This window comes from Lycium barbarum, chromosome 5 (genome assembly GCF_019175385.1).
Source record: "Lycium barbarum isolate Lr01 chromosome 5, ASM1917538v2, whole genome shotgun sequence".
NCBI lineage: Eukaryota > Viridiplantae > Streptophyta > Magnoliopsida > Solanales > Solanaceae > Lycium > Lycium barbarum.
The window spans coordinates 28,148,801-28,220,889 of record NC_083341.1 but is presented as its reverse complement, the minus strand read 5'-3'; the positions used below and the strand labels follow the sequence as shown (position 1 = coordinate 28,220,889).

The 72,089-nt window shown below is 39.9% G+C and overlaps 1 protein-coding gene across 1 annotated transcript; it reads left to right on the top strand.

The window, feature by feature from the left end:
• The first annotated feature begins 19,102 nt into the window (after positions 1-19,102).
• LOC132639363 (uncharacterized) lies at positions 19,103-58,130 on the top strand. Its single transcript, XM_060355815.1, has 3 exons — positions 19,103-19,357; positions 57,361-57,645; positions 57,696-58,130. The coding sequence occupies exons 1-3, from the start codon at positions 19,103-19,105 to the stop codon at positions 58,128-58,130; spliced, it is 975 nt and encodes a 324-aa protein (XP_060211798.1).
• Positions 58,131-72,089: the final 13,959 nt, after the last annotated feature.

Here is a 72,089-nt window from a genome sequence, read left to right as displayed (position 1 = left end):
AAATAACAAGAACTCAAGGCTTTAAACCTTGTTTAATAAATTCACTTAGGAATAAGAGGGATTTACTTGGCATAATTGATGGTTCTTCATGCATACTTTCTTATCTTTGGGAAAAACATAGAAAGAAATAATCTTTTCTTATTAGGAAATAATCTAGATTCATATAGAGGTTAAGTCCATTCATAAAATGATCCATTAGAAGTATATCAAGATCAAGACTCATGATCATACGCTTTATCTTAAGGGGACAAAACCTTGGTTCTTTTTACCCATATATTTACTACTTTAAATTACTAGTCACTTTAAATTAGTCCACAAACCAAAACTCTTATAAAACCCTTTTCCTAGAATACGCTAGGATCGTAAGATTAGTATAATACTTGTTTAGTAAACTTTTCACACCTTATTCTCAGTAGGATTTGACCCGAACTTTGTTGGGTTACTATATTGACATCATCCACTTTATTCTATTAAAAGTTGTAATTTGAGTGTATCAAATTTTGCCACCGTTGCCGAGGAATTTGATACCTTGTAAACTAGGTGACCATGACAGATGCCAGACTTCCAGTCGAGAACGTGTTTGGTGATGAGTCAGATATAGAGGAAGACTTTGCATCTGCAATAATTCATCCTAGGGTGACTGCTGCTACAATTAAGTTTGACTAGTCCCTTTATCATATGCTCAAACAAGAGGGATACTTTCGGAATGCAGTCGATGATGATCCTCACTAGCATATAACAAACTTTCTAGAGGTATGCTCTCATCATATCCAAAGGGGTGTGTCTCAAGAAGCGGTTCGGTTGAAACTCTTCATATATTCATTAGTCGGAAATGCGAGAAAATGGTTCACAAAGCTGCCCCAAAATTCTATTGGTACATGGGAAGAGATGGTTAAAATATTTCTCAGGAAGTGGTATCCTCCGAGTAAAAGAGCTGAGATTCGTGATCAAATTTACGAGTTCAAACAACGTCATGGGGAGAAACTTTTTGAGGCTTGGGAGAGGTACAAAGAATATTTGGATAGGAGTCTGAACCATGGTTTCCCATATCATATTCTGATAGAGATGCAGCAGACATTGGCACAACTGGCCACGAATATCTCTTTACTGATGAAGAGGCTTGATCAGAGGAAGTCGAAGAAGGTAAACGTTTGTAAAGATATCTCAGACATACTGCTTGGAATGTACCAAGTGCAATGTCACGACCCAACCAGAGTGCCGCGACGGGCACCCAGTGCTAGCCCACCCGGGCACCTCTAAACATACCTTTACATTCACATCTAGGTGAGCCACATATTCAATCATACATTTCTATTCATCAATCATACGAATCCCATTCGGCAACAATACCTTTATATCAACATTAGGAACTAAGCCCATATCAATGTACATAAGCCGATGAGGTTAACAAAATGATATCCAAAATATAAGCCGACAAGGCCAAACACATCTAACTGATAATCTTCGCTGGTTGAAGTTAAGACGACGAATGGATTTGGGGAGAGGAATGTGTCAGCAGCGGGAGTCTTTGGTAAATAAGGATTACAGTTAGGTTATACAATCTTTAATTTTTTTTTTTTGAAAGATAATTTACATATTCAGAAATTACATAAAAGTACGATAAGTCACACTAATTTTTTAAACAAGTTAACAATAAAATTTAATAAAAAAATGGGGCCCCAAAAATTTGGGAGCCTAAAGTCATTGCTTTAGTGGCTTTGGCCTTGAGTCGGTCCTGAGTGCTAGAAAGAGACCAAACTATGACCCTAGAATCAAGGATCTCCTATTTCCCTAAACTGCTGTATTTTGAAAAGTATTGTTATGTTTGATAATTTTAAAACTGGTAATTAAGGCTTCTTTTTTGTCATATAGCGTCGAATTCTCTAAAACTTAATTATCAATGTGGAATACCGTGAATTTAATATATTAAAATTTAAAACTTTTAGAAAAGTAAACAAGTTACAATAGGTAGAAATGATGTTCATGTAAAAAAGAGGAAGGATTTTAAAAATGACAAAACTAAATGCACACAAAACATGACAAAACAAATTCCATTTATCATATACCGGAAGAAGAAACACATTTCTCAAAAGAGGTCAAGCACAAAAATTATTTTTTCAAAGTACTTCTCTGAAAAGGTATTACTATAATAGTCTTTTTCAAAATAAACAGTTTTTGCTGAAAGAATGTAGCAACCCGTTAGGTCTTTTTTTTTTTTAATTCCCGTTGACCCTTCCCTAGCTTCAATAGAGTACATTTGACTTGAAGGGATGGGTGGCGTGATTCCTAAGGCATTCAGATGTGATTTGAGTGAAAAAATGGAGTGGAAATTTGTAAGTGTTGGTTAACCAAAGTCAACATCGGGAGTAAATGAGTATTTTTGGAAGTTTCACTGATTCCATTAGGTTTGAAATGCCGATTATGATTTGGTAGGGCAGTCGGTTCGGTTCCCAAGGGAATCTAGGTTATTTTGGTCATTTGATTGGAATTCTAGTTTTAAGGCATTTGGGGTTGATCGGGTAGAGAGGACCTCTTTTAGAAACTCTGAGTGTGTGAGTGAGTTCGTAACGTGTTACATAGCTAAAATACATACTTGGTTTGTATCCGGGAGGTCCGAAATGAGTCTTGGGTTTTTGGAGTGAAATTGTAAAAACTAGATTTTTCTTGTTCAATACTTTCTGGTTTCATTCCTCGTGCTCGTGAAGAAGGTCTCGTGTTCGTGAAAAGCGGGGACCTAAGGGGTCGCAGTTGACTGGTCGCGTTCCCGTAGCTTTGGGCCCGGTCAGCTCTCGGAATCGCAGTGCTTTATCGCGTTCGTGATGATTAAATTTCACCTAGACAAAATTAAAGATCCCATTTCTAGTTTAAACCCCCATTCATATATTTTTGAACTCTAGACCTTGGATTAACGAGATTCCTAAGGGGATTTGCAAGGTTCATCAAGTGGGTAACTTTCTAACCTCCTTTTTACATTTATATCATTAATTAGTAGAGATTTCCATGGTAGAAATCAAGAATTAAGGAGGGGATTTGGGAGAATATGAACCCTAAATTAGAAATTGTGAATTCTTGTTTTGAGCATTAAATTGATGTAGGATTTGATTCATTCTTGGGGAAAAGACTCCATAGATGTTGGGTAAACTTATTTAAGGTCGAATTTCCTATTTTGCCCTTTGTGGCTCAGAATCCTATTTTGGGTGACTTTTGGGTTCGGATTTTAAGTATATTAATATGGGTATCATTGGATTCATATGACTTCATAGAATAATAATTTGACCCTATTGAACCCAATGTTCCTACGAAAATAGGATTTTGACCTTCGGGTTTAGAACGGGTTTTGGGATGACTTCTAGGCCCAAATCTTTTATGGGTTGATATGGGTATCGATTGACTCGTATGATTACATATAATTTGTGCTTGAATAGATCGGGATCGTTTGGAGGCTCTACGAAAGGCAAGGCCTCGTTGTGATTTTCAGACTCCTATTCCAGGTATGTTGAGACTGTGAACCTTAACTTAAGTGTCATGGTTGGTTAAATTGGACTAATAAGAGGGAAATGGGTAACTAAAGTGGGTCTCCATATTTGTGTGTTTACGAGCACTTGTATCGAGTACCGGTGTCATGATAACAGTATTTGTGTAATTTCAATTGTATAGTCCGTTCTTAATGCCACGCTTTGGGCATTAGCTTATAGTATAGATTGATTTCTTGTTATTGTGCATGCCTTATTCATGTTGTTTATTGTATCTCACGAGCATTTGAGGATACGCGTGTAAAGTCCCAGGGTGAATGGTTCCGGACGGAGTGATGACAGTGATATGAGCCAGATTGGCCAACTGACATTTATTGTAAGCCTATGGGCTATGTTTGATGATTGAAAGCCTAAGGGCTAGGAAACCCGAAGGAAAATGGTCATGGGCTTGTATATGGACCTCGCGAGTCCCGAATGGGTCATAATTCGTTAATGTTCGAATGTGTGTGTACCAGGAGATGGAAAAAGGCCTTGCATTGCATAGAATATCATATCATTTCATATCATACTACCTCTTTGATTACTTGATTGTGATTTGTGTTGAGTTGATTACCTGATTTGTCTTAATTGTTTACTTGGAAACTTGACAGACTTATGTATTAGTAGCTTTTACCTAGGCTTATAACTTGAAGTTGTTGGAATTATTATGAATATTGCTTTGTAGACTAATCGCGGTTAAGTGTGGAAGTAGTAATTTGTATGCCAACCCTCGTCTCCTTTTTCGTTAGGGTTGGTCGATGATGCTCTGTGTACACATTCTTTTCCTGTACTCATTTACTGCACCTTTTGTGTGCATATTCTATTCCTAGTATGAGTGGATCTCGGGATGTTTCTGGCCGTTGAGGAGACTATCTAGAAAATTACAGGGTGAGGCATCAGTTGATCCATGGGACCGGATCTTCTTTTGTTATCTTTACGTTATATCTTTTGTTTCGGAACACTTATGTATTTTCGGGATGTATTCCCAAGCTTGTACTCTATTTAGTTTGCTCTTGTAGTAGTGAAATTAGATTCGGTGATGGTTGTACTTTTATTTCCACATTTTATGACTATAAGGTGTTTTAAAGACTTAAAAGTCGACTTGTATGTTTATTCCATTTTATTTCTTACTTAAACTACTTAATCAGTGGGTTGTGGATTACTTACTGACTCGGGGGAGTTAGTGCCTCGTGACTTATGAAATTGGGCCGTGACAAATTGATATCAGAGCCTTAGGTTAATTGGTCTCACAAGTACAAGAACAATGTCTAATAGAGTCTTGAGGATCGGTACAATGAGCTCCGTATTTATCTTTGAGAGGCTATAGGACATCTAGGAAAACTCTAATTTCTCATTCCTTATCGTGTGTACATGATTCTTATGAGTTTCTTTGTTTCACTCTCTCACAGATGGTGACGGCACGATCACCCGCAGATGGAGACCAGGATCCCACACCTGCACCTACTACCCTAGTTGCTTGTGGGAGAGGTAGGAGACATGGTAGAGAGAGAGGAAGAGTAAGAGTCCACATTTCTACACCATTCCAAGGATGAACATCAGTTGTTGCTCGAGCGCATGCTAGAGATATGACTTCGGACCCAGAGGTGATTTTGGAGGAGGAACAGGTTGATGTATCGCGAAATTTTGACACATTTAATGCTTTTTGACGGCGAGTTTTACTTGTTTTTCAAGCAAGTTTGGGTCTTTTGATGTGTTTGTGTTATGTTACAGGTATTTATCGTGTTTGTGGCGAAAGTCATGAAAATGGCTTAAAAAGATGTTCAAGAAAGAGAAGTAACTGAAGTTGGGATTTTTACGGAGCAAAACGATAGAGAAGTCGCACCTGAAGAGGAAATTCACGGCAGAAAGTACGGACTGTATATTATTTACGGTCCATAAATCCCACTGTAGATCATTTATAGGAAGTCTCAACTGAAGGAAGAATCTACGGACCATAAAATATTTACGGTCCGTCAAAAGGGAGCGTAGATCTAGGCAGTAGAAGGAGATTTTACAAATAGAAGTAGCAGATTTTACGGACCGTATAATATTTACGGTCCGTATGTTGATCTGAAGAGGGCAATTTTGTCAACTTATTTTTTTACGACTTAGACCATTATAAATACGTGATGTAGGTTTCTTATATGCTACAATTCACCAGATTTCAGTTTTAATTCCTTAGCATTGAATACTCATAGTTTTTGAATTCTTTTGGGGATTACAAACAATTGCAATTATTTTCTCTTCAATTCAAATAAATCATTCGTAAGCATTATGAATCTCAATTATTTATTATTGTTCTTCTTCTTTTATGAGTAGCTAAATTTCTTTACTAAGGTCGTGAACCCAAGGATGAGTGTTTTGTGATTGGGGATTGTGGTTGATATACGCATAATGGATTGTTAGGGTTTATTTGTTCTTCGTTTTAATCATATAGTTAGTGGTTGCAAACATTAGCTAACGCCATAAACTTTGGTTTATTTGAAAAAATAACTAGGGTTTGGCAAGAACAAATAACAAGAACTCAAGGCTTTAAACCTTGTTTAATAAATTCACTTAGGAATAAGAGGGATTTACTTGGCATAATTGATGGTTCTTCATGCATACTTTCTTATCTTTGGGAAAAACATAGAAAGAAATAATCTTTTCTTATTAGGAAATAATCTAGATTCATATAGAGGTTAAGTCCATTCATAAAATGATCCATTAGAAGTATATCAAGATCAAGACTCATGATCATACGCTTTATCTTAAGGGGACAAAACCTTGGTTCTTTTTACCCATATATTTACTACTTTAAATTACTAGTCACTTTAAATTAGTCCACAAACCAAAACTCTTATAAAACCCTTTTCCTAGAATACGCTAGGATCGTAAGATTAGTATAATACTTGTTTAGTAAACTTTTCACACCTTATTCTCAGTAGGATTTGACCCGAACTTTGTTGGGTTACTATATTGACATCATCCACTTTATTCTATTAAAAGTTGTAATTTGAGTGTATCAAATTTTGCCACCGTTGCCGAGGAATTTGATACCTTGTAAACTAGGTGACCATGACAGATGCCAGACTTCCAGTCGAGAACGTGTTTGGTGATGAGTCAGATATAGAGGAAGACTTTGCATCTGCAATAATTCATCCTAGGGTGACTGCTGCTACAATTAAGTTTGACTAGTCCCTTTATCATATGCTCAAACAAGAGGGATACTTTCGGAATGCAGTCGATGATGATCCTCACTAGCATATAACAAACTTTCTAGAGGTATGCTCTCATCATATCCAAAGGGGTGTGTCTCAAGAAGCGGTTCGGTTGAAACTCTTCATATATTCATTAGTCGGAAATGCGAGAAAATGGTTCACAAAGCTGCCCCAAAATTCTATTGGTACATGGGAAGAGATGGTTAAAATATTTCTCAGGAAGTGGTATCCTCCGAGTAAAAGAGCTGAGATTCGTGATCAAATTTACGAGTTCAAACAACGTCATGGGGAGAAACTTTTTGAGGCTTGGGAGAGGTACAAAGAATATTTGGATAGGAGTCTGAACCATGGTTTCCCATATCATATTCTGATAGAGATGCAGCAGACATTGGCACAACTGGCCACGAATATCTCTTTACTGATGAAGAGGCTTGATCAGAGGAAGTCGAAGAAGGTAAACGTTTGTAAAGATATCACAGGCATACTGCTTGGAATGTACCAAGTGCAATGTCACGACCCAACCAGAGTGCCGCGACGGGCACCCAGTGCTAGCCCACCCGGGCACCTCTAAACATACCTTTACATTCACATCTAGGTGAGCCACATATTCAATCATACATTTCTATTCATCAATCATACGAATCCCATTCGGCAACAATACCTTTATATCAACATTAGGAACTAAGCCCATATCAATGTACATAAGCCGATGAGGTTAACAAAATGATATCCAAAATATAAGCCGACAAGGCCAAACACATCTAACTGATAATCTTCGCTGGTTGAAGTTAAGACGACGAATGGATTTGGGGAGAGGAATGTGTCAGCAGCGGGAGTCTTTGGTAAATAAGGATTACAGTTAGGTTATACAATCTTTAATTTTTTTTTTTTGAAAGATAATTTACATATTCAGAAATTACATAAAAGTACGATAAGTCACACTAATTTTTTAAACAAGTTAACAATAAAATTTAATAAAAAAATGGGGCCCCAAAAATTTGGGAGCCTAAAGTCATTGCTTTAGTGGCTTTGGCCTTGAGTCGGTCCTGAGTGCTAGAAAGAGACCAAACTATGACCCTAGAATCAAGGATCTCCTATTTCCCTAAACTGCTGTATTTTGAAAAGTATTGTTATGTTTGATAATTTTAAAACTGGTAATTAAGGCTTCTTTTTTGTCATATAGCGTCGAATTCTCTAAAACTTAATTATCAATGTGGAATACCGTGAATTTAATATATTAAAATTTAAAACTTTTAGAAAAGTAAACAAGTTACAATAGGTAGAAATGATGTTCATGTAAAAAAGAGGAAGGATTTTAAAAATGACAAAACTAAATGCACACAAAACATGACAAAACAAATTCCATTTATCATATACCGGAAGAAGAAACACATTTCTCAAAAGAGGTCAAGCACAAAAATTATTTTTTCAAAGTACTTCTCTGAAAAGGTATTACTATAATAGTCTTTTTCAAAATAAACAGTTTTTGCTGAAAGAATGTAGCAACCCGTTAGGTCTTTTTTTTTTTTAATTCCCGTTGACCCTTCCCTAGCTTCAATAGAGTACATTTGACTTGAAGGGATGGGTGGCGTGATTCCTAAGGCATTCAGATGTGATTTGAGTGAAAAAATGGAGTGGAAATTTGTAAGTGTTGGTTAACCAAAGTCAACATCGGGAGTAAATGAGTATTTTTGGAAGTTTCACTGATTCCATTAGGTTTGAAATGCCGATTATGATTTGGTAGGGCAGTCGGTTCGGTTCCCAAGGGAATCTAGGTTATTTTGGTCATTTGATTGGAATTCTAGTTTTAAGGCATTTGGGGTTGATCGGGTAGAGAGGACCTCTTTTAGAAACTCTGAGTGTGTGAGTGAGTTCGTAACGTGTTACATAGCTAAAATACATACTTGGTTTGTATCCGGGAGGTCCGAAATGAGTCTTGGGTTTTTGGAGTGAAATTGTAAAAACTAGATTTTTCTTGTTCAATACTTTCTGGTTTCATTCCTCGTGCTCGTGAAGAAGGTCTCGTGTTCGTGAAAAGCGGGGACCTAAGGGGTCGCAGTTGACTGGTCGCGTTCCCGTAGCTTTGGGCCCGGTCAGCTCTCGGAATCGCAGTGCTTTATCGCGTTCGTGATGATTAAATTTCACCTAGACAAAATTAAAGATCCCATTTCTAGTTTAAACCCCCATTCATATATTTTTGAACTCTAGACCTTGGATTAACGAGATTCCTAAGGGGATTTGCAAGGTTCATCAAGTGGGTAACTTTCTAACCTCCTTTTTACATTTATATCATTAATTAGTAGAGATTTCCATGGTAGAAATCAAGAATTAAGGAGGGGATTTGGGAGAATATGAACCCTAAATTAGAAATTGTGAATTCTTGTTTTGAGCATTAAATTGATGTAGGATTTGATTCATTCTTGGGGAAAAGACTCCATAGATGTTGGGTAAACTTATTTAAGGTCGAATTTCCTATTTTGCCCTTTGTGGCTCAGAATCCTATTTTGGGTGACTTTTGGGTTCGGATTTTAAGTATATTAATATGGGTATCATTGGATTCATATGACTTCATAGAATAATAATTTGACCCTATTGAACCCAATGTTCCTACGAAAATAGGATTTTGACCTTCGGGTTTAGAACGGGTTTTGGGATGACTTCTAGGCCCAAATCTTTTATGGGTTGATATGGGTATCGATTGACTCGTATGATTACATATAATTTGTGCTTGAATAGATCGGGATCGTTTGGAGGCTCTACGAAAGGCAAGGCCTCGTTGTGATTTTCAGACTCCTATTCCAGGTATGTTGAGACTGTGAACCTTAACTTAAGTGTCATGGTTGGTTAAATTGGACTAATAAGAGGGAAATGGGTAACTAAAGTGGGTCTCCATATTTGTGTGTTTACGAGCACTTGTATCGAGTACCGGTGTCATGATAACAGTATTTGTGTAATTTCAATTGTATAGTCCGTTCTTAATGCCACGCTTTGGGCATTAGCTTATAGTATAGATTGATTTCTTGTTATTGTGCATGCCTTATTCATGTTGTTTATTGTATCTCACGAGCATTTGAGGATACGCGTGTAAAGTCCCAGGGTGAATGGTTCCGGACGGAGTGATGACAGTGATATGAGCCAGATTGGCCAACTGACATTTATTGTAAGCCTATGGGCTATGTTTGATGATTGAAAGCCTAAGGGCTAGGAAACCCGAAGGAAAATGGTCATGGGCTTGTATATGGACCTCGCGAGTCCCGAATGGGTCATAATTCGTTAATGTTCGAATGTGTGTGTACCAGGAGATGGAAAAAGGCCTTGCATTGCATAGAATATCATATCATTTCATATCATACTACCTCTTTGATTACTTGATTGTGATTTGTGTTGAGTTGATTACCTGATTTGTCTTAATTGTTTACTTGGAAACTTGACAGACTTATGTATTAGTAGCTTTTACCTAGGCTTATAACTTGAAGTTGTTGGAATTATTATGAATATTGCTTTGTAGACTAATCGCGGTTAAGTGTGGAAGTAGTAATTTGTATGCCAACCCTCGTCTCCTTTTTCGTTAGGGTTGGTCGATGATGCTCTGTGTACACATTCTTTTCCTGTACTCATTTACTGCACCTTTTGTGTGCATATTCTATTCCTAGTATGAGTGGATCTCGGGATGTTTCTGGCCGTTGAGGAGACTATCTAGACGATACAGGGTGAGGCATCAGTTGATCCATGGGACCGGATCTTCTTTTGTTATCTTTACGTTATATCTTTTGTTTCGGAACACTTATGTATTTTCGGGATGTATTCCCAAGCTTGTACTCTATTTAGTTTGCTCTTGTAGTAGTGAAATTAGATTCGGTGATGGTTGTACTTTTATTTCCACATTTTATGACTATAAGGTGTTTTAAAGACTTAAAAGTCGACTTGTATGTTTATTCCATTTTATTTCTTACTTAAACTACTTAATCAGTGGGTTGTGGATTACTTACTGACTCGGGGGAGTTAGTGCCTCGTGACTTATGAAATTGGGCCGTGACAAATTGATATCAGAGCCTTAGGTTAATTGGTCTCACAAGTACAAGAACAATGTCTAATAGAGTCTTGAGGATCGGTACAATGAGCTCCGTATTTATCTTTGAGAGGCTATAGGACATCTAGGAAAACTCTAATTTCTCATTCCTTATCGTGTGTACATGATTCTTATGAGTTTCTTTGTTTCACTCTCTCACAGATGGTGACGGCACGATCACCCGCAGATGGAGACCAGGATCCCACACCTGCACCTACTACCCTAGTTGCTTGTGGGAGAGGTAGGAGACATGGTAGAGAGAGAGGAAGAGTAAGAGTCCACATTTCTACACCATTCCAAGGATGAACATCAGTTGTTGCTCGAGCGCATGCTAGAGATATGACTTCGGACCCAGAGGTGATTTTGGAGGAGGAACAGGTTGATGTATCGCGAAATTTTGACACATTTAATGCTTTTTGACGGCGAGTTTTACTTGTTTTTCAAGCAAGTTTGGGTCTTTTGATGTGTTTGTGTTATGTTACAGGTATTTATCGTGTTTGTGGCGAAAGTCATGAAAATGGCTTAAAAAGATGTTCAAGAAAGAGAAGTAACTGAAGTTGGGATTTTTACGGAGCAAAACGATAGAGAAGTCGCACCTGAAGAGGAAATTCACGGCAGAAAGTACGGACTGTATATTATTTACGGTCCATAAATCCCACTGTAGATCATTTATAGGAAGTCTCAACTGAAGGAAGAATCTACGGACCATAAAATATTTACGGTCCGTCAAAAGGGAGCGTAGATCTAGGCAGTAGAAGGAGATTTTACAAATAGAAGTAGCAGATTTTACGGACCGTATAATATTTACGGTCCGTATGTTGATCTGAAGAGGGCAATTTTGTCAACTTATTTTTTTACGACTTAGACCATTATAAATACGTGATGTAGGTTTCTTATATGCTACAATTCACCAGATTTCAGTTTTAATTCCTTAGCATTGAATACTCATAGTTTTTGAATTCTTTTGGGGATTACAAACAATTGCAATTATTTTCTCTTCAATTCAAATAAATCATTCGTAAGCATTATGAATCTCAATTATTTATTATTGTTCTTCTTCTTTTATGAGTAGCTAAATTTCTTTACTAAGGTCGTGAACCCAAGGATGAGTGTTTTGTGATTGGGGATTGTGGTTGATATACGCATAATGGATTGTTAGGGTTTATTTGTTCTTCGTTTTAATCATATAGTTAGTGGTTGCAAACATTAGCTAACGCCATAAACTTTGGTTTATTTGAAAAAATAACTAGGGTTTGGTAAGAACAAATAACAAGAACTCAAGGCTTTAAACCTTGTTTAATAAATTCACTTAGGAATAAGAGGGATTTACTTGGCATAATTGATGGTTCTTCATGCATACTTTCTTATCTTTGGGAAAAACATAGAAAGAAATAATCTTTTCTTATTAGGAAATAATCTAGATTCATATAGAGGTTAAGTCCATTCATAAAATGATCCATTAGAAGTATATCAAGATCAAGACTCATGATCATACGCTTTATCTTAAGGGGACAAAACCTTGGTTCTTTTTACCCATATATTTACTACTTTAAATTACTAGTCACTTTAAATTAGTCCACAAACCAAAACTCTTATAAAACCCTTTTCCTAGAATACGCTAGGATCGTAAGATTAGTATAATACTTGTTTAGTAAACTTTTCACACCTTATTCTCAGTAGGATTTGACCCAAACTTTGTTGGGTTACTATATTGACATCATCCACTTTATTCTATTAAAAGTTGTAATTTGAGTGTATCAAATTTTGCCACCGTTGCCGAGGAATTTGATACCTTGTAAACTAGGTGACCATGACAGATGCCAGACTTCCAGTCGAGAACGTGTTTGGTGATGAGTCAGATATAGAGGAAGACTTTGCATCTGCAATAATTCATCCTAGGGTGACTGCTGCTACAATTAAGTTTGACTAGTCCCTTTATCATATGCTCAAACAAGAGGGATACTTTCGGAATGCAGTCGATGATGATCCTCACTAGCATATAACAAACTTTCTAGAGGTATGCTCTCATCATATCCAAAGGGGTGTGTCTCAAGAAGCGGTTCGGTTGAAACTCTTCATATATTCATTAGTCGGAAATGCGAGAAAATGGTTCACAAAGCTGCCCAAAATTCTATTGGTACATGGGAAGAGATGGTTAAAATATTTCTCAGGAAGTGGTATCCTCCGAGTAAAAGAGCTGAGATTCGTGATCAAATTTACGAGTTCAAACAACGTCATGGGGAGAAACTTTTTGAGGCTTGGGAGAGGTACAAAGAATATTTGGATAGGAGTCTGAACCATGGTTTCCCATATCATATTCTGATAGAGATGCAGCAGACATTGGCACAATTGGCCACGAATATCTCTTTACTGATGAAGAGGCTTGATCAGAGGAAGTCGAAGAAGGTAAACGTTTGTAAAGATATCTCAGACATACTGCTTGGAATGTACCAAGTGCAATGTCACGACCCAACCAGAGTGCCGCGACGGGCACCCAGTGCTAGCCCACCCGGGCACCTCTAAACATACCTTTACATTCACATCTAGGTGAGCCACATATTCAATCATACATTTCTATTCATCAATCATACGAATCCCATTCGGCAACAATACCTTTATATCAACATTAGGAACTAAGCCCATATCAATGTACATAAGCCGATGAGGTTAACAAAATGATATCCAAAATATAAGCCGACAAGGCCAAACACATCTAACTGATAATCTTCGCTGGTTGAAGTTAAGACGACGAATGGATTTGGGGAGAGGAATGTGTCAGCAGCGGGAGTCTTTGGTAAATAAGGATTACAGTTAGGTTATACAATCTTTAATTTTTTTTTTTTTGAAAGATAATTTACATATTCAGAAATTACATAAAAGTACGATAAGTCACACTAATTTTTTAAACAAGTTAACAATAAAATTTAATAAAAAAATGGGGCCCCAAAAATTTGGGAGCCTAAAGTCATTGCTTTAGTGGCTTTGGCCTTGAGTCGGTCCTGAGTGCTAGAAAGAGACCAAACTATGACCCTAGAATCAAGGATCTCCTATTTCCCTAAACTGCTGTATTTTGAAAAGTATTGTTATGTTTGATAATTTTAAAACTGGTAATTAAGGCTTCTTTTTTGTCATATAGCGTCGAATTCTCTAAAACTTAATTATCAATGTGGAATACCGTGAATTTAATATATTAAAATTTAAAACTTTTAGAAAAGTAAACAAGTTACAATAGGTAGAAATGATGTTCATGTAAAAAAGAGGAAGGATTTTAAAAATGACAAAACTAAATGCACACAAAACATGACAAAACAAATTCCATTTATCATATACCGGAAGAAGAAACACATTTCTCAAAAGAGGTCAAGCACAAAAATTATTTTTTCAAAGTACTTCTCTGAAAAGGTATTACTATAATAGTCTTTTTCAAAATAAACAGTTTTTGCTGAAAGAATGTAGCAACCCGTTAGGTCTTTTTTTTTTTTTAATTCCCGTTGACCCTTCCCTAGCTTCAATAGAGTACATTTGACTTGAAGGGATGGGTGGCGTGATTCCTAAGGCATTCAGATGTGATTTGAGTGAAAAAATGGAGTGGAAATTTGTAAGTGTTGGTTAACCAAAGTCAACATCGGGAGTAAATGAGTATTTTTGGAAGTTTCACTGATTCCATTAGGTTTGAAATGCCGATTATGATTTGGTAGGGCAGTCGGTTCGGTTCCCAAGGGAATCTAGGTTATTTTGGTCATTTGATTGGAATTCTAGTTTTAAGGCATTTGGGGTTGATCGGGTAGAGAGGACCTCTTTTAGAAACTCTGAGTGTGTGAGTGAGTTCGTAACGTGTTACATAGCTAAAATACATACTTGGTTTGTATCCGGGAGGTACGAAATGAGTCTTGGGTTTTTGGAGTGAAATTGTAAAAACTAGATTTTTCTTGTTCAATACTTTCTGGTTTCATTCCTCGTGCTCGTGAAGAAGGTCTCGTGTTCGTGAAAAGCGGGGACCTAAGGGGTCGCAGTTGACTGGTCGCGTTCCCGTAGCTTTGGGCCCGGTCAGCTCTCGGAATCGCAGTGCTTTATCGCGTTCGTGATGATTAAATTTCACCTAGACAAAATTAAAGATCCCATTTCTAGTTTAAACCCCCATTCATATATTTTTGAACTCTAGACCTTGGATTAACGAGATTCCTAAGGGGATTTGCAAGGTTCATCAAGTGGGTAACTTTCTAACCTCCTTTTTACATTTATATCATTAATTAGTAGAGATTTCCATGGTAGAAATCAAGAATTAAGAAGGGGATTTGGGAGAATATGAACCCTAAATTAGAAATTGTGAATTCTTGTTTTGAGCATTAAATTGATGTAGGATTTGATTCATTCTTGGGGAAAAGACTCCATAGATGTTGGGTAAACTTATTTAAGGTCGAATTTCCTATTTTGCCCTTTGTGGCTCAGAATCCTATTTTGGGTGACTTTTGGGTTCGGATTTTAAGTATATTAATATGGGTATCATTGGATTCATATGACTTCATAGAATAATAATTTGACCCTATTGAACCCAATGTTCCTACGAAAATAGGATTTTGACCTTCGGGTTTAGAACGGGTTTTGGGATGACTTCTAGGCCCAAATCTTTTATGGGTTGATATGGGTATCGATTGACTCGTATGATTACATATAATTTGTGCTTGAATAGATCGGGATCGTTTGGTGGCTCTACGAAAGGCAAGGCCTCGTTGTGATTTTCAGACTCCTGTTCCAGGTATGTTGAGACTGTGAACCTTAACTTAAGTGTCATGGTTGGTTAAATTGGACTAATAAGAGGGAAATGGGTAACTAAAGTGGGTCTCCATATTTGTGTGTTTACGAGCACTTGTATCGAGTACCGGTGTCATGATAACAGTATTTGTGTAATTTCAATTGTATAGTCCGTTCTTAATGCCACGCTTTGGGCATTAGCTTATAGTATAGATTGATATGTGTCTGTGATTGGGATATGAGGTCCTTATTTACTGATTCTATGCTTATTACCTCTCTCATTGTGATTATGTGTTTTATCACTCTTAAATACTCGTTTAAAATTGGAAAGAGCTAAAGGTTGAGTCTTTGCGACATAGATTGATTTCTTATTATTGTGCATGCCTTATTCATGTTGTTTATTGTATCTCACGAGCATTTGAGGATACGCGTGTAAAGTCCCAGGGTGAATGGTTCCGGACGGAGTGATGACAGTGATATGAGCCAGATTGGCCAACTGACATTTGTTGTAAGCCTATGGGCTATGTTTGATAATTGAAAGCCTAAGGGCTAGGAAACCCGAAGGAAAATGGTCATGGGCTTGTATATGGACCTCGCGAGCCCCCAATGGGTCATAATTCGTTAATGTTCGAATGTGTGTGTACCAGGAGATGGAAAAAGGCCTTGCATTGCATAGAATATCATATCATTGCATATCATACTACCTCTTTGATTACTTGATTGTGATTTGTGTTGAGTTGATTACCTGATTTGCCTTAATTGTTTACTTGGAAACTTGACAGACTTATGTATTAGTAGCTTTTACCTAGGCTTATAACTTGAAGTTGTTGGAATTATTATGAATATTGCTTTGTGGACTAATCGCGGTTAAGTGTGGAAGTAGTAATTTGTATGCCAACCCTCGTCTCCTTTTTCGTTAGGGTTGGTCGATGATGCTCTGTGTACACATTCTTTTCCCGTAATCATTTGCTGCACCTTTTGTGTGCATGTTCTATTCCTAATATGAGTGGATCTTGGGATGTTGCTGGCCGTTGAGGAGACTATCTAGACGATACAAGGTGAGGCATCAGTTGATCCATGGGACCGGATCTTCTTTTGTTATCTTTACGTTATATCTTTTGTTTCGGAACACTTATGTATTTTCGGGATGTATTCCCAAGCTTGTACTCTATTTAGTTTGCTCTTGTAGTAGTGAAATTAGATTCGGTGATGGTTGTACTTTTATTTCCACATTTTATGACTATAAGGTGTTTTAAAGACTTAAAAGTCGACTTGTATGTTTATTCCATTTTATTTCTTACTTAAACTGCTTAATCAGTGGGTTGTGGATTACTTACTGACTCGGGGGAGTTAGTGCCTCATGACTTATGAAATTGGGTCGTGACAAATTGATATCAGAGCCTTAGGTTAATTGGTCTCACAAGTACAAGAACAATGTCTAATAGAGTCTTGAGGATCGGTACAATGAGCTCCGTATTTATCTTTGAGAGACTATAGGACATCTACGAAAACTCTAATTTCTCATTCCTTATCGTGTGTACATGATTCTTATGAGTTTCTTTGTTTCACTCTCTCACAGATGGTGACGGGACGATCACCCGCAGATGGAGACCAGGATCCCACACCTGCACCTACTACCCTAGTTGCTTGTGGGAGAGGTAGGAGACATGGTAGAGAGAGAGGAAGAGTAAGAGTCCACATTTCTACACCAATCCAAGGATGAACATCAGCTGTTGCTCGAGCGCATGCTAGAGATATGACTTCGGACCCAGAGGTGATTTTGGAGGAGGAACAAGTTGATGTGTCGCGAAATTTTGACACATTTAATTCTTTTTTACGGCGAGTTTTACTTGTTTTTCAAGCAAGTTTGGGTCTTTTGATGTGTTTGTGTTATGTTACAGGTATTTATCGTGTTTGTGGCGAAAGTCATGAAAATGGCTTAAAAAGATGTTCAAGAAAGAGAAGTAACTGAAGTTGGGATTTTTACGGAGCAAAACGATAGAGAAGTCGCACCTGAAGATGAAATTCACGGCAGAAAGTACGGACTGTATATTATTTACGGTCCGTAAATCCCACTGTAGATCATTTATAGGAAGTCTCAATTGAAGGAAGAATCTACGGACCATAAAATATTTACGGTCCGTCAAAAGGGAGCGTAGATCTAGGCAGTAGAAGGAGATTTTACAAATAGAAGTAGCAGATTTTACGGACCGTATAATATTTACGGTCCGTATGTTGATCTGACGAGGGCAATTTTGTCAACTTATTTTTTTACGACTTAGACCATTATAAATACGTGATGTAGGTTTCTTATATGCTACAATTCACCAGATTTCAGTTTTAATTCCTTAGCATTGAATACTCATAGTTTTTGAATTCTTTTGGGGATTACAAACAATTGCAATTATTTTCTCTTCAATTCAAATAAATCATTCGTAAGCATTATGAATCTCAATTATTTATTATTGTTCTTCTTCTTTTATGAGTAGCTAAATTTCTTTACTAAGGTCGTGAACCCAAGGATGAGTGTTTTGTGATTGGGAATTGTGGTTGATATACGCATAATGGATTGTTAGGGTTTATTTGTTCTTCGTTTTAATCATATAGTTAGTGGTTGCAAACATTAGCTAACGCCATAAACTTTGGTTTATTTGAAAAAATAACTAGGGTTTGGTAAAAACAAATAACAAGAACTCAAGGCTTTAAACCTTGTTTAATAAATTCACTTAGGAATAAGAGGGATTTACTTGGCATAATTGACGGTTCTTCATGCATACTTTCTTATCTTTGGGAAAAGCATAGAAAGAAATAATCTTTTCTTATTAGGAAATAGTGTAGATTCATATAGAGGTTAAGTCCATTCATACAATGATCCATTAGAAGTATATCAAGATCAAGACTCATGATCATACGCTTTATCTTAAGGGGACAAAACCTTGGTTCTTTTTACCCATATATTTACTACTTTAAATTACTAGTCACTTTAAATTAGTTCACAAACCAAAACTCTTATAAAACCCTTTTCCTAGAATACGCTAGGATCGTAAGATTAGTATAATACTTGTTTAGTAAACTTTTCACCCCTTATTCTCAGTAGGATTTGACCCGAACTTTGTTGGGTTACTATATTGACATCATCCACTTTATTCTATTAAAAGTTGTAATTTGAGTGTATCAAATTTTGGCACTGTTGCCGAGGAATTGGATACCTTGTAAACTAGGTGACCATGACAGATGACAGACTTCCAGTCGAGAACGTATTTGGTGATGAGTCAGATATAGAGGAAGACTTTGCATCTGCAATAATTCATCCTAGGGTGACTGCTGCTACAATTAAGTTTGACTAGTCCCTTTATCATATGCTCAAACAAGAGGGATACTTTCGGAATGCAGTCGATGATGATCCTCACTAGCATATAACAAACTTTCTAGAGGTATGCTCTCATCATATCCAAAGGGGTGTGTCTCAAGAAGCGGTTCGGTTGAAACTCTTCATATATTCATTAGTCGGAAATGCGAGAAAATGGTTCACAAAGCTGCCCCGAAATTCTGTTGGTACATGGGAAGAGATGGTTAAAATATTTCTCAGGAAGTGGTATCCTCCGAGTAAAAGAGCTGAGATTCGTGATCAAATTTACGAGTTCAAACAACGTCATGGGGAGAAACGTTTTGAGGCTTGGGAGAGGTACAAAGAATATTTGGATAGGAGTCTGAACCATGGTTTCCCATATCATATTCTGATAGAGATGCAGCAGACATTGGCACAATTGGCCACGAATATCTCTTTACTGATGAAGAGGCTTGATCAGAGGAAGTCGAAGAAGGTAAACGTTTGTAAAGATATCACAGGCATACTGCTTGGAATGTACCAAGTGCAATGTCACGACCCAACCAGAGGGCCGCGACGGGCACCCAGTGCTAGCCCACCCGGGCACCTCTAAACATACCTTGACATTCACATCTAGGTGAGCCACATATTCAATCATACATTTCTATTCATCAATCATACGAATCCCATTCGGCAACAATACCTTTATATCAACATTAGGAACTAAGCCCATATCAATGTACATAAGCCGATGAGGCTAACAAAATGATATCCAAAATATAAGCCGACAAGGCCAAACACATCTAACTATATACACATGTCTACGAGCCTCTAATGAGAGTATGTCATATCATATAGGCGGGACAAGACCCCGCTATGCCCATAAATATGTACACAAAAGAATAAGTACCAAAAGCTATAGCTCCGAATAAGATGAAGCTCCGCTATGTAGTCCCTGAGAAATATAGCTATGGATCAAGCCGGTCTCCCTGGTCACCTGCGGGCGTGACGCAGCGTCCACAAACAAAAGGACGTCAGTACGTAGAATGTACTGAATATGTAAATCGTGATCAATATCAATATAGAAGCATAATAAGCAACATAAGAAGTAGCATAAGATGGGAGACAGTAGTATCAACGTCATAAGCACTTACTTACCTTTCATATGGACTTTCCATTTCTAGTGCGTGATTGTGTACATACATCCGTACTCATTTACATTCATATCGATTTACATTCATATCCATAATCGTATTCTTATACACATTCTTAATCGTATTTGTATCATGTCCGTATTCCTACTCATGTCTATATCATATACATATCCATATCATATACATATCATTTACATAGCATACCCGACCACGGAGGTTCGGTGTCTCACGTACCCGACCATGGTTAGGCTCGATGATCATACATACCTGGCCAACCAAGGCTCAGTGTTAAACATACTCGGCCCTACCAAGGCTCAGTGTTATCCGTATCCAACTGTAGTGGTGCGCATGCATCGTCATATACGTATATATATATATATATATATATATATATATATATATATATATATATATATATATATATTCTACATCTATATATTCTACCCGGCCATATAAGTTCGGGGTTTCATAATAGCCATACATAGGCACACATACATATAAGCTCATAGGCATCTTTAGCATTATCACTACTATCATCGTCATCATTATCGCTATCGCTATTATCGTCATCATCATTATCATCAGTACCATTATCGTTATTCATTACGTCTATCCTTATAGGATTATTCGTCATATGAGGATTTTAGTACAATCGTAATATATATCATGGATTATAAGCTTTGGATCACATCATAGGCTCATAGAAGAATAGATATTTGGCCAAAGAACCATGCCTTATGAAAGTAGGGTTAGCCTTACATACCTTTCCGTTCAACTATTTTACCAGTTGCACGTTCTCCTTCAACGCTCACGTTTCTACTTTCATTAAAGTTATACTATCATTAGAAATCGATAGCTAGCATACACGACTAAAACTAGAGTAAATCGGACAGCATCTCCTTTATTTGTACGACATTCCTCCATATCGTAAATCAACTCCCAAACGTCAATAATACATTCACAATATCATAGCAATAGTCTTTATTCATCCACATTACCTATATTTCTCAATTCGCTTCCAATCACCCATATCCATGGTCATAACACACGACTACGTTCATTCATATACATTGCCTATCCCATGTTATTAACATTACTTATAACGTATCCATATCACAACACATCAAAAAGCATGACTCAATTCAAGCTATTACTCAAAATGACACTATTTTCACATTCATGACCCATTTTTCTATATCCTTCTACAATCCAAGTGTTTCAACTTTCAAATACCTTAAAAAACATGGAAATACCATAAATCTTACCTTAGATGTTGTAGGAACAAGCTTTGGGTGGAAATATGTTACACCTTGGAAAAATTCCCCGTATATGTACAGTGAACAGGCTAGTAGAGGACATAGCATATGCAATGTTTTGACGATTAAGAAAGAGTATTAGATGACCCTCAATGAGATTTTAAAGGCATACAATGCAAGGAGTGAAAGTTGTTAGGGAAAACGAATCATACGTTGTGTATCGGATAAGAATTTTGAGCAACAAGTCCATGATGGCATAATGATGTCTTAGAGAAGTGTAATAATGTCCCTAAGGTTGATGTTGAGATGTTAAACAAGTGCCGAGAAGGTTCGATAAGGATCGGAGATCAAACGAGACAACGAGAACGAAAACGGAATCACTGGGCATTATACGCACCCAACCTACGGACCGTATAAATTGTACCAGCTGTATGTTGGACCGTATAATTGGCCAAGGAGGCCACCAGCCACTGGACCAAATGTACGGCCATACATACGGTCCGTATAAATAGTACGGACCGTATGTTGGTCCGTATAAAGAGGGTCGGGCAGATTTTAAGTTTAAGTATAAGGGACCTTTTTCATTTCATTTTTCATTCCACTCTCACTCTACACTTCAAGAAACATCTAGAACCCTCCCTAATATTCAATTACAGGAGAAATCAAAGGGAAACTAAGATCAACAACACATAATCCATGAATCAAAGTGTATGGAACCAAGTAAAGCTCATCTTCCTCAAAGAAAACCAAAAGAGAGGAGATAGGGTTTTGGTGCTAGAGGAGAAAATCCACTCAAGACTTGTTCAACCATCATCCAAGGTAAGTTTCATGACCATTTCATGTTGTTTAAGGTATTGGAAGGTTAAGATACCCGAATTGTAGAGAAACATAGCAAATGGGTCATAAATGAGTGAATAGTGCTATGTGTGAATGGTAGTTGAATTGAATCATGAATGTTAGTATGTTGTGAGTATGAATATGTTATAAATGACATGTAGACCATGCGATGAGTGTGATACATGAGAAAATACGATAGCGAACCCAAAACCATAAATGTGGGAAAAATGAAGAGAAATGGTAGATCATGGTCATTTTATATATGAATGATGATTGTTGTTTGCTATATTGTAATTGTTGTTGTGAGTGTTGGGAGTTGATATGGAGTATGGGAAAAGTAGTATAAACAAAGGAAGTGCTGCCCAATTGTCTCTAGAAATAGTAATGCGTTCTTATAGTTGATTAACTAATGTTAGTACGAATCCTCTTTTGAAGGTAGAGACGTGACATTGAAGGGGAATAAACGAACGCTAGATTTCTTAAACGAGAAAGGTATGTGAGGCTTAACTCTTCTTTCACAAGGCATGAATACTTCAAGTTTTCCATAATCCTTCTATAAGATGAAGCTTATGAGTCCTTCTATATATCGAATCTCTATAAGCATGATAATAATGACAATGAGCTAGGGTATAGAGATTCAAGAAATTGTGGCACGATGTTCCTACAATGCTAATGATGTTATTATTGTTAACACTCGCCTTATGCTTTATTTCCTTCAAGGCGAGGCATGATACTCATAAAATGTCCATAATACAATAGGGGGGTTCACGACCTTACGTCCCCCCGACATAGTGTGGTTGCCTTAAAGCCTAATGTATGCTATGACAATAAGTTGATGAATAATGCTAACTTGTAATACGACTATGGGATGCATGGAATACCAAGAAATGATAACATGATGCTATGGCATGAGATGTGTAATAGTGATGTGTTATGATTAATTTTGCGATGATATGATTCCACCGTGCCTATATGGTCAGGCATGTCACCGCTAATGCGGGCTGCGTATGATTCCACCGTGCCTATATGGCCGGGCATGTCACCGCTAATACGGGCTGCTATGTTTACACCGAGCTTAGAGGGCTGAGCATGATCGCCACTAGTGAGCGGCATATGAGGGTTACCCGGACGCGGGTAATGATGTGGATTACGATGTACGGTTATATGTGATGACGTATGTGATGATGTATGGGACATGATAGCATGTATACTATGATTATGTGAAATGCGATATATGTAGAGAGTATGTTGTCCGTGATATACATTCAGGCTATATCCCTCTCTCATGACTCCGAATCCCTCTATTATGTTTGTTTACTTCATTCCTGTCGTACATACTCAGTACAATATTCGTACTGACGTCCGTTTTCTTTGGACGTTGTGTTCATGCCCACAGGTAGAATGGGAGGAGATCTTGCTCCAGATTCTTAGAGGCTGTTAGTTGACTGAAAGCACGCCATTGTCCTGGAGGTGCCTATGATGATTCTTTTGTGTACAATTGTAGATGTCATCTCATAGAGGCTCGTAGATACTCAATGTGGGTCATGTGGTTTCACGGCGTGGTTATTGTGTAAATATATACATATTTATTATTTTTCTATCCTAAGGGCTCATGTGTATAAAAACATTATGTTTCTAAAGAAAAATGGGTTCTCTTGTACATCGAGCATTAATCTGATAAATGATTGTTAAATAAGCGTAAGGAGTACTAGTACGAGTGGTGCTCGGCGGTTAGCCCCGGGTACCCGTCACAGCCCCTAGCCGGGTCGTGACAAAAGTGGTATCAGAGCAGTTCGGTCCTACGAAGTGTCTACGAGCCGTGTCTAGTAGAGTCTCGTTTATGGTGTGTAGCGCGCCACATCAATAAACAAGAGGCTACATGGCATTTAGGAAAGGTGACCATCTTTCTTTTCATGAGATTGTGCGATAGAGCCATGCATAAGATTTTATCCTCCCTAATAGTGTGTTATGATTTCAGAATGCCACCAAAGGGAAAAGCTACAGCCGCCCAGAAGGGCAAGACTACGACAAAGCGGCGGGTAGAAAGAGAGCCTCCGATGAATATAGAAGAAGGCGAATCACACAACGAGGCCTTGTCTGATACTTCTTCTACCCCGCCTAATGTGGAAGAGCAAGGAGGAGCCCCAGCTCCAATTCCTCCGCCGATTACTTCGGGTCAACAAATGACCGAGGCCATCCAATTATTGACACAGTTGGTTGCCGCACAGGCGAAACGACAGAATGTGGGTTTAAGCGACCGGGCTGCAAGTATAAAGGCCCGTGATTTTATGATTCTAAATCCTCCGGAGTTCTTCGGGTCAAAGCCGGAGGAAGACCCACAAGGTTTCATTGATGAAATGTTGAGGACTTTGAAGATTGTCCATGCCTCCGAAACCGAATCCCGTGGAGTTGGCATCTTATAGACTCCGGGATGTGGCGGTGTTATGATACAACAATTGGGTATTATCAATAGGGGAGAATGCGCCTCCTCCGGTGTGGTAAGAGTTTGTTGATGCTTTTATTCGTCACTATTTGCCACCCGAGGTCCGCCGAGCTAGAGCGGACAGTTTCTTAAATTTGAGGCAAGGAAATATGAGTGCCAGGGAGTATAGCATGCGATTCAATTCTTTGGCTAGATATGCTCCGACTATGGTGGCCGACATGCGAGATCGGGTACATAGATTTGTGAGTGGTTTGGGGCCACATTTATTCAGAGATTGTCTGACGGCTTCCCTGCAAGACGGGATGGACATTTCCCGGATAAAGGCCCATGCTCAGAAATTGGAGGGGCGACAATAACAACAAAGGGGTGATCGCGACAGTGATAGAAGACAAAGAAAAAGGGCGAGATCTATGGGCATAGGCAGTTATTATAGAGGGGGATCGAGGCAGACTTATTCCCGACATTCATGCCAGTCAGCGACTAGCGCACATCCCAGATTTCCAGATAGAATATTTGACCACGCCTTTCGCTCGGGACAAGGTCAGAGTTCGAGGGCTTCAGGTTCCCAGTTTGAGGGTGATTATAATCAGGGGAGACCCCCAGTTCCATGATGTAGTTGGTGCCGCAAATTACACTCAGGGCCATGTCGTCAGGACACTGATGCTTGTTATATTTGTGGGCAGACCGGACATTTGATGCGAGATTGTCCCTCGCGATATGGCAGAGGTGGGGTTCAGCCGACAGGCTCAGCAGCGGGTTCTTCATCAGCACGCCCAGCGGGGCAGACTCCCCAGATGACAGCAGGCCGAGGTAGAGGCTGAGGGGCAGCATCTACTTTAGGTGCCACTCAGCCCCGTGTATATGCTTTATCTGGACGGCAGGATCTCGAGTCCTCTCCTGATGTGGTTACAGGTATATTGTCTATATTCTCCCGTGATGTGTATGCGTTGATAGATCTGGGTTCTACATTCTCTTATATTACTCCATATGTTGCTGGTTGTATTGGGGTGAAACCCGAGTCAATTATACCCTTTGAGGTACTCACTCCGGTTGGTGATCCCGTGATAGAAAGACAAGTGTACAGAAATTGTGTCATTGTGATATGTGATCGATAGAAAAAGGGTGATTTGATTGAGCTGGAAATGGTAGATTTCGATGTAATCATGGGTATGGATTGGTTGGCTTCGTGTTATGCAAACGTTGATTACCGCACAAAAGTGGTCCGATTCCAATTTCCGGGAGAGCCCGTGCTTGAATGGAAAGGTAATACAGCATCTCCAAAGGGCAGGTTTATTTCCTACCTCAAGGCAAGGAAGATGATAGCCAAGGGTTATATCTATCACCTAGTTCGGGTTCATCACACTGAGGCAAAGCCGCTAACCTTCCATTCAGTTCCAGTAGTGAATGAATTTCCAGACGTATTCCCAGATGAACTTCCAGGTCTTCCACCAGAAAGGGAAATTGATTTTTCTATTGATGTATTGCCGGACACCAAGCCTATTTCTATTCCTCCTTATCTAATGGCTCCGGCAGAATTAAAAGAGCTAAAGGCGCAGCTGAAAGACTTGCTCGGGAAGGGATTCATTAGACCCAGTTCATCACCGTGGGGAGCACCGGTCTTGTTTGTGAGAAAGAAAGACGGATCTCTACGAATGTGTATCGACTACAGGCAATTGAACAAGGTGACGATAAAGAACCGATATCCTCTTCCAAGGATTGATGATTTGTTCGATCAATGTCAAGGTGCCAAGTGGTTTTCAAAAATAGATTTGAGGTCGGGCTACCATCAAGTGAGAGTCAGAGAAGCGGATATTCCTAAAATAGCCTTCAGAACGAGATATGACCATTATGAATTTCGAGTGATGTCGTTCGGGTTGACTAATGCTCCGGCTGTATTTATGAATTTGATGAACAACGCATTCAGGCCTCTTTTGGATCTATTTGTGACAGTATTTATTGATGATATTCTGGTGTATTCTCGCACGGAATCGGAATATGCAGATCATCTGAGAATTGTTCTTGGTATTCTTCGAACCCGAAAATTGTATGCAAAATTTTCAATGTGCGAGTTTTGGTTAAATTCTGTGACATTTCTGGGCCATGTTATTTCAAATGATGGTATTCGAGTTGACACTCAGAGAATTGAAGCTATAAAGACTTGGCCAAGGCCTACGACGCCCACAGAAGTTCGTAGTTTTGTAGAGGGCTTTTTATCTATTTCAGCCCCATTGAGGAAGCTCACCCAGAAGACAGCTAAGTTTCAATGGAACGATTCTTGTGAACGTAGTTTCCAAGAGTTGAAAAACAAGTTGACTTCAGCTCCGATTTTAACACTTCCAGAAGGGCCAGATGGCTATGTTGTGTATTGTGATGCTTCCGGTGTGGGATTAGGATGCGTATTGATGTAGCATGGTAAAGTTATTGCATATGCTTCGAGACAATTACGGAAACATGAAAAGAATTATCCAACTCATGATCTCGAATTGGCTGCGGTCATTCATGCCTTAAAAATGTGGAGACATTATTTGTACGGTGTGCATGTTGATATCTATACAGATCACAAAAGTCTCCAGTACATCTTCAAGCAAAAGGAGTTGAACCTGCGATAGAGGCGGTGGTTAGAATTATTAAAGGATTATGATGTTAACATTTTATACCACCCCGGGAAGGCGAATGTAGTAGCCGTTGCACTTAGCCGCCGATCAATGGGCAGTTTATGTAAAGTCCCTCCGGAAAGGAAAGAGATGGTTCAAGAACTTCATCGATTGGATAATCTTGGAGTGCGTGTAATTTATTCGGGCAATGTTGGGATTAGTATAAATGATTTCACAATTTCGTCCTTGGATATGGATGTGAGAGAACAGCAGTGTGAATATCCTCAGTTATGTCGTTATAGAGACACATCTCATGGGAAAGAAAAGTCTCCATTTGGAGTTTCCATGGATGGGATTCTTAGGTACCGAGGCAGGTTATGTGTGCCGAATGTGGCGGAATTGCACCGATGAATTTTAGAAGAAGCACATTGCTCTCGATATTCTATTCATCCAGGTGCAACCAAAATGTATCATGATCTCAAGATGACGTATTGGTGGGATGGCATGAAGCGAGACATAGCCGAATTTGTAGCGCAATGTCCAATTTGCCAACAAGTAAAAGCTGAACATCAGAAGCAGGAGGCTTATTGCAAGCAATAGAGATACCCACCTAGAAATGGGAAGTGATCAACATGGATTTCATCGTGGGATTACCTCGTTCTCGTGGAAAATATGATTCTATATGGGTGATCGTGGATAGATTGACGAAAGCAGCCCATTTTCTTCCAGTTAGAACCACGTACTCGGCTGAAGATTATGCAAGGCTGTATCTCAAGGAAATCGTGCGACTCCATGGTATTCCATTGTCTATTATCACGGATAGAGGAGCACAGTTTACAGCTAGGTTTTGGAAGTCTTTTCAAGAAGGTCTAGGCACGCAAGTAAAGTTTAGCACGACATTTCATCCACAGACCGATGGGCAAGACGAGCGCACTATTCAGACCATGGAAGATATGCAACGAGCGTGTGTGTTGGATTTCGGTGGTAGTTGGGATGATCATTTGCCACTAATTGAGTTTGCATATAACAACAACTATCATTCTAGTATACAAATGGCTCCATATGAAGCTTTATACGGAAGGAAATGTAGATCTCCAATTGGATGGTTTGAAATAGGGGAAGCACAATTAGTGGGCCCTGAATTGATCCAACAAGCAATAAAAAAGGTCAAGGTGATCCAAGATCGGTTGTTGACAGCCCAAAGTCTCCAAAAGTGTTATGCGGACAACCGCCGGCGAGACTTGGAGTTTCAAATTAATGATTGGGTATTTTTGAAAGTGTCACCCATGAAAGGGGTAATGAGATTTGGTAAGAAAGGAAAGCTAAGTCCTATATACATTGGGCCCTACAAGATCACCCGCAAGGTAGGGCAGGTAGCCTATGAATTGGATTTTCCTTCGGAGCTTGAATCATTCCATCATTTCTTTCATGTTTCGATGCTCCACAAGTGTGTTGGAGATCCCACAAAGATTGTCCCGATAGATGATGTGCAAGTAACGGAAAGGCTAACCTATGAAGAGGTGCCTATTGCCATCCTAGATAGGCAAGTGCGAAAGCTTCGAAATAAAGAAGCAGCGTCAGTCAAAGTATTGTGGCGAAACAACAATCGGGAAGAAATGACCTGGGAAGCGGAAGATAGTATGAAATCTAAGTACCCGTACTTATTCCGACCCCTAGGAGAGATCCAAGAGGAAACACCGACAATATAAGGTATGTATGCTTTATCTTTATGCTTTTGGTCGTGTGTGGCCATAGATATGTTGCTATTGTGATGTAGCCCTATGAGGCAATGATATTATGGGTTGTTGTGACAGGTTGGTAGTGCCAAGTTACACGGGAAACTCTAGCGAAATTTTTGTAGAATTCCGAGTGTTTAACATTCGAGGACGAATGTCCCAAAAGGGGGGAAGAATGTTACACTTTGGAAAAATTCCCCGTATATGTACAGTGAATAGGATAGCAGAGGACATAGCATATGTGATGTTTTGACGAGTAAGAAAGAGTATTAGATGACCCTCAACGAGATTTTAAAGGCATACAATGCAAGGAGAGAAAGTTGTTAGGGAAAACGAATCATACGTTGTGTATCGGATAAGAATTTCGAGCAACAATTCCATGATGGCATAATGATATCTTAGAGAAGTGTAATAATGTCCCTAAGGTTGATGTTGATATGTTAAACAAGTGCCGAGAAGGTTCGATAAGGATCGGAGATCAAACGAGACAACGAGAACGAAAACGGAATCACTGGGCATTATACAGCCCAACCTACGGACCGTATAAATTGTACCAGCTGTATGTTGGACCGTATAATTGGCCAAGGAGGCCACCAGCCACTGGACCAAATGTACGGCCATACATACGGTCCGTATAAATAGTACGGACCGTATGTTGGTCCGTATAAAGAGGGTCGGGCAGATTTTAAGTTTAAGTATAAGGGACCTTTTTCATTTCATTTTTCATTCCACTCTCACTCTACACTTCAAGAAACATCTAGAACCCTCCCTACTCTTCAATTACAAGAGAATTCAAAGGGAAACTAATATCAACAACACATAATCCATGAATCAAACTGTATGAAACCCAAGTAAAGCTTATCTTCCTCAATGAAAACCAAAAGAGAGGAGATAGGGTTTTGGTGCTAGAGGAGAAACTCCACTCAAGACTTGTTCAACCATCGTACAAGGTAAGTTTCATGACCATTTCATGTTGTTTAAGGTATTGTAAGGTTAAGATACCCGAATTGTAGAGAAGCATAGCAAATGGGTCATAAATGAGTGAATAGTGCCATGAGTGAATGGTAGTTGAATTGAATCATGAATGTTAGTGTGTTGTGAGTATGAATATGTTATAAATGACATGTAGACCATGAGATAAGTGTGATACATGAGAAAATACGATAGCGAACCCAAAACCATAAATGTGGTAAAAATGAAGAGAAATGGTGGATCATGGTCATTGTATATGAATGATGATTGTTGATTGCTATATTGTAATTGTTGTTGTGAGTGTTGGGAGTTGATATGGAGTATGGGAAATGTAGTATAAACAAAGGAAGTGCTGCCCAATTGTCTCTATAAAAAGTAATGCGTTCTTATAGTTGATTAACTAATGTTAGTACGAATCCTCTTTTGAAGGTAGAGACGTGACATTAAAGGGGAATAAGCGAACGCTAGATTGCTTAAATGAGAAAGGTATGTGAGGCTTAAATCTTCTTTCACAAGGCATGAATCCTTCAAGTTTTCCATAATCCTTCTATAAGATGAAGCTTATGAGTCCTTTTATATATCGAATCACCTATAAGCATGATAATAATGACAATGAGCTAGAGTATAGAGATACAAGAAATTGTGGCACGATGTTCCTACAATGCTAATGATGTTATTATTGTTAACACTCGCCTTATGCTTTATTTCCTTCAAGGCGAGGCATGATACTCATAAAATATCCATAATACAATCGGGGGTTCACGACCTTACGTCACCCCGACATAGTGTGGTTGCCTTAAAGCCTAATGTATGCTATGACAATAAGATGATGAATAATGCTAACTTGTAATACGACTATGGGATGCATGGAATACCAAGAAATGATAACATGATGCTATGGCATGAGATATGTAGTAGTGATGTGTTATGATTGATTTTGTGATGATATGATTCCACCGCGCCTATATGGCCGGGCATGTCGCCGCTAATGCGGGCCGCGTATGATTCCACCACGCCTATATGGCCGGGCATGTCACCGCTAATGCGGGATGCTATGTTTACACCGAGCCTGGAGGGCCGGGCATGATCACCACTAGTGGGCGGCATATGAGGGTTACCCGGACATGGGTAACGATGCGGATTACGATGTGCGGTTATATGTGATGACATATGTGATGATGTATGGGACGTGATAGCATGTATACTATGATTATGTGAAATGCGATATATGTAGAGAGTATGTTGTCCATGATATACATTCAGGTTATATCCTTCTCTCATGATTCCGGATCCCTCTATTATGTTTGTTTACTTCATTCCTGCCTTACATACTCAGTACAATATTCGTACTGATGTCCGTTTTCTTTGGACGCTGTGTTCATGCCCACAGGTAGACAGGGAGGAGATCTTGCTCCAGATTCATAGAGGTTGTTAGCTGACTGAAAGCACCCCATTGTCCTGGAGGTGCCTATGATGATTCTTTTGTGTACAATTGTAGATGTCATCTCATAGAGGCTCGTAGATACTCAATGTGGGTCATGTGGTTTCACGGCTTGGTCATTGTGTAAATATATACATATTTATTATTTTTCTATCCTAAGGGCTCATGTGTATAAAAACATTATGTTTCTAAAGGAAAACAGGTTCTCTTGTAAATCGAGCATGAATCTGATAAATGATTGTTAAATAAGCCTAAGGAGTACTAGTACGAGCGGTGCTCGGCGGTTAGCCCCGAGTACCTGTCACGGCCCCTAGCCAGGTCGTGACAAAATACATCACTTGAGCCAAAACCCTAGTTCATCTCCAATGCGATTTCTTGACTTGGATGATCTTTAATGGGTTTCTTACACTCGATTCACTTAGTTTATGTTGTTGATAACTAATACCTCTTGAATTCTTGTGGAAGAAATGTAGAGAGAAGTTTTAAGGAGAAGGGGTGTGATAGGGAAATGAAATGAAATGAAACTTGGATCCCTCATTAAATACACCAAATCTGTCCCGACCAGTTCTACGGACCAACATACGGTCCGTATAAATCATACTGACCGTATGTCTGGCCGTAGATTTGGTCCAGAGAAGGGTGCCAATCTGGGCTGATTGTATGGTCCAACATACGGTCCGTATGTTTTATATGGCCAGTATGTTTGGCCGTATAATCCCCAGTTTCCCGAAGTTTGTTTTCGTCGACTCGTTTGATCTCCAATCCTTATTGAACCTTCTTAGAACTTGTATAATACTTCATTAACCATAAAATACGCTCTATATTAGCCCTTTAAAACATCACCAGATAAACATTAGCTCGATTATAGCGGAATCTTTCCGAACACGACTTACATTTCGCTCCCTTCAACAAACTAAACTTCACATATTCATAGAACTTCAAAATCTTATTAGATTAACCTCAAGCTATCTAATCCTTTGCTTATCCTCGTAGGGATTTCATAATCAGCTTAAGCTCACATTAACCTATCCATGAATCAACACATACGGAATTTCCGAGGTGTAACATTCTCTCCCCCTTAAGAACATTCGTCCTCAAATGTTAAGTCGTCGGGGATTCTGTAAAAATTTCGCCAGAGTTTCCCTTGTAATATGGCACTACCATCCTGTCACAACAGCCCATAATAACAATGCCTCACTGGGCCACAACATAATAGCAATATAATTTGGCCACACACGACCCAAATGCATAAAAGAAAAACATACATACCTTATGATCTTGACGTCTCATCTTGGATCTCTTCTAGGGGCAGAAATAAATGTTGGTACTTGGATCTCATAATTTATTCCGCTTCCCATGCCATTTCTTCTCGTCTATTGCTTCTCCATAAAACCTTAACTGAGGCTACTTCTTTGTTTCTAAGCCTCCGTACTTGCCTATTTAGTATGGCAATGGTACCTCTTCATAAGTCAACTTTTCTGTCACTTGAACATCATTTACTGGCACGATCCTAGTAGGATCTCCAACATATTTACGAAGCATCGAGACATGAAAAATTAGGTGAACTGACTCCAAATCAGGAGGTAGATCTAACTCATAGGCCACTTTTCCTATTTTGCGCACAATCTCATAAGGCCCAATGTATCGGGGGTTGAGCTTCCCCTTTTTGCCAAATCTCATTACACCATTCATTGGTGACACTTTCAAGAACACCCAATCTTTCACTTGGAACTCTAAGTCTCTTCCACGATTATCCGCATAGGACTTTTGACGACTTTGAGCTGCTAATAACCGATCTTGTATGAGCTTGACTTTCTCTATGACTTGCTGGACCAAGTCTGGCCCTATCAATTTAGTCTCTCCTGCCTCGAACTACCCAATTGGGAATCTACGCTTTCGCCCATATAAAGCCTCATATGGTGCCATTTGAATCCTAGAATGATAACTATTGTTATAAGCAAATTCAATGAGTGGCAAGTGATTATCCCAACTACCTCCGAAATCTATCACACATGCCCGTAACATATCTTCAAGAGTCTGAATGGTGCGTTCAGCTTGTCCATCAGTCTGTGGATGAAATGCTGTGCTAAGGCTCACTTGGGTCCCTAAACCCTCTTGGAAGGACTTCCAAAAAATTAGCTGTAAACTGATTCCTCCTATCAGAGATAATAGATGTTGCGACACCATGGAGTCGCACTATCTCTTTAACATAATGCTTTGCATAATCTTCCGCCACATACGTCGTTCTGACTGGTAAGAAATGAGCTGACTTCGTGAGCCTATCCACAATCACCCATATATAATCATACTTACGTCGATAACGGGGTAAGCCTGTAATGAAGTCCTTGTTAATCACTTCCCACTTCCAACTTTGAATTTCTATTGCTTGTAGCAATCCGCCCGGCTTTTGGTGCTCGATTTTCACTTGTTGATAGTTGGGACATTGAGCTACGAATTCTGCTATATCTTTCTTCATCCCATTCCACCAATATATAGACTTAAGATCATGGTACATTTTCGTCGCTCCAGGGTGGACAGAATAACGGGAGTAATGGGCTTCTCTCAATATTTGGTGGCATAAACCTGCCACATTAGGAACACATAATCTGCCTCGGCATCGGAGAACTCCGCCTCTTGCAATCTCAAAAGATGATGACTCCTTCTGAGGGAGTGTATCTCTGTAATGCATTAGCATGGGATATTCGTATTGTCGCTCTTTCACTACCGCTACTAGCGACGAGACTGCTGAATTCTGAATGGTGGTCCCCCTGCTACCTGAGTCCACTACTCGAACTCCTAGGCTAGCTAGCTGCTGCAGCTTACGAGCCATTTCTCTCGTCTCTGGTCGTACATCATACAAACTTCCCATAGATCTACGGCTAAAAGCATTAGCCACAACATTTGCCTTTCCGGGGTGATATAGGAAATCAATATCATAATCCTTTAGCAACTCCAACCATCGTCGTTGCCGCAAATTCAACTCTTTCTGCTTGAAGATATACTGAAGACTCTTATGATCTGTATAAATATCCACATGGACACCATATAAATAATGTCTCCATAACTTTAATGCATGAACCACTGCAGCCAATTCTAGATCATGGGTTGGGTCATTTTTCACATGTTTCCGTAATTACCTTGAAGCATACGCAATCACCTTACCATGTTGCATCAACACACAGCCTAGCCCAATACCTGAGGCATCACAATAAACAACATATCCTTCCAATCCCTCTGGAAGTGTCAGGACTGGGGCAGAAGTCAAACTATCTTTTAACTCTTGGAAACTACGTTCACAAGAATCTGTCCATTGAAACTTTGCTGATTTCTGGGTCTACTTTGTGAGTGGTGCAAAAATGGAAGAAAAAACTTCAACAAATCTCCTGTAATAACCTGCTAAACCCAGAAAGCTGCGGACCTCCGTAGGAGTTGTGGGCCTTGGCCAAGTCTTCATGGCCTCAATATTTTGGCTATCTATCCAAATACCATCGGCTGCAACAATGTGCCCCAAAAATGTCACTGAGTTCAACCAAAACTCACACTTAGAAAATTTTGCAAACAACTCTCGAGTTCGAAGAACTCTAAGGACAACACACAAAAGATCCGCATGTTCTGCCTCAGATCTAGATTATACTAGGATATCGTCGATGAATACAATCACAAATAGATCTAGGAAGGGCTTAAACACGTTGTTCATCAAATCCATAAATACTGTCGGTGCATTAGTTAGCCCAAATGACATTACTCGGAACTCAAAATGGCCATATCTTGTTCTGAAGGCTGTCTTAGGGATAGCTTTCTCCCTAACTCTCACTTGATGATACCCGGACCTCAAATCTATCTTTGAAAACCATTTGGCACCTTGTAATTGATCAAATAAGTCATCAATCCTCGGAAGAAGATATTTGTTCTTAATTGTCACCTTATTCAATTGCCGATAGTCAATGCACATTATCAAGGAGCCATCTTTCTTTCGGACAAACAATATGGGTGCTCCCCACGGGGATGAACTAGGCCTAATAAAGCCTTTCTCAAGCAAGTCTTTCAATTGGTCCGTCAACTCTTTCAATTGTGCGGGAACCATTCTATAAGGAGGAATAGATATAGGCTTAGTGTTTGGCAACATATCAATAGAAAGTTCAATCTCCCGCTCAGGACGGAGGCCTGGAAGCTCTTTCGGGAGCACATCCGGAAATTCATTCACCATGGGAACAGACTGAAGAGTTGGCGATTCAGCTTCTACATCTTGAACCCTAACTAGATGATAAATACATCCTTTTGTGATCATTTTCCTTGCCTTTAGATAGGAAATAAACCTACCTTTTGGTGACGCAGTATTCCCTTTCCATTCTAAAACTGGTTCTCTCGGAAATTGGAAACGGACCACTTTCATTCTACAATCGACATTGGCATAGCAAGAAGCCAACCAATTCATGCCCATAATAACATCAAAGTCTACCATTCTTAACTCATGCAAGTCAATCATAGTACGACGATCACAAACCACAACTATACAGTTTCTATATACTATGCTAGCTATTACCGATTCACCAATGGGTGTAGACACCTCAAAAGGTTTGATCGACTTCGGTTCGACTCTAAACCAACCCGCAATATACGGAGTAACATATGACAATGTGGATCCCGGATCAATCAAAGCATATACATCAAGAGAAAATAACGATAATATACCTGTGACCACATCAGGAGAAGACTCAAGATCTTGGCGTCCAGCCAAAGCATAAATACGGTGCTGAGGACCGCTAGAACTGGGGACTCTCCCTCTGCCTCGACCATGGCCGACTGGCGGATGTGAACCAAGCCCCATAGGGCGTAAAGATGATGAAGATCCGGCTACCGACTCTGAACGTTGGGTCCTACCTCTACCATGAACTGAGGGGCAATCACGCATAATATGGCCTGGTCGGCCACATGAATAGCAGACCTCTGAACCCGATCGGTACTGACCCCAATGTAACTTCCCACACTGGGAATATCGTGGTATGGGTGGCCTCGTCTGACCCGAATCACCTCTGAATTGAGACCCCAAAAAACTCTAACTCGGCCCGGAACGAGTAGATCTATCGAATCTCTGCCTGAAAACCATATAGGCGCACCAGTTATAGAATGGCCTGAATGCTTATATAACTGTTGTCTGTGCCCGTCTCTAAACTCACTCATCGGACCCGAAGATCTAGCCCTCTTACTAAGTCCCCTATCATGCTCACGTTCACTTCTTTGCTGTTGTAGACTTTCTTCTAAATTTTGAGCATGGGCCTGAATGCGTGAAATGTCCATGTTATCCTGAAGGGACGCGGTCAAGCACCTATCCATCAAATGTGGCCCTAGGCCTTTCACAAATCGGTGCACTCGGTCACCCATATCCGCTACCATGTGTGAAGTATACCTAGCCAATGAATTGAAACGGAGACTATAATCTAGAGCACTCGTGTTTCCTTGCCTCAAATTCAAGAACTTATCGGCTCTAGCTCGCTGAACTTCTGGAGGCAAATAATGTCGAAGGAAAGCATCAAAAAATTCTTGCCATATTGGGGGAGGTGCATTGGCACCCCGTGAAGCCATCCAAACTGTGTACCAATGGATCGAAACATCCCTCAATCTATAGGATGCTAACTCCACCGATTCGGTGTCCGAAGCATGTATCAAGAGAAGCGTCCTTAACATTCCATCAATAAAATTCTGAGGGTCCTCATCCGGCTTTGATCTAAAGACTTCCGGAGGGTTCAAGCTAATGAAATCACGGGCCCTTGCACTAACAGCCCTATCACCTTGCCCTGTGCTTTGCCGCTGAGTCTGGGCAGCAACCAATTAAGTAAGCAAATGAATGGCCTCTTTTACATCTTGGCCTGAAGTATCCGGTGGAGGAGCCGGAAGTGCTGGAGCTGGGGCTGAGGCTCCCTCACGCTCCTCAGAAATAGGCACTGACTGGGAGGACTGAGATTAAGCCGCATTCTGGGACTCACTTTCCTCTACAACTGCTGGCGGTGCTCTTTCAGCCCACTTTTCTGCCAGCTTCTTGCCCTTTTGCGTTGCTGTAGCCTTTCTCTTTACAGGCATCTCTAAAACACACAATACACGGTTAAGGAGAAGGAAGTTCTTATATCATAGCTCTATCGCACGATGTTATGAAGAAAAAAGGCCAATCATTCCTAAAATGCCCGCAACCTCTTATTTATAAGTGTGACGCGCAATACACCCATAACCAAGACTCTACTGGACACGTCTCGTAGACACACCCTAGGACAGAACTGCTCTGATACCACTTTTGTCACGACCCAACCGGAGGGCCGCGACGGGCACCCGGTGCTAGCCCACCCGAGCATCTCTAAACATACCTTTACATTCACATCTAGGTGAGCCACATATTAAATCATACATTTCTATTCATCAATCATACGAATCCCATTGGGCAACAATACCTTTATATCAACATTAGCAACTAAGCCCATATCAATGTACATAAGCCGACGAGGCTAACAAAATGATATCCAAAATATAGGCCGACAAGGACAAACACATCTAACTATATACACATGTCTGTGAGCCTCTAATGAGAGTATGTCATATCATATAGAAGGGACAGGACCCCGCTATGGCCATAAATATGTACACAAAAGAATAAGTACCAAAAGTTATAGCTCCGAATGAGATGGAGCTCCGTTATGTAGTCCCTGAGAAATATAGCTATGGATCAAGCCTGCCTCCCTGGCCACCTGCGAGCATGACGCAGCGTCCACAAACAAAAGGATGTCAGTACGAAGAATGTACTGAGTATGTAAAGCGTGATCAATATCAATATAGAAGCATAATAAGCAACATAAGAAGTAGCATAAGATGGGAGACAGTAGTATCAACGTCATAAGCACTTACTTACCTTTCATAGGGACTTTCCATTTCTAGTGCGTGATTGTGTACATACGTCCGTATCCGTGTCCGTATTCATATCCGTACTCATTTACATTCATATCCATAATTGTATTCTTATACACATTCTTAATCGCATTTGTATCATGTCCGTATTCATACTCATGTCTATATCATATACATATCCATATCACATACATAGCATACCCGACCACGGAGGTTCGGTGCCTCACGCACCCGACCATGATTAGGCTCGGTGATCATACATACCTGGCCAACCAAGGCTCAGTGTTACACATACCTAGCCCTACCAAGGCTCAGTGGTATCCGTACCCAACAGCAGTGGTGTGCGCGCATCATATATATATATATATATTCTACCCGGCCATATAAGCTCGGGGTTTCATAATATCCATACATAGGCGCACATACATATAAGCTCATAGGCATCTTTAGCATTATCACTACTATCATCGTCATCATTATCGTTATCGCTATTATCGTCGTCATCATTATCATCAATACCATTATCGTCATTCATTACGTCTATCCTTATAGGATTAATCGTCATATGAGGAATTTAGTACAATCGTAATACATATCAAGGATTATAAGCTTTGTAGCTTTTTGAAGATAGAATCATTTGGAGCGCATCATAGGCTCATACAAGAATAGATATTTGTCCAAAGAACCATGCCTTATGAAAGAAGGGTTAGCCTTACATACCTTTCCGTTCAACTATTTTACCACTTGCACGTTCTCCTTCAACGCTCACGTTTCTACCTTCATTAAAGTTATACTATCATTAGAAATTGATAGCTAGCATACACGACTAAAACAAGAGAAAATCAGACAGCATATCCTTTATTTATACGACATTCCTCCATATCGTAAATCAACTCCCAAATGTCAATAATACATTCACAATATCATAGCAATAGTCTTTATTCATCCACATTACCTATATTTTTCAATTCGCTTCCAATCACCCATATCCATGGTCATAACGCACGACTACGTTCATTCATATACATTTCCTATCCCACGTTATTAACATCATTTATAACATATCCATATCACAACACATCAAAAATCGTGACTCAATTCAAGCTATTACTCAAAATGGCACTATTTTCACATTCATGACCCATTTTTCTATATCCTTCTACAATCCAAGTGTTTCAACTTTCAAATACCTTAAACAACATGGAAATACCATAAATCTTACCTTTGATGTCGTGGGAACAAGCTTTGGATGGAAATACTTCACTTGAGCCAAAACCCTAGTTCATCTCCAATGCGATTTCTTGACTTGGATGATCTTTAATGGGTTTCTTACACTTGATTCACTTAGTTTATGTTGTTGATCACTAATACCTCTTGAATTCTTGTGGAAGAAATGTAGAGATATGTTTTAGAGAGAAGGGGTGTGATAGGGAAATGAAATGAAATGAAACTTGGATCCCTCATTAAATACACCAAATCTGTCCCGACCAGTTCTACGGACCAACATACTGTCTGTATAAATTATACTGACCGTATGTCTGGCCGTAGATTTGGTCCAGAGAAGAGTGCCAATCTGTGCTGATTGTACGGTCCAACATACGGTCCGTATGTTTTATACGGCCAGTATGTTTGGCCATATAATCCCCAGTTTCCCGAAGTTCGTTTTCGTCGACTCGTTTGATCTCCAATCCTTATGGAACCTTCTTAGCACTTGTATAATACTTCATTAACCATAAAATAGGTTCTATATTAGCCATTTAAAACATCGCCACATAAACATTAGCTCGATCATCGCGGAATCTTTCCGAACACGACTTACGTTTCGCTCCCTTCAACAAACTAAACTTCACATATTCATAGAACTTCAAAATCTTATTAGATGAACCTCAAGCTATCTAATCCTTCGCTTATCCTCGTAGGGATTTCATAATCACCTTAAGCTCACATTAAACTATCCATGAATCAACACATACGGAATTTCCGAGCTGTAACATTCTCTCCCCCTTAAGAACATTCATCCTCGAATGTTAAGTCTTCGGGGATTCTGTAAAAAATTTACCAGAGTTTCCCCTGTAATATGGCACTACCATCATGTCACAACAGCCCATAATAACAATGCCTCACAGGGCCACAAAATAATAGCAATAGAATTTGACCACACACGACCCAAATGCATAAAATAATAACATACATACCTTATGATCTTGACGTCTCATCTTGGATGTCTTCTAGGGGCAGAAATAAATGCTGGTACTTGGATCTCATAATTTATTCCGCTTCCCATGCCTTTTCGTCTCGTCTATTGCTTCTCCATAAAACCTTAACTGAGGCTACTTCTTTGTTTCTAAGCCTCCGTACTTGCCTATCTAGTATGGCAATGGGTACCTCTTCATAAGTCAACTTTTCTGTCACTTGAATATCGTTATTGGCATGATCCTAGTAGGATCTCCAACACATTTATGAAGCATGGAGACATGAAATATTGGGTGAACTGACTCCAAATCAGGAGGTAGATCTAACTTATAGGCCACTTTGCCTATTTTGCGCACAATCTCATAAGGCCCAATGTATCGGGGGCTGAGCTTCCCCTTTTTGCCAAATCTCATTACACCCTTCATTGGTGACACTATCAAGTATACCCAATCTTTTACTTGGAACTCTAAGTCCCTTTGACGATTATCCGCATAGGACTTTTGACGACTTTGAGCTGCTAATAACCGATCTTGTATGAGCTTGACTTTCTCTATGGCTTGCTGGACTAAGTCTAGCCCTATCAATTTAGTCTCTCCTGCCTCAAACCACCCAATTGGGGATCTACACTTTCGCCCATATAAAGCCTCTTACGGTGCCATTTGAATGCTAGAATGATAACTATTGTTATAAGAATTTTCAATGAGTGGGAAGTGATCATCCCAATTACCTCCGAAATCTATCATACATGCCCGTAACATATCTTCAAGAGTCAGAATGGTGAGTTCAGCTTGTCCATTAGTCTATGGATGAAATGCCGTGCTAAGCTCACTTGTGTCCCGAAACCCTCTTGGAAGGACTTCCAAAAAATTAGCTGTAAACTGAGTCCCCCTATCAGAGATAATAGATGCTGGGACACCATGGAGTCGCACTATCTCTTTAACATAATGCTTTGCATAATCTTCCGCCACATACGTCGTTCTGACTGGTAAGAAATGAGCTGACTTCGTAAGCCTATCCACAATCACCCATAGAGAATCATACTTACGTCGAGAACGGGGTAAGACCGTAATGAAGTCCTTGTTAATCACTTTCCACTTCCAACTTTGAATTTCTATTGCTTGTAGCAATCCGCCCAGCTTTTGGTGCTCGATTTTCACTTGTTGACAGTTGGGATATTGAGCTACGAATTCCGCTATATCTTTCTTCATCCCATTCCACCAATATATAGACTTAAGATCATGGTACATTTTCGTCGCTCCAGGGTGGACAGAATAACGGGAGCAATGGGTTTCTCTCAATATTTGGTGGCATAAATCTGCCACATTAGGAACAAATAATCTGCCTCGGCATCGGAGAACTCCGTCTTCTGCAATCTCAAATGATGACTCCTCCTTCTGAGGGAGTGTATCTCTGCAATGCATTAGCATGTGATCTTCGTATTGTTGCTCTTGCACTTCCGCTACTAGTGACGAGACTGCTGAATTATGAATGGTAGTCCCCCTGCTACCTGAGTCCACTACTCAAACTCCTAGGCTAGCTAGCTGCTGGAGCTTACGAGCCATTTCTCTCTTCGAAGAACTCTAAGGACAGCACGCAAATGATCCGCATGTTCTTCCTCGGATCTAAAATACCCAAAGATATCGTCGATGAATACAATCACAAATAGATCTTGGAAGGGCATGAACACATTGTTCATCAAATCCATAAATACTGTCGGTGCATTAGTTAGCCCAAATGACATTACCCGGAACTCAAAATGGCCATATCTTGTTCTGGAGGCTGTCTTAGGGATATCTTTCTCCCTAAATCTCACTGGATGATACCCGGACATCAAATCTATCTTTGAAAATCATTTGGCACCTTGTAATTGATCAAATAAGTCATCAATCCATGGAAAAAGGACATTTGTTCTTAATCGTCACCTTATTCAATTGTCGATAGTCGATGCACATTCTCAAGGAGCCATCTTTCTTTCGGAAAAACAATACGGGTGCTCCCTACAGGGATGAACTAGGCCTAATAAAGCCTTTCTCAGGCAAGTCTTTCAATTGCTCCTTCAACTCTTTCAATTCTGCTGGAGCCATTCTATAAGGAGGAATATATATAGGCTTAGTGTCTAGCAACACATCAATAGCAAAATCAATCTCCCGCTCAGGAGGGTGGCCTGGAAGCTCTTCCGGGAACACATCCGAAAATTCATTCACCACGGGAACAGACTGAAGAGTTGGCGATTCAGCTTCTACATCTTGAACCCTAACTAGATGATAAATACATCCTTTTGTGATCATTTTCCTTGCCTTTAGATAGGAAATAAACTTACCTTTTGGTGACGCAATATTCCCTTTCCATTCTAAAACTAGTTCTACCGGAAATTGGAAACGAACCATTTTCATTCTACAATCGACATTGGCCTAGCAAGAAGCCAACCAATCTATGCCCATAATAACATCAAAGTCTACCATTTTTAACTCATGCAAGTCAATCATAATACGACGGTCACAAACCACAACTATACAGTTTCTATATACTCGGCTAGCTATTACCGATAAACTAATGGGTGTAGACACCTCAAAAGGTTTGATCGACTCCGGTTCGACTCTAAACCGACCCGCAATATACGGAGTAACATATGAAAATGTGGAGCTCGGATCAATCAAAGCAAACAGATTATGAGAAAATAGCGATAATATACCTGTGACCACATCAGGAGAAGACTCAAGATCTTGGCGTCCAGCCAAAGCATAAATACGGTGCTAAGGACTGCTAGAACTGGGGACTCTCCCTCTGCCTCTACCATGACTGACTGGCGCATGCGAACCTGGCCCCATAGGGCGTACAGCTGATAAAGATCAGGCTACCGACCCTGAAGGCTGGGTCCTACCTCTACCATTAACTGAGGGGCAATCACGCATAATATGGCCTGGTCGGCCACATGAATAGCAAACCTCTGAACCCGATCGGTACTGACCCTAATGTAACTTCCCACACTGGGAACATTGTGGTATGGGTGGCCTCGCCCGACACGAATCACCTCTGAACTAAGACCCCAAAAAACTCTGACTCGGCCCGAAACGAGTAGATCTATCTGTTACACCTCAGAAATTTTTCGTGCTCCAACAATGAATAGACCAACGAAGGGCATGAGTGTGCGATGTTTTACTAAGTTGGGAATGACTATTTATGAACTTTGGAATTAAGAAAGTTGCAGAAATTTATTTCAGCCAGTGGTCGTAAAATGGAATACATCCCGTAAAGTGATTTACGAACCGTAAAGTGCCATCGTCCTTCAACATTTCAAAAATTTCAACTTTCTGTCAAATGCTTTAAATGGTAAAGTGAAATACAGCCCGTAAACTGAGTCGCAAACTGCCATGATCCTCAGCCAACCTTTATGTTCCTGATATGCTTAAATACGGTCGAGAAGGACGGACCGTAAACCAGTATACGGCCTGTAAAGTGGGGTTTACGACCACTGTGCATTTTGACCACTGTTCATAGAAATTAGATTTTAGCTATTAAAAAGGAAGGACCCAAGTTCATGTTCTCATTTCATCTTCACGAAATTTCTCCCTAGAAATCTCTAGAACACTCCAAACACTTCAACCACAAGAATACCAAGGAAATCAATGATCATCAACACCAAATCTATGAAACAAAGTGTATGAAACCTAATTGGAAGTCATCTCCTTCAAGAAATTCCAAAAGAGGTGAAGAAGGGTTTTGGTGCTAAAGGAGTGATTCCACTCTAGGCTTCTTCCACCATCATCTAAGGTATGTTTCATGACTTTATCATGCTATTTAAGGTATTGGAAAGCTAAGATGCTTGAAATGTAGAAGAACATAGAAAATGGGCCATTATTGAGTGAATAGTGTCACAATTGAATGATAGTTGAATGGAATCATGAACGTTGATAGGTTGTGATGATGAATACGTTATAAGTGGCGTATAGACCATGGAATAGGTGTGAAGTAAGCAAAATTATGATGATGAGCTAAAACCATTAAATGTGGAGAAATTGGAGAAAATGGTGGATTTTGCTAAATATAGATAAGTGATGAATGTTGATACGATATTGTGAGTGTTGTTGTAAATGTTTGGGAGTTGAGATAGAACATGAGAAAAGTAGCAGAAACCAAGGCAACGCTGCCAAATTTTCTCTAGAAATAACGATGCGTTCTTATGGTCGATTGACTGACTATAGTGCGTATTCTCTCGTGAAGGTTGCAACGTGATATTGAAGGAGAACAAGTGAACGATACCTTAACTAAGCGACAAAGGTATGTGAGGCTAATCCTTTCCTTTCTATGGCATGAATCCCATAATATGATTCTTCTTCCTGTCCATGATTCTCTTATATTCCGGAAAGCCAAGAGCTTAAGATCATGAATAGCTATATGAGTCAAGAGATATGATATGACGTTCCTATAAAGTAAATGATGTCATCCATTTTATACACTCACCTTACATACTAGTCCCTTCAAGGTGAGGCAGAATGTTCATGAATGCCCATAATGGAATCGAGGGTTCACGACCTTACGTCACCTCGATAAAATACACTTGTTCTAGAGTCCCTATGCATGCACAATTGTGAGCATATTTTGATAAGCATATTATTATAAGTATTTCATAATGAGCATGTCATAATCATATTACACCGGGCCTAGTTGGCCGGCCAGTCACCGCTAAAGCGGGCAGCTATACGATACACTATGGCCAGTTGGCATGGTCAGACACCACTAGTGGGCGGCATGAGATGGTACCCCGGATGCGGGAGGCCTGGACGCGGGCTAATGTTACTGATTATCACACCGCACCTATATGGTCGGGCAGTATATATATATATATATATATATATATATATATATATATACGATATGCATACACAAGATGATGATAAGCATAAAAGTAAGTCAGCATGCATTACGTTTCATACGATTCCTAGCCAGGTACAGTTGCTCCATACTTGATTCTCCCTTTATTTTCTTGATGTGTTGTTATTGTTCATGCCTCTCATACTCAGTACAACATTCGTACTGACGTCCGTTTTCTTTGGACGCTGTGTTCATGCCCACAGGTAGACAGGGAGGTGAGTTCGATCCGGATTCTTAGGAGCTGTCAGCTGATTGAAAGCACTCCATTGTTCGGAGGTGCTTATGATTATTCTTTGGTACATATGTATATTTTGGGCATGACGGAGTCTTGTTCTGTCTACATGTATAGTATGTCAGTAGAGGCTCGTAGATGCGTAGTGTGGGTTAGATGGTCTCACAAGTCTACTACAGTATGCATAAATATATTACATATATTATTTTGATAGTCTACTGAGGCATTTATATATATATATATATATATATATATATATATATATATATATATATATGTATGTATGTATGGACTAATTGTGCTTTCCACCGAAAAATGATTGTCATGCGATTATGAATTTGTGAATGATAAAGGAGCGTAAATGACTATGATAAGTGAGGGAATAAGGGTTGCTTGGTGGTCAGCCTCGGGTACCCGTCGCGGCCCCCAGCCGGGTCGTGATAGAAGTGGTATCAGAGCAGTTCGTCCTAGGAAGTGTCTACGAGCCGTGCCTAGTAGAGTCTTGTTTATGGTGTGTTGCGCGCCACATCAATAGACAGGAGGCTAGAGGGCATTTAGGAAAATGACCGTCTTTCTTCTTATGAGATTGTGCGATAGAGCCATGCATAAGTCTTTGCTCCTCCTAAAAGTGTGTTGTGATTTCAGAATGCCGCCAAAGGGAAAAGCTACAGCCACCCAGAAGGGCAAGGCTACGACAAAGAGGCGGGCGGAAAGAGAGCCTCAAATGAATGAAGACGAGGGCGAGTCACAAAATGAGGCCTCGCCCAATGTAGAAGGGCAAGGAGGAGCCTCCGCCAGCTGCTTCGGGTCAACAAGTGACCGAAGATATTCATCTATTGACGCAATTGGTTGCCGCCCAGGCACAGCGGCAGAATGTGGGCCCGAGTGATCATTCCGCTAGTACGACAGCCCATGATTTCCTGAATCTAAATCCTCCAGAATTTTTCGGGTCGATGCTGGATGAGGACCCACAAGGCTTCATTGATGAGATGCTGAGGACTCTGAAACTCATGCATGCTTCTGAGACTGAAGCGGTAAAGTTGGCTTCTTATAGACTCCATGATGTGGCGGTATTGTGGTATAACAATTGGATAGCATCGAGGACAGAAAATGCACCTCCTCCCGGTTGGCAAGAGTTTGTTGATGCTTTCATTCGCCATTATTTGCCGCCCGAGGTCCGCCGAGCTAGAGCGGACAAGTTCTTGAATCTAAAGCAAGGAAGCATGAGTGCTCGAGAGTATAGCCTGCAATTTAATTCTCTAGCCAGGTACGCCCCGACAATGGTGGACGACATGGGGGGATCGAGTGCACAGGTTTGTGAGTGGTTTGAGACCACATCTATTCAAAGATTGTTTAACGGCTTCATTGCAAGATGGGATGGATATTTCCCGTATACAGGCCCATGCTCAGAATTTAGAGGGATGACAACAGCCGCCAAGGAGTGATTGTGATATTGACCGAAGGCAAGGTAAGAGGGCTAGGTCTATGGGAACGAGCAGCGAGTATAGAGGGGGATCGAGACAGATGTATTCTAGGCACTCAGGACAGTCAGCGACTAGTGCGCCTACCAGATTTCCAGTTAGGAGGTTTGATCGTTCCTCCCAGTCAGGACAGGGCCAGAGTTCAAGGGCCTTAGATTCTCAGTTTAGGGGAGGTTTCAGTCAGAGGAGACCTCCGGTACCGCGGTGAAGCCAGTGCGGTAAATTGCATTCCGGACGATGTTATCAGGGTACGGATGCTTGTTATTCTTGTGGTCAGACCGGGCACATGATGAGAGATTGCCCGTCGGTGAGAGATAGGGTTGGGACTCAGCCCACAGGTTCAGCAGCGGGATCTTCTTCAGTACGTCCGACAGCACAGACTCATCAAACTCCAGCAGGTAGAGGTAGAGGCAGAGGGGGAGCGTCTACTTCAGGTGCTGTTCAGCCCCGCGTATATGCTTTGGCTGGGCGATAGGATCTTGAGTCCTCCCCAGATGTGGTCACAGGTACATTGACTATATTTTCCCGTGATGTATATGCTCTTATCGATCCGGGTTCTAATTTCTTGTATGTTACTCCATATGTTGCTGATTGTATTGGGGTGAAACCCGAGCCGATTAGACCTTTCGAAGTGTTCACTCCGGTTGGTGATCCCGTGATACCCAGACAAGTTTATAAGGATTATGTCATTGTGATATGTGATCGTCAGACTAAAGCTAATTTGATTGAGCTTGAAATGGTAGATTTCGATGTAATCATGGGCATGGATTGGCTAGCGTCATGTTATGCTAATGTTGATTGCCGGGCGAAAGTGGTCCGATTCCAAATTTCGGGAGAGCCCATACTTGAATGGAAGGGGAATACGGCATCCCCAAAGGGTATGTTTATTTCCTACCTCAAGGCAAGGAAGATGATAGCCAAGGGCTATATTTGTCATTTAGTTCGAGTTCATGATACAGAAGCAGATTCGCCAACTCTTCAATCTGTTCCGGTGGTGAAGGAATTCCCAGACGTATTTCCAGACGAACTCCCAGGTCTTCCTCCAGAAAGAGAAATTGATTTCGCCATTGATGTATTGCCAGACACGGAGCCCATTTCTATTCCTCCTTACCGAATGGCTCCGGCAGAATTGAAAGAACTAAAAACACAGCTGAAAGATCTGCTTGACAAGGGGTTTATCAGACCCAGCTCATCGCCGTGGGGAGCACCAGTCTTGTTTGTGAGAAAGAAGGACGGATCCTTACGAATGTGTTTCGACTACAGGCAATTGAACAAAGTGATGATAAAGAACAAATATCCTCTTCTAAGGATTGATGACTTATTTGATCAGCAGCAAGGTGCTAAATGGTTTTCTAAAATAGATTTGTGATCGGGTTACCATCAAGTGAGAGTTAGAGAAGCAGATATTCCCAAAATAGCTTTCCGAACGAGATATGGCCACTATGAATTTCGAGTAATGCCATTCGGGTTGACTAATGCTCCGGCTATATTTATGAATTTAATGAACAACATATTAAGGCCTCTCTTGGATCTATTTGTGATAGTATTTATCGATGATATTCTGGTGTATTCTCGCACAGAATCAGAACATGCGGACCATCTAAGAATTGTACTTGGCATTCTTCGAGCCCGAGAATTGTATGCAAAATTTTCAAAGTGTGAGTTCTGGCTGAATTCTGTAACATTCTTGGGCCATATTATATTAGATGATGGTATCCGAGTCGACACTCAGAAAATTGAAGCTGTGAAGACTTGGCCAAGGCCTACGACGCCAACAGAAGTTCGTAGTTTCCTGGGTTTGGCAGGATATTATAGAAGGTTCATAGAGGGATTTTCATCTATTTTAGCCCCATTGACGAAGATAACTCACAAGTCCGCTAAATTTCAGTGGGATGATGTATGTGAGCGTAATTTCTAAGAGTTGAAAGACAGGTTGACCTCAACTCCGATCTTAACACTCCCAGAAGGATCAGATGGCTACGTGGTATACTGTGATGCGTCCGGTGTTGGACTAGGATGCGTATTGATACAGCACAGGAAATTTATTGCATATGCTTCGAGACAATTACAGAAACATGAGAAGAATTATCCAACTAATGATCTCGAACTAGCTGCGGTTATTCATACCCTAAAAATATTGAGGTATTATTTATACGGGGTGCACGTTGATATCTATAAAGATCACAAGAGCCTCCAGTACATTTTTAAACAAAAGGAGCTGAATTTACGGCAGAGGCAGTGGTTAGAATTATTAAAAGATTATGACGTGAACATTTTGTACCACCCCGGTAAAGCAAATGTAGTAGCTGATGCACTTAGCCGGCAATCAATGGGCAGCTTATGTGGAATCCCCACGGAAAGAAAAGAGATGGTTCAAGAACTTCACCGACTAGGAAATTTAGGAGTGCGTATAATTGATTCGGGCAATGCCAGGATTAGTATAAATGATTCCACAATTTCGTCCTTGGATATGGAAGTGAAAGAACGGCAGTGCGAAGATCCGCAGTTATGTCGTTATAGAGACACATCTTATGGGAAGGAAAAATCTCCGTTAGAAGTTTCTATGGATGGAATTCTTAGATACCGAGGCAGGCTATGTGTGCCGGATGTGCAAAATTACGCCAACGGATTCTAGAAGAAGCCCACTATTCTCGGTATTCTATTCATCCAAGTGCAACAAAAATGTATCGTGATCTCAAGATGATGTATTGGTGGGATGGCATGAAGAGAGACATAGCAGAATTCGTAGCACAATGTTCAAATTGCCAACACGTAAAAGCTGAACATCAGAAGCCAGGGGGCTTGTTACAGGCAATAGAAATCCCTGCTTGGAAATGGGAAGTGATAAACATGGATTTCATCGTGGGATTACCCCGTTCCCGTGGCAGGTATGACTCTATATGGGTGATCGTGGATAGGCTGACGAAAGCATCCCATTTTATTCCAGTCAAGACCACGTACTGAGCAGAAGACTATGCAAGGTTATATCTCAAAGAAATTGTGCGACCCCATGGAATCCCATTATCTATCATCACAGACAGAGGGGCACCGTTTACAGCCAAATTTTGGAAATCCTTTCAAAAAGGTCTAGGCACTCAAGTGAAGCTTAGCACGGCATTTCAACCACAGACTGACGGACAAGCCGAACGTACTATTCAGACCTTGGAGGATATGTTACGAGCATGTATGCTGGATTTTGGTGGAAGTTGGGACGATCATTTGCCGCTAATTGAATTTTCATATAACAACAGCTATTATTCCAGTATACAAATGGCTCCATATGAAGCTTTATATGGAACGAAATGTAGATCTCCAATCGGATGGTTCGAAATAAGAGAAGCACAACTAGTGGGCCCTGAATTAATCCAACAAGCAATAGGAAAAGTCAAGGTGATCCATGATCGGTTGTTGACAGCTATAAGTCGCCAAAAGTCCTATGCGGAAAATCGCCGACGAGACTTGGAATTTCAAGCCGGTGATTTGTTGTTCTTGAAAGTGTCGCCAATGAAAGGGGTGATGAGATTTGGTAAGAAAGGGAAGCTAAGTCCCAGATACATTGGACCCTACAAAATCATCCGCAAGGTGGGTCAGGTAGCCTATGAATTGGATTTGCCTTCGGAGCTTGAATCAGTCCATCCAGTCTTCCATGTTTCGATGCTCCGCAAGTGTGTTGGAGACCCCACCAAGATTGTCCCGGTAGCCGATGTGAAAATAACGGAAAAGCTAACCTATGAAGATGTACCTATTTCCATCCTAGATAGGCAAGTGCGCAAGCTTCGAAATAAAGAGGTAGCGTCAGTCAAAGTATTGTGGCGAGACAACAATCGGAAAGAAATGACTTGGGAAGCCGAAGAGAACATGAAATCCAAGTGCCCACACTTATTCCAACCCCCGGGAAAGATCCAAGACGAAACGCCGCCGATATGAGGTATGTACGCTTCATTTTATGCTTTTGGTCGTGTGTGGCCACGGACATGTTGATATTGTGATGTAGCCCTGTAAGGCGATGATATTATGGGTTGTTGTGACAGGTTGGTAATGTCAAATTACAGGGGAAACTCCGGCAGAATTTTGGTAGAATCTCGAGTGTTTACCATTCGAGGACGAATGTTCCAAAAAAGGGGGAAGAGTGTTACACCTCAGAAATGTTTCATGAGCCAACAATGAATAGACCAACGAAGGGCATGAGTGTGCGATGTTTTAAAAAGTAGGGAATGACTATTTATGAACTTTGGAATTAAGAAAGTTGCAGAATTTCATTTCAGCCAGTGGTCGTAAAATGGAATACGGCCCGTAAAGTGATTTACGGACCGTAAAATGTCATCGTCCTTCAACATTTCAAAAATTTCAATTTTCTGTCAAATGCTTCGAATGGTTAAAAACGACTTGGAATAGAGACCATAAATTGAAATACGGCTCGTAAACTGAGTCGCATACTGCCATGATCCTCAGCCAACCTTTATGTTCCTGATATGCTTAAATACGGTCGAGAAGGACGGACCGTAAACCAGTATACGGCCTGTAAAGTGGGGTTTACGACCACTGTGCATTTTGACCACTGTTCATAAAAATTAGATTTTAGCTATTAAAAAGGAGGGACCCAAGTTCATGTTCTCATTTCATCTTCACGAAATTTCTCCCTAGAAATCTCTAGAACACTCCAAACACTTCAACCACAAGAATACCAAGGAAATCAATGATCATCAACACCAAATCTATGAAACAAAGTGTATGAAACCTAATTGGAAGTCATCTCCTTCAAGAAATTCCAAAAGAGGTGAAGAAGGGTTTTGGTGCTAAAGGAGTGATTCCACTCTAGGCTTCTTCCACCATCATCTAAGGTATCTTTCATGACTTTATCATGCTATTTAAGGTATTGGAAAGCTAAGATGCTTGAAATGTAGAAGAACATAGAAAATGGGCCATTACTGAGTGAATAGTGTCACAATTGAATGATAGTTGAATGGAATCATGAACGTTGATAGGTTGTGATGATGAATACATTATAAGTGGCGTATAGACCATGGAATAGGTGTGAAGTAAGCAAAATTATGATGATGAGCTAAAACCATTAAATGTGGAGAAATTGGAGAAAAATGGTAGATTTTACTAAATATAGATAAGTGATGAATGTTGATACGATATTGTGAGTGTTGTTGTAAATGTTTGGGAGTTGAGATAGAACATGAGAAAAGTAGCAGAAACAAAGGAAACGCTGCCCAATTTTCTCTAGAAATAACGATGCGTTCTTATGGTCGATTGACTAACTATAATGCGTATTCTCTCGTGAAAGTAGCAATGTGATATTGAAGGAGAACAAGTGAACGATAGCTTAACTAAGCGACAAAGGTATGTGAGGCTAATCCTTTTCTTTCTATGGCATGAATCCCATAATATGATTCTTCTTCCAATCCATGATTCTCCTATATTCCGGAAAGCCAAGAGCTTAAGATCGTGAATAGCTATATGAGTCAAGAGATATGATATGACGTTCCTATAAAGTAAATGATGTCGTCCATTTTATACACTTACCTTACATACTAGTCCCTTCAAGGTGAGGCAGAATGTTCATGAATGCCCATAATGGAATCGAGGGTTCACGACCTTACGTCACCTCGATAAAATACACTTGTTCTAGTGTCCCTATACATGAACAATTGTGAGCATATTTTGATAAGCATATTATTATAAGTATTTCATAATGAGCATGTCATAATCATATTACACCGGGCCTAGTTGGCCGGGCAGTCACCGCGAAAGCGGGCAGCTATACGATACACCATGACCAGTTGGCATGGGCAGACACCACTAGTGGGCGGCATGAGATGGTACCCCGGACGCGGGAGGCCTGGACGCGGGCTAATGTTACTGATTATCACACCGCACCTATATGGTCGGGCAGTATATATATATATATATATATATATATATATATATATATATACGATATGTATACACGAAATGATGATAAGCATAAAAGTAAGTCAGTATGCATTACTTTTGATACGATTCCTAGCCTGGTACAGTTGCTCCATACTTGATGCTCCCTTTATTTTCTTGATGTTTTGTTATTGTTCATGCCTCTCATACTCAGTAGAACATTCGTACTGACGTCCATTGTTTTTTGAACGCTGTGTTCATGCCCACAGGTAGACAGGGAGGTGAGCTCGATCCGGATTCTTAGGAGCTGTCAGCTGATTGAAAGCACTCCATTGTTCGGAGGTGCTTATGATTATTCTTTGGTACATATGTATATTTTGGGCATGACGGAGTCTTGTTCTGTCTACATGTATAGTATGTCAGTAGAGGCTCGTAGATGCGTAGTGTGGGTTAGATGGTCTCACAAGTCTACTACAGTATGCATAAATATATTACATATATTATTTTGATAGTCTACCGAGGAATTTATATATATATATATATATATATATATATATATATATATATATATATATATATATATATATATGTATGGAATAATTGTGCTTTCCACCGAAAAATGATTGTCATGCGATTATGAATATGTGAATGATAAAGGAGCGTAAATGACTATGATAAGTGAGGGAATAAGGGGTGCTCGGTGGTCAGCCTCGGGTACCCGTCACGGCCCCCAGCCGGGTCGTGACACTATCGAATCTCTGGCCTGAAAACCGTGGAGGCGCACCAGTCATAGAATGGCCTGAATGCCTAGAAAACCACTATTTGTGGCCGCCTCTAAACTCACTCATCAGACCCGAAGATCTTGCCCTCTTGCTATGTCCCCTATCATGCTCACGTTCAGTTCTTTGCTGTTGTAGACTTTCTTCTAAATTTTGAGCATGGGCTTGAATGCGTGAAATTTCCATGTTGTTCTGAAGGGACGCGGTCAAGCACCTATCCATCAAATGTGGCCCTAGGCCTTTCACAAATCGGTGCACTCGGTCACCCATATCCGCTACCATGGCCGAAGCATACCTAGTCAAAAAATTGAAATACTCTAGAGCACTCATGTTTCCTTGCCTCAAATTCAAGAACTTATCGGCCCTAGCTAGTCGAACTTCTGGAGGAAAATAATGTGGGAGGAAAACATCAACAAATTCTTGCCATACCGGGGGAGGTGCATTCGCTCCCCGTGAAGCCATCCAAACCGTGTACCAATGGATCGAGACATCCCTCAATCTATAGGACGTTAACTCCACCGATTCGGTGTCCGAAGCATGTATCAAGCGAAGCGTCCTTAACATTCCATCAATAAAATTCTGAAGGTCCTCATCCGGCTTTGATCCAAAGAATTCCGGAGGGTTCAAGCTAATGAAATCACGGGCCCTTGCACTAACAGCCCTATTACCTTGCCCTGTGCTTTGCCGCTGAGTCTGGGCAGCAACCAATTAAGTATGCAAATGAATGGCCTCTTTTACATCTTGGCCTGAAGTATCTAGTGGAGGAGCCGGAGGTGCTGGAGCTGGGGCTGAGGCTCCCTCACGCTCCTCAGAAATAAACACTGACTGGGAGGACTGCGATTGAGCCACATTCTGGGACTCACTTTCCTCTACAACTACTGGCGGTGCTCTTTCAGCCCACTTTTCTACCACTGTCTTGCCCTTTTGGGCTGCTGTAGCCTTTCTCTTTACAGGCATCTCTGAAACACACAATACACGGTTAAGGAGTAGGAAGTTCTTATAACATAGGTCTATCGCACGATGTTATGAAGAAAGAATGTCAATCATTCCTAAAATGCCCGCAGCCTCTTGTTTATAAGTGTGGCACGCAACACACCCTAGGACAGAACTGCTCAGGTACCACTTTTGTCACGACCCAACCGGAGTGCCGCGACGGGCACCCGATGCTAGCCCACCCGGGCACCTCTAAACATACCTTTACATTCACATCTAGGTGAGCCACATATTAAATCATACATTTATATTCATCAATAATACGAATCCCATTGTGCAACAATACCTTTATATCAACATTAGCAACTAAGCCCATATCAATGTACATAAGTCGACGAGGCTAACAAAATGATATCCAAAATATAGGCCGACAAGGCCAAACACATCTAACTATATACACATGTCTACGAGCCTCTAATGAGAGTATGTCATACCATATCGGCGGGACAGGACACCGCTATGCCCATAAATATGTACACAAAAGAATAAGTACCAAAAGCTATAGCTCCGAATGAGATGGAGCTCCACTATGTAGTCTCTGAGAAATATAGCTATGGATCAAGCCAATCTCCCTGGCCACCTGCGGGCATGACGCAACGTCCACAAACAAAAGGACGTCAGTATGTACTGAGTATGTAAGTCTCAGTGTTATCCGTACCCAACTGCAGTGGTGCACGCGCATCGTCATAGACGTATATATATATATATATATATATATTCTACATCTATATATTCTACCTGATCATATATGCTCGGGGTTTCACAATAGCCATACATAGGCACACGTACATATAAGCTCATAGGCATCTTCCGCATTATCACTACTATCATCGTCATCATTATCGTTATCGCTATTATTGTCGTCATCATTATCATCATTACCATTATCGTCATTCATTATGTCTATCCTTATAGGATTATTCGTCATATGAGGAATTTAGTACAATCGTAATACATATCAAGGATTATAAGCTTTGTAGCTTTTTGAAGATAGAATCATTTGGAGCGCATCATAGGCTCATAGAAGAATAGATATTTGGCTAAAGAACCATGCCTTATGAAAGAAAGGTTAGCCTTACATACCTTTCCGCTCAACTATTTTACCACTTGCACGTTCTCCTTCAACGCTCACGTTTCTACCTTCATTAAAGTTATACTTTCATTAGAAATTGATAGCTAGCATAAACGACTAAAACTATAGAAAATCAGACAGCATCTCCTTTATTTATATGACATTCCTCCATATCGTAAAGCAACTCCCAAACGTCAATAATACATTCACAATTTCATAGCAATAGTCTTTATTCATCCACATTACCTATATTTCTCAATTCGCTTCCAATCACCCATATCCATGGTCATAACACACAGCTACGTTTATTCATATACATTGCCTATCCCATGTTCTTAACATCATTCGTAACGTATCCATATCACAACATATCAAAAATAATGACTCAATTCAAGCTATTACTCAAAATGGTACTATTTTCACATTCATGACCCATTTTTCTATATACTTCTAAAATCCAAGTGGTTCAATTTTCAAATACCTTAAACAACATGGAAATACCATAAATATTACCTTAGATGTTGTAGGAACAAGCTTTGGGTGGAAATACTTCACTTGAGCCAAAAACCCTAGTTCATCTCCAATGAGATTTCTTGACTTGGATGATCTTTAATGGGTTTCTTATACTTGATTCACTTAGTTTATGTTGTTGATCACTAATACCTCTTGAATTCTTGTGGAAGAAATATAGAGAGATGTTTTAGAGAGAAGGGGTATGATAGGGAAATGAAATGAAATGAAACTTGGATCCCTCATTAAATACACCAAATCTGTCCCGACCAGTTCTACGGACCAACATACGGTCCGTATAAATTATATTGACCGTATGTCTGGCCGTAGATTTGGTCCAGAGAAGGGTGCCAATCTGGGCTGATTGTATGGTCCAACATACGGTCCGTATGTTTGATACGGCCAGTATGTTTGGCCGTATAATCCCAGTTTCCCGAAGTTCATTTCCGTCGACTCATTTGATCTCCAATCCTTATGGAACCTTCTTAGCACTTTTATAATACTTCATTAACCATACAATAGGCTCTATATTAGCCCTTTAAAACATCACCACATAAACATTAGCTCGATCATAGCGGAATCTTTCCGAACATGACTTACGTTTCGCTCCTTTCAACAAACTAAACTTCACATATTCATAGAACTTCAAAATCTTATTAGATGAACCTCAAGATATCTAATCCTTCGCTTATCCTCGTAGGGATTTCATAATCACCTTAATCGCACATTAACCTATCCACGAATCAACCCATACGGAATTTCTGAGGTGTTACATCTAAGAGGGTCCATATCAAGAGGGTCCCCCTCCGCCAGTTGAGAATGTTCAATATGCAAACTACATCTGAAAGGGGTAATTCCTTGACCAATTCAGAGATACTGGAGACCTTAACAAGGGCAAGGTGCATACAATAACAACTAAGGGAACTACAATAACAACTATGGTGGACCAACCATGGTAAATACAACAAAAATAATGGTAACTTCAGAAACAGAAATTCTCACCCTTATATTCCACCAAAAAGGCAGTCTAATGATCAAGGTAGTTCGAGGTTGGGTCAATGCTTGAAAAAGTGTTGGCGAGTCAGACGAATACTGAAAATACATTATCGTGGCTATCAGAGATAGTGGTTTCTCACTCAGCAGCTATTCAAAACATTGAACAGGAGATACGCGATCTTTCTAGAGAACAACATCCTGCTAGAAAGGGAGGACTTCCTAGTGATACTATTCCAAACCCTAAGAACAGAGGTGTGGAGCGTACTTTTGCTATTAGCAAAAGAAAAATACTTCAAAGTGCAGACAATAAGGTGGTTGATGTAGATCCGATTAATAAGGAAGAAGAGGTGCAGTCTAATGTGCCTATTAGAGATGATGAGGTCCATGTTGAAGAAAAAGTTACTGATATTCCAGATGTTGCTACGGATAATAGGAAACAGACTATAAAAGCGGTCTTCGTCCTTTGACTCAGATATAAAAAGCAAATACTCCCTTTCCTCAGAGGTTGGCAAAGAAGACTGATGATGCGAAGTGTCAAAAGTTCTATGATCAGTTCAAGCAGTTAACAGTGAATTTTCTATTCTTAGATGCTGTGAAAGAGATGCCCGAATTTGCTAAGTTCATAAAAGACCTGCTTACGAAGAAGAGGTTTGTTCAACATGAAACAGTGAATTTAACTCATCGCGTGAGTTCAATTATTGCTTCCACCACGGTTCAAAAGAAGGGAGATCCTGCGGTGTTTACCATTACGTGGAATATCGAGCTTCATGCATTTGCTCGTGATCAATGTGATAATGGGGTGAGTATCAATTTAATTCTCCTTGATATTTTGAAGCAATCCGGATTGGGAATTCCTATACCGACATCTATGCGATTACAAATAGCGGACAGATCCGTCAAGAAGCCAGTTGGGGTTGTAGATGATGTGTTGGTATAAGTGGGTAAGTTCATGTTGCCTGCTGATTTTGTTATATTGTATTGTGTGGCTAATAAAGATATTCCCATCATCTTGGGAAGACCCTTCCTTTCTACGGGCAGAGCGCTTATGGACTCATAAAAGAACGAGATCAATTTCTGAGTGAATGATGAAGAGGTAACTTTCCAAACAAGTAAGGGGATGAAGTTTTCAAGTGCTTATGAGAATATCTCAGTTATTGATTCATTTGATGGGATTGATGACGCTGTCGAACATAAAATGGAAGAAGAAAGTTTGGGAGAGGCTCTTGCTGCTATTCTGGTGAACTTTGATGCTGATAATATGAAGGGCTACGTAGAAATGGTAAATGTGCTTGAGGGTCTGGGTTCTTATGCGTTTTTTTTTTCCAGTTTTTCTATTCCATAAAACATTTAGAATCGTTAAAAAGAAAAGGTTCTCTATTGGCATCTTTATTTCACATTCTTTTCTTTTTGATTCAGAAAATCTATACCTATAGAATTTGCTAATTGGCTGTTCTGTAGAAATGATGAAATGAAATTAGTTGAACTTAATAAAAAAAATCCAAAAAATACTCGATTTCGATTTACACTTACCACACAAGAAAGCTTAATCTTGACCTTGCTAATAGAACCCCTCCACCAGCGAAGCCTTCTATTGTTGAGCCACCAAAGCTTGAGCTTATGCAGCTCCCAACACACTTGATATATGAGTTCCTTGGTCCGGACAAGACATTGCCAGTAATTGTTTCTGCATTACTGACTAAGGAACAGATTGAACAATTATTGGAGATGTTGCGCTAGTATTGGCGTTCTATTAGCTGGACCATAGCAGACATGCGGGGTATTCCTTCTGGTATTTGTGAACATAAAATTCAGCTAGAGGAGGACAGCAACTCGAGTGTTGAACATCAGCAGATATTGAACCAAAACATGCAGGAGGTCATGAAAAAGGAGATCATAAAGTGGTTAGATGCTGGGGTAGTGTATCCGATTGCAGACATCAAGTAGGTTAATCCAGTTCAATGTGTTCCAAGGAAGGGAGGTATCACTGTGGTGCCTAATGCAAAGAATGATCCGAGTCCCACTCGTACAGTTACTGGATGGCGTCTTTGCATGGACTATAGAAAGCTGAACTCAGCCACTTGTAAAGACCATTTTTCCATATTGTTCATTGATCAGATGCTTGATAGGATGGCTTGAGGTCCTACTATTGCTTCTTAGATGGATACTCTAGCTATAATCAGATCAATGTTACCTTAGAAGATCAAAAGAAGTTGACTGTTACGTGTCCTTATGGGACCTTTGCGTTCAGCCGAATGCCCTTCAGGTTGTGTAATGCACCAGCAACCTTTCATAGGTGTATGATGTTGATCTTTTATGACATGGTAGAAGAATTCTTGGAAGTGTTTATGGATAATTTTTCTATTGTGGGCGATTCGTTCGATGACTGTCTTGACCATCTGGGTCAACTACTGAAAAGATGTGAAGAGACAAATCTTGTGCTAAATTGGGAGAAATGCACTTTATGGTGAAGGAAGGGATTGTCCTCAATCATAAAATCTCTAAAAATGGAATTGATGTTGATCAAGCGAAGATAGGTGTGATTGCAAAACTTCCTCCACCCATTTTAGTCAAAGGTGTTCGGCATTTTGTGGGACATGCTGGGTTCTACAGGCACTTCATCAAAGATTTCTCCAAGATTGCTAACCTGATGTGCAATCTTCTTGAAAAAAAGGCCAAGTTTGTTTTTATGTCAAGTGCCGAAAGGAATTTAATCAATTGAAGGAGCGTCTCACTTCTGCTCCTGTGCGCCCTTTATATTGATGTGTGATGGAAGTGGCTTCGCGATTGGTGCTGTTCTCAGCCAGAGGCACAATAAATTATGCACCCAATCTACTATGCTAGTAGGACTTTTAATGCTGCACAGATGAACTACACGATGACTGAGCAAGAGCTGCTTGCTATAGTGTATGCTTTTGAAATGTTTAGATCCTATTTGTTGGGGTCCAAGATTATGGTGTACACTGATCATGATGCGTTAAGGCATCTTATGGCAAAAGAAGGAAGCTAAGCTGCAACTGATTCGTTGGGTCCTTTTTTGTAAGAGTTCGACTTTGAGGTGAAAGATCGAAAAGTGTCCGAAAATCAGGTCGCTGACCATCTCTCTAGGCTAGACGAAACTGGGGTGCCAGTAGAGGAACTTGATATTGATTATGCTTTTCTGGATGAGCAAGTTTCAGTGATGTCTATGCAAGTGGCAACTTGGTATGCGGATTTGGCTAATTACTTGGTGACTGGTATCATTCCTAAAAGCCTAAGTTGGGGGTGGCGTGAGTTATCCAGTCATGATTTGATGTGGGTGTTAGGAAAAAAAGCAATATAATAGTGTGAAAGAAAAGAAGAAGAAGAAGAAGAAGAAGAGGAAGAAGAAGAAGAAGAAGCAAATTAGAAAAACTATAGCATAAAGAGAAAGTAGTTTCATTAATAAGCAACCCACATCGAGGTCGAACAAGTGAAAACAAAGAGAGAGAAATGAGAGACGAATCAAGGTAAACGAAAGGTGTAGTGTTGAAGGAGGGTGATTCACTAATTCCTAAATGAGTATTCTACCCGTCCCCAAGCCTACATTACAAGCCGAGAACAAGTCCTAGTGTGATCACGGCTGAACCGTCCAAAGTTAAGGCATTGAAATTAAGGGCAAGCATATAGTATGTGCATTTGTAGTGCGTGAACGTCTTTGTGAGTGTGAGTGTTTCTTCTTTCTTTCGTTTTCATCCAAAATTCTTTGTATATATGTATGTGGGACATTATTTGGTCTGTATGTGGGACATTCTTTGGTCTGTATGAGGGCATGAAGGTTGAGCAACATTGAATACTTACCCAAAAGTAGCGTTTGAGCGTGCATCAGTAGTTCCAATAACTTGCTGTCATTTATGGAAGCTTCATTATTAGTTATGACGTGTTTTGAATCATGCATCTGAGTTGAACTGTTTTAAATTGAGCGGGCCAGTCAAGATAAATAATGCAAGATGGTAGTTCTTAGTCAAAACCATTGTAGACATTGTTGTTCTATTTGTATCTATGTTAGTTGAGTCGTTTGTGTTGTGTGACTTGCTTGAGGTCAAGCAAAGATTTTAAGTTGGGGGTGTTTATGTGTCGCGAAATTCCGACACATTTGATGCATTTTGACAGCGAGTTTTACTTGTTTTTCAAGCAAGTTTGGGTCTTTTGATGTGTTTGTGTTCTGTTACAGGTATTTATCGTGTTTGTGGCGAAAGTCGTGAAAATAGCTTAAAAAGATGTTCAAGAAAGAGAAGTAACTGAAGCTGGGATTGTTACAGAGCAAAAAGAAGGACCGTATATTATTTACGGTCCATAAATCCTACAGTATATCAGTGAAAGAATTCTCACCTGAAGAGGAAATTCACGGCTGAAAGTACGGACCGTATATTATTTATGGTCCGTAAATCGCACCGTAGATCATTTACAGGAAGTCTCAACTAAAGGAAGAATCTACGAACTAGTTTTACGGACCGTAAAATATTTACGGTCCGTCAAAAGGGAGTGTAGATCTGGGCGGCAGAAGGTGATTTTACGGACAGGAGAAGCAGATTTTACGGACCGCATAATATACGGTCTGTATGTTGATCCGACAGGGGAAATTTTGTCAACTTATTTTTTCACGACTTAGACCATTATAAATACCTGTTGTAGGATTCTTGTAGTCTACAATTCACCAGATTTTAGTTTTGATTCCTTAGAATTGAATACTCCTAATTTTTGAAGTCTTTTGGGGATTACGAACAACTGCAATTATTTTCTCTTCAATTCAAATCAATCATTCGTAAGCATTATGATCTCAATTAATTATTATTGTTCTTCTTCTTTTATGAGTAGCTAATTTCTTTACTAAGGTTGTGAACCCAAGGAAGGGTGTTTTGCGATTGGGGATTGTGGTTGATATACACATAATAGATTGTTAGGGTTTATTTGTTCTTCGTTTTAATCATATAGTTAGTGGTTGCAAACATTAGCTAACGCCATAAGTTTTGGTTTATTTGGGAAAATAACTAGGGTTTGGTAAGAACAAATAATAAGAACTTAAGGCTTTGAAACCTTAATTAATAAATTCACTTAGAAATAAGAGGAATTTATGTCACGACCCGACCCCGTGGGCCGCGACTGGTACCCTAACTGGGTACCCATACGTACCTACCTAACAGAGTTGGCGAACCAGACAGAGAATTTATGATAGGTGCTCACAGATTCAAACCAATACAAATACGGCGCGCGCGAAAATATACCCATACATAAACATACTGACGCTTACACATAAGCCATTGAGGGTAACATAGCGGACAGAGTCACAAAAGCGTACGTACCTACCCGAATCGTAGCAACCCGTAACCCACATACATATCTACAGGCCTCTAACAGACATACAGAATCATATGACGGGACAGGGCCCCGCCGTACCCAGAATTTACCAAACGTACAGAATGTACAGATGTCAGAAGATATATACCAAAAGTACACGCTCCGGATCAAAGGAGCTCTCCAAAATAGCAGAATCTGTGCCCTAGACTGGCGGCGTATCACCGGGTGCGTCTGTACCTGCGGGCATGTAAGGCCCCGAAGAACCGGGGGTCAGTACGGAAAATGTACCGAGTATGTAAAGCAGAAATGTAACAAATATGAGCATGGTCAAGAACAGGAGTACAAAAACATAGCTGTCAAAACCACAGTCAAAGCCGGAGATGCAAGGGTATAACTAGCAAAGTCACACTCGGAACCGGAGGTTCAGAAATATAACAGACAGAGCTATAGTGAGGGCCCGTAGTACAAAAAGGTGAGTACCTTATTCGAGACCTCAGGAAAAAGAAATAGTACCAAAGTATAGGTGATGCATGCCAAATCATATAATCATCATATAAGCATATAACATGTCCCGGCCCTCTGATAAGGGACTCGGTGAGTGAAATCATGCGTGTCATAATCATGTACCATGTATTCATAACGTGTCCTGGCGCTCTACTGTGGGTCTCGGTGGAAAATAATCATGTGCCATCCTGGCCACCAACCCCGTATCATCATAACATAAACATATACAGATAACGTGTCCCGGCCCGCAAGTACGAGGGACTCGGTGAATAATGCTGAGGAATGTGCACGAGTAACAGAACCTGGCCCGGGCGCAGTGAAGGAAGCGTTGAGGCATCCACGAACAGATTAATGAGAAACCACATACATACAAATCACTATGCAGACTCAATGGAACTGAAATAGACCAAATGGCAGGTCGAATCAAAGTATCCGAACAGTATTCATAATACGCGCCTATATATCATTTGGGAAGGCACGACAGATTATTACCAGAATAAGACTTTCAGATGTCAAAAATAATTTCGTAAGATTTATAGAAAAATATAGTCATATCATGATTAGAATGTTAATCTAGATGTGGTCTGAGAAAATCGGACAAAAACAAAGTAGTTAAAATTATACCGAGAGTATCGGGCCTTGTGGGCCCACCTCGGACCAACCCTAGGCGACGTTCGTAAATTACAGATAGTAGACCTTATGAGGTCGTCCATAATCATTTGGAAGTATTCCGACTCCGTTTAGGAAAGTTGCATACTTAAAGCTCACTTTGAAGACAAGTTATGAGGAAATGGACTCAATCTTACTGAAGAAATTGGGGTGGATTTCAATCTCGAATTCCGAGGGACGGAGTCGTATCTAAGGCTCGCGGCCGAGCCTATTACGTTTAGAACATGCCTAAGAATGAAGGGGTAGGCTTTACATACCTTGGTTGCGTCCTACGCTCGTCCAAACTCGATTCCTGTTTCGCCCAAAAACTGCAAATGGTCACATTTACGAGTTACTATTCATGAGACTTAAAATTTCTAACCTTAACCGATACTTGTCTATAAGAATTTGGGCAGCACCTCCCCTATACATATAGCCTCCCCGAGATTCAACTCGGCTCCAAACAATCAACAACAACCCAACAACAACATCAACAATTATCATAATTCATAATATACGCAATTAGTCTACTTTACGACATAATGCAATAATGCTCATTTCGACTTCACACTCCCAAATCAATACCAACATTCTCTCATTTATTCTAATCAAAGTCATTACAATACCATTCGAAATCATATCATAACATTTCTACAATATATACACGAGATATACACAAGATATACAAACATGCAAACTTTCCATCAAAGCCATAATTTATCCAATTCTCCTAATCTTTAACATACAAGTTCATAACACATTTCCATCTTCCAAGTTCATCAACATAAATCATCATTTGCACCTTAACCACTTCATTTTCTTAATTTCATAAGATCATACTAAAACGACATACTTTCCGACAACAACTTAACAACAATTTCTTCATGTTAGCTTAACCCATTATTCTTCCATCTACTTCACAAAACCATAACAACACAATTAACATACCAAACAAAATTAATTCATTTTTCCACCATCAACACAACACCACACGGCTACATTCCATATTTCCAATTTCCGTCGAATTCATTCAACTTTCATTTCTAATACAATTTTCACCATAACTACAACTAGAATACAACATAAAAATTCAACTCATTACATCAATACATCAACATACACACACGGCCACTTTCCAACAAACACACCCACTTTGCAAACTTCCATATTTTCACAAATTCTATTCATTTCTACATATTACAACATAAACCAAACTTCATAACATAAGAAAATGAATTGATTCTTACCTTTCTTCAAGTTCTTCACTTGCCACCAAAGCTACTTTCTTTCCAAAATAATTATACCAACTTGAAGAGCACCTTGAGCTTAGTAGAAATTTCAAAAGAGATGGATTTTTGAACCAAGAATCAAGCTCCAAGAATTTTTTTTCTTTCCTTTTCTTTTCTCTCTCTCTCTCTAGGCTGAATTGCCTCTTTCTTTTTCCTCTCAATTTTTCTTTTGTTTTCTTGATAAGTCTTGAAGCTTCTAGGCTTATATAATAATGATCACATGGAAAATTAATTAAAAATCCATGGGCTTGGGCCATTGTTGGCCGGCCACCTCTCTCAAATTGGGACTCATTTTTGCTTTTTATTTTTGAGCCCAATTGGTTAGAATTCTTGTTTTGTAATTCCCGAAACTAATTTCTAAAATTCCTATTTTGCCCTTGGCCTCCTCTCGTATCTCCACATCAATATTTTCCTGAGTAACATATGCATATTGGCTAGAATCAAAATATAGCCTCATTTCTCCCAAGCCACAAATTATTTCGAATTTTTCGAGTGTTCGAAATTACGGGATATAACATCCTCCCCCCCCCCCTCCCCCTTTCTATTGTGGGCGATTCGTTCGATGACTGTCTTGACCATCTGGGTCAACTACTGAAAAGATGTGAAGAGACAAATCTTGTGCTAAATTGGGAGAAATGCACTTTATGGTGAAGGAAGGGATTGTCCTCAATCATAAAATCTCTAAAAATGGAATTGATGTTGATCAAGCGAAGATAGGTGTGATTGCAAAACTTCCTCCACCCATTTTAGTCAAAGGTGTTCGGCATTTTGTGGGACATGCTGGGTTCTACAGGCACTTCATCAAAGATTTCTCCAAGATTGCTAACCTGATGTGCAATCTTCTTGAAAAAAAGGCCAAGTTTGTTTTTATGTCAAGTGCCGAAAGGAATTTAATCAATTGAAGGAGCGTCTCACTTCTGCTCCTGTGCGCCCTTTATATTGATGTGTGATGGAAGTGGCTTCGCGATTGGTGCTGTTCTCAGCCAGAGGCACAATAAATTATGCACCCAATCTACTATGCTAGTAGGACTTTTAATGCTGCACAGATGAACTACACGATGACTGAGCAAGAGCTGCTTGCTATAGTGTATGCTTTTGAAATGTTTAGATCCTATTTGTTGGGGTCCAAGATTATGGTGTACACTGATCATGATGCGTTAAGGCATCTTATGGCAAAAGAAGGAAGCTAAGCTGCAACTGATTCGTTGGGTCCTTTTTTGTAAGAGTTCGACTTTGAGGTGAAAGATCGAAAAGTGTCCGAAAATCAGGTCGCTGACCATCTCTCTAGGCTAGACGAAACTGGGGTGCCAGTAGAGGAACTTGATATTGATTATGCTTTTCTGGATGAGCAAGTTTCAGTGATGTCTATGCAAGTGGCAACTTGGTATGCGGATTTGGCTAATTACTTGGTGACTGGTATCATTCCTAAAAGCCTAAGTTGGGGGTGGCGTGAGTTATCCAGTCATGATTTGATGTGGGTGTTAGGAAAAAAAGCAATATAATAGTGTGAAAGAAAAGAAGAAGAAGAAGAAGAAGAAGAGGAAGAAGAAGAAGAAGAAGCAAATTAGAAAAACTATAGCATAAAGAGAAAGTAGTTTCATTAATAAGCAACCCACATCGAGGTCGAACAAGTGAAAACAAAGAGAGAGAAATGAGAGACGAATCAAGGTAAACGAAAGGTGTAGTGTTGAAGGAGGGTGATTCACTAATTCCTAAATGAGTATTCTACCCGTCCCCAAGCCTACATTACAAGCCGAGAACAAGTCCTAGTGTGATCACGGCTGAACCGTCCAAAGTTAAGGCATTGAAATTAAGGGCAAGCATATAGTATGTGCATTTGTAGTGCGTGAACGTCTTTGTGAGTGTGAGTGTTTCTTCTTTCTTTCGTTTTCATCCAAAATTCTTTGTATATATGTATGTGGGACATTATTTGGTCTGTATGTGGGACATTCTTTGGTCTGTATGAGGGCATGAAGGTTGAGCAACATTGAATACTTACCCAAAAGTAGCGTTTGAGCGTGCATCAGTAGTTCCAATAACTTGCTGTCATTTATGGAAGCTTCATTATTAGTTATGACGTGTTTTGAATCATGCATCTGAGTTGAACTGTTTTAAATTGAGCGGGCCAGTCAAGATAAATAATGCAAGATGGTAGTTCTTAGTCAAAACCATTGTAGACATTGTTGTTCTATTTGTATCTATGTTAGTTGAGTCGTTTGTGTTGTGTGACTTGCTTGAGGTCAAGCAAAGATTTTAAGTTGGGGGTGTTTATGTGTCGCGAAATTCCGACACATTTGATGCATTTTGACAGCGAGTTTTACTTGTTTTTCAAGCAAGTTTGGGTCTTTTGATGTGTTTGTGTTCTGTTACAGGTATTTATCGTGTTTGTGGCGAAAGTCGTGAAAATAGCTTAAAAAGATGTTCAAGAAAGAGAAGTAACTGAAGCTGGGATTGTTACAGAGCAAAAAGAAGGACCGTATATTATTTACGGTCCATAAATCCTACAGTATATCAGTGAAAGAATTCTCACCTGAAGAGGAAATTCACGGCTGAAAGTACGGACCGTATATTATTTATGGTCCGTAAATCGCACCGTAGATCATTTACAGGAAGTCTCAACTAAAGGAAGAATCTACGAACTAGTTTTACGGACCGTAAAATATTTACGGTCCGTCAAAAGGGAGTGTAGATCTGGGCGGCAGAAGGTGATTTTACGGACAGGAGAAGCAGATTTTACGGACCGCATAATATACGGTCTGTATGTTGATCCGACAGGGGAAATTTTGTCAACTTATTTTTTCACGACTTAGACCATTATAAATACCTGTTGTAGGATTCTTGTAGTCTACAATTCACCAGATTTTAGTTTTGATTCCTTAGAATTGAATACTCCTAATTTTTGAAGTCTTTTGGGGATTACGAACAACTGCAATTATTTTCTCTTCAATTCAAATCAATCATTCGTAAGCATTATGATCTCAATTAATTATTATTGTTCTTCTTCTTTTATGAGTAGCTAATTTCTTTACTAAGGTTGTGAACCCAAGGAAGGGTGTTTTGCGATTGGGGATTGTGGTTGATATACACATAATAGATTGTTAGGGTTTATTTGTTCTTCGTTTTAATCATATAGTTAGTGGTTGCAAACATTAGCTAACGCCATAAGTTTTGGTTTATTTGGGAAAATAACTAGGGTTTGGTAAGAACAAATAATAAGAACTTAAGGCTTTGAAACCTTAATTAATAAATTCACTTAGAAATAAGAGGAATTTATGTCACGACCCGACCCCGTGGGCCGCGACTGGTACCCTAACTGGGTACCCATACGTACCTACCTAACAGAGTTGGCGAACCAGACAGAGAATTTATGATAGGTGCTCACAGATTCAAACCAATACAAATACGGCGCGCGCGAAAATATACCCATACATAAACATACTGACGCTTACACATAAGCCATTGAGGGTAACATAGCGGACAGAGTCACAAAAGCGTACGTACCTACCCGAATCGTAGCAACCCGTAACCCACATACATATCTACAGGCCTCTAACAGACATACAGAATCATATGACGGGACAGGGCCCCGCCGTACCCAGAATTTACCAAACGTACAGAATGTACAGATGTCAGAAGATATATACCAAAAGTACACGCTCCGGATCAAAGGAGCTCTCCAAAATAGCAGAATCTGTGCCCTAGACTGGCGGCGTATCACCGGGTGCGTCTGTACCTGCGGGCATGTAAGGCCCCGAAGAACCGGGGGTCAGTACGGAAAATGTACCGAGTATGTAAAGCAGAAATGTAACAAATATGAGCATGGTCAAGAACAGGAGTACAAAAACATAGCTGTCAAAACCACAGTCAAAGCCGGAGATGCAAGGGTATAACTAGCAAAGTCACACTCGGAACCGGAGGTTCAGAAATATAACAGACAGAGCTATAGTGAGGGCCCGTAGTACAAAAAGGTGAGTACCTTATTCGAGACCTCAGGAAAAAGAAATAGTACCAAAGTATAGGTGATGCATGCCAAATCATATAATCATCATATAAGCATATAACATGTCCCGGCCCTCTGATAAGGGACTCGGTGAGTGAAATCATGCGTGTCATAATCATGTACCATGTATTCATAACGTGTCCTGGCGCTCTACTGTGGGTCTCGGTGGAAAATAATCATGTGCCATCCTGGCCACCAACCCCGTATCATCATAACATAAACATATACAGATAACGTGTCCCGGCCCGCAAGTACGAGGGACTCGGTGAATAATGCTGAGGAATGTGCACGAGTAACAGAACCTGGCCCGGGCGCAGTGAAGGAAGCGTTGAGGCATCCACGAACAGATTAATGAGAAACCACATACATACAAATCACTATGCAGACTCAATGGAACTGAAATAGACCAAATGGCAGGTCGAATCAAAGTATCCGAACAGTATTCATAATACGCGCCTATATATCATTTGGGAAGGCACGACAGATTATTACCAGAATAAGACTTTCAGATGTCAAAAATAATTTCGTAAGATTTATAGAAAAATATAGTCATATCATGATTAGAATGTTAATCTAGATGTGGTCTGAGAAAATCGGACAAAAACAAAGTAGTTAAAATTATACCGAGAGTATCGGGCCTTGTGGGCCCACCTCGGACCAACCCTAGGCGACGTTCGTAAATTACAGATAGTAGACCTTATGAGGTCGTCCATAATCATTTGGAAGTATTCCGACTCCGTTTAGGAAAGTTGCATACTTAAAGCTCACTTTGAAGACAAGTTATGAGGAAATGGACTCAATCTTACTGAAGAAATTGGGGTGGATTTCAATCTCGAATTCCGAGGGACGGAGTCGTATCTAAGGCTCGCGGCCGAGCCTATTACATTTAGAACATGCCTAAGAATGAAGGGGTAGGCTTTACATACCTTGGTTGCGTCCTACGCTCGTCCAAACTCGATTCCTGTTTCGCCCAAAAACTGCAAATGGTCACATTTACGAGTTACTATTCATGAGACTTAAAATTTCTAACCTTAACCGATACTTGTCTATAAGAATTTGGGCAGCACCTCCCCTATACATATAGCCTCCCCGAGATTCAACTCGGCTCCAAACAATCAACAACAACCCAACAACAACATCAACAATTATCATAATTCATAATATACGCAATTAGTCTACTTTACGACATAATGCAATAATGCTCATTTCGACTTCACACTCCCAAATCAATACCAACATTCTCTCATTTATTCTAATCAAAGTCATTACAATACCATTCGAAATCATATCATAACATTTCTACAATATATACACGAGATATACACAAGATATACAAACATGCAAACTTTCCATCAAAGCCATAATTTATCCAATTCTCCTAATCTTTAACATACAAGTTCATAACACATTTCCATCTTCCAAGTTCATCAACATAAATCATCATTTGCACCTTAACCACTTCATTTTCTTAATTTCATAAGATCATACTAAAACGACATACTTTCCGACAACAACTTAACAACAATTTCTTCATGTTAGCTTAACCCATTATTCTTCCATCTACTTCACAAAACCATAACAACACAATTAACATACCAAACAAAATTAATTCATTTTTCCACCATCAACACAACACCACACGGCTACATTCCATATTTCCAATTTCCGTCGAATTCATTCAACTTTCATTTCTAATACAATTTTCACCATAACTACAACTAGAATACAACATAAAAATTCAACTCATTACATCAATACATCAACATACACACACGGCCACTTTCCAACAAACACACCCACTTTGCAAACTTCCATATATTCACAAATTCTATTCATTTCTACATATTACAACATAAACCAAACTTCATAACATAAGAAAATGAATTGATTCTTACCTTTCTTCAAGTTCTTCACTTGCCACCAAAGCTACTTTCTTTCCAAAATAATTATACCAACTTGAAGAGCACCTTGAGCTTAGTAGAAATTTCAAAAGAGATGGATTTTTGAACCAAGAATCAAGCTCCAAGAATTTTTTTTCTTTCCTTTTCTTTTCTCTCTCTCTCTCTAGGCTGAATTGCCTCTTTCTTTTTCCTCTCAATTTTTCTTTTGTTTTCTTGATAAGTCTTGAAGCTTCTAGGCTTATATAATAATGATCACATGGAAAATTAATTAAAAATCCATGGGCTTGGGCCATTGTTGGCCGGCCACCTCTCTCAAATTGGGACTCATTTTTGCTTTTTATTTTTGAGCCCAATTGGTTAGAATTCTTGTTTTGTAATTCCCGAAACTAATTTCTAAAATTCCTATTTTGCCCTTGGCCTCCTCTCGTATCTCCACATCAATATTTTCCTGAGTAACATATGCATATTGGCTAGAATCAAAATATAGCCTCATTTCTCCCAAGCCACAAATTATTTCGAATTTTACGAGTGTTCGAAATTACGGGATATAACATCCTCCCCCCCCCCCCCTCCCCCTTTAGAACATTCGTCCTCAAATGTTAAATTTACCTTATGGGGTCTCGTAACACTTCGGGGAGGTTTCTTTCTTTCCATCAAAATTCCTTTCAATGTTACAATTGCCATCAACGTCTTTCACCTTTTGTCACACTGCTCGGTCGTAATACCACGTCATATCAAACAGATTCATAACTGGGGTCGGACGCATAGAAGCGTATCGGACAGATTCGTAATCGGAGGCAAACGTACGAAACTATGACGGACAGATTCGTAGTCAAAATTAGACATATGGGAGTATGTCAGACAGATTCGTGGTCGGAGTCAGACGTACTAAGATGTATCAAACAGATTTGTAATCAGAATCGGACGTACAAAGGCATATCAGACAGAAACATAATCAGATTCAGTAGTACAGAAGCATAATAGACAGAGTCTTGTCAAGATCAGGGGCGTAGAAGTATAGCAGACAGAATTTTTTTGATTAGAATCAGACCGTTTCCACTAATGTTTCAGTAATTTACAAAAATTTCCCTTGTCGACGTTCCACTATTCATTTACCGGTCCGTTCACCAAGTTTTCACACAAATAGTTTTATGTGCCGCTTGTCTGCTCTTTCTAATGTCCGTACTCATTTTCTTTCCTTTAGGTTATCCCAGAGTTCCCACTTACCTCTTATAGCAGTA

Coding starts and splice junctions, on each gene's coding strand:
- LOC132639363 (XM_060355815.1), top strand. CDS start 19,103: ATGGTTAAAATATTTCTCAGGAAGTGGTATCCTCCGAGTAAAAGAGCT. Junction 19,358..57,360: donor ATCAGAGGAAGTCGAAGAAG/GTAAACGTTTGT, acceptor AACATTGAACAG/GAGATACGCGATCTTTCTAG. Junction 57,646..57,695: donor GGAAACAGACTATAAAAGCG/GTCTTCGTCCTT, acceptor CCCTTTCCTCAG/AGGTTGGCAAAGAAGACTGA.